This window comes from Pyrus communis, chromosome 11 (genome assembly GCF_041283825.1).
Source record: "Pyrus communis isolate YQ-2024b chromosome 11, ASM4128382v1, whole genome shotgun sequence".
NCBI classification, from domain to species: Eukaryota; Viridiplantae; Streptophyta; class Magnoliopsida; order Rosales; family Rosaceae; genus Pyrus; species Pyrus communis.
The window spans coordinates 15,098,117-15,170,205 of NC_142575.1; the positions used below are offsets into that span (position 1 = coordinate 15,098,117).

A 72,089-nucleotide genomic window follows, 5' to 3' on the forward strand; every position below is an offset into this window, starting at 1 on the left:
CCACCCCGGAAAGGGACTCAGACCAAATCGAATACCATGTGGTCGACGATAATTTGCATCCAAAACATCGTGCTGGAACCACCTCCCTGTAGGGCTTAGAGAAATCATCCTCAATCTTCCCCTTATACTTCTCACACTAATCCTCCATATGCCCCACTAATCCACACAAGAAGCATGTAACTGGGAGCTTTTCATATCAAAGATCAACACTAACTCTGGATCCTTCAATAACAAGCAATAAACTTCGACGTAAAGGTTTAGAAATATCAATCACAACTCGAATACGCAGAATGCGCCCTTGCATATCTCCTCTTCTATTTTGATCAGTAAGCACATGTTTACCTATCTAATTCCTAATAAATTGCCCCATATGTCGGGTCATGTAAGCCAATGGCAAACCCTTTACTTGTATCCAAAACTCCTGATCATGAAGAACAATGCGAGTAGGATGGACCCAACTATCATCATTCGCCAAGGTTAATAACGCTTCATCATACAACCAAGGACCGCCCTTCAACACCATCGCTCTTTCCCGAGTGTTATCAAAAGCAAACAAGAACAAACCATCGTCCAATTTGACAATCGTTACCTTGGCTTTAGGACGCCAAAGATGCATCATATGCCGCTTGAATCATTCGATATTGATCGGCTTACGAGAGAGCACTCTCTCGACAAGAAAAACCTTAGTCGTTTTGAGTAGGGAACTATCTTTATCATCTATCACCACCATTTCCTGATCTTCTATTATAAGCGCCAGTCACATAGCAAAATTTTCCACCATATCTTCCATAATCCTTTTCACCCCTCCGCACCAACTATGAAATACCCATCGACATTTCTCCCCAAACAATTGGAGAGACCGGAACAAAATCCACACCGTAATCGGTACAAGAAATCGTCGAGGAACCCAACCCCATAATACTTGAAATCTACGACTCTGCCGTCGAATTGGAATAAACGGCCGCCGCTCTCCTAGTGCACCCTAGAAAACCTAGGAAACCCTAGAGAGCATTTTTTTTACGATTTCGGATTTAAAAACACCAAATCTACAAGATCAATTTAATACTAAACGAATATTAACCGTATTAACTTTATAAAAAAAAATATAAATACAGTATTAATCACACTAATGAAGCCAAAAATATATATATATTAATAATCACACTAATGATGCTATTGATCACATGATTAATTAGATGATTCATGTGAAAATCTTTAGCCAAGTTCTATAACCCAATAAGTTTCCCTACTTCAACGTTCCCACATCATATCATGCAATACTTTGAATCCTTTGCTTATACCTAGCTATATCTTTATTTTATGGGATAGCTAGTAACCCTAAAAAATTTAAAATTTTAAGTTATGCAAACTATATAGCATTAAATATAAATAATTTTGTTCAACATGAATATTTATTGTCAGGCAGCTTTTAAAGAGAGTTCTACTTTTGATAAAAGAATCTAATTGCATGAAGGCAATGTTCGAGGAAAATATGGCTTTGGCCCCTCGCACAACTCCCCAAGGGTTGATGGCACTTGGTGTGTCTGTTGGTCAGGCTCTTGCTGCTTGATGTGCTACAAGAAGAGTTCACAGTTAGTTTGAAATATGCCTTTGTAGGGCCTTAGGTGTAGTAGGCCTTGAGGTTTGCAATCAAAACTAACAAAGTGCTAGGCGTGCCACTATTGTCTCAGTATAACAGACGTAGAACAGATTTGGTTTAAGTCGATTACTTGCACCCCAAGTTACTTAAACTTCTTGTTATCAAAGGATTGTCACAGATGGATAAGTTTGTTCTTTTTCTTGCCTTGTAAACAAGGACTTTTAGTTCATAATCTTGTATGTTTGAATGAAGGGAGTCAATAGCCCTTTTAAACCATTTCCTTGATTCCAAAGTGTTCTTAATGAAAACAGATCTATTATGTTAACCAGATCCAGATGTAAATGGGACTCTTAAGTAGAAAACATATGGAAATAACTTGAATACATGCTGAAAAGTATATTAAACGACAGATCTACTAATTTAGAGGACACACAAAGAGACTCGGGCAAGATTTCACCTTGTCGGGCAAGGTTGAACTTCTTGCAGCCACTTCTCTTTGTGTTTACAGAGGTTGTGAGTTAAAAAGGGATGAGTGGTAAACAGATTTTACATGAGGGAATCGATACTACAACACTAGGGAAAGTAGCAGAGCTTTTAAACTAGACAAAAGATAGCTTTTCCACAGGGACTATGACTAAAAAGACTGAATCTAGGTTGGTTTCAGCTTTTCTGGATGCAAATCTAGCTTGAGAGCAGAGTTTGTATGTTGTTTGTTTGATTGGTTGAGTGTCTTTGTCTCTATTGTCTCTTCTTCCTTTTATAGGCGATTTGGCCCTACTGCTCTTGGCCTTGTTCTTGGCCGAGGGCTCTTAGGGGCAGTGAGTCATCATATATTTACATCTTTATGCCATTAGAAAGTGTTTTTTGGCTGGTAATGAGCTGGTCTCTATCAGTTATCATTTCAGTCATAGGCACATGGCCTATGCATCAATGGAGAGGCACCACTTTCGCTTCAAGCTGGGTTGCTGGGCTTTGGGCAAGTTCATCTTGTCTTGGCACCTTTGGACCTTGCTTTATTTATGCCCAATATTCAAATATTAACCCAAACAGGCAAACTCTTCAATATAATCTCAATTAATAATCTTCAACATCTATTTATCCGTCCATATGGAGAAGAAAACTAGGTAGAGGCGGATTGTCCAGCAAATCTAGGTCATGATTATCAAGCTACAACCATATGCATGGTTTTCTAGCAACCAAACTGTAGTCCTACTACAATTGCATCATGAAGAGTGTACTAGGGTTTTTCAGTTACTTAAGGCTCTTTTTGGACGAGAACTTCTAAAGTTTTAAGGAATTTTAGGTTCAATACGCATCACTTAATACACTATAAAGTGTATTAGCAATGACCCAAACACCAAAAAGACACTAAGTAAAGGACTTTCAAAATGATACATTTCAAATTTAATGTTCTCTTGAATGTATTGCATGTAGTAATTTTGAAGTCTCTCGACTCTCTCCAACAATTTTTTTTTTAAAAACGTAAATTCTATAGAACTTTAAAGTTTCCCATTCAAAGTATCGAATTAATAATTGTTTTTACTTTCGGCTGAAAAAAGAAAAAATAGGAAGAATTTATAATTTCTTTTTAAGCATATAATGAAGGACTCCCTTTAGCTAATAAATAATAACCACAACCGAAAGCAGAAGTCCGATTCCCTTGTTTATCCTAGTATATGTTCAAGTCAATCGCGAATCGATCCATCCGGTTGGATGCGCTAGATGTACGTATGGTTAATCTATTGTAATTTTTTAAATTTATCAATTAAACAATGGTTATTCGAGCAAATATTCTATCTAGTTGTTATGTAGAATTGCATGGTTTGTAAGATTTATTAGCTTTTGATCCATTTTGTATTAGCTCGTAACGTAACTGGCACAATTAAATAACCAGTTGACTTAACAGCTTATTACTATAATCTTAATGAGCCTTGATCCTTTTTTGCCTTTAGTTTAGAAAACAAAGTTGTTCTTCTTTGTTCAATAGGCTTATAGTTATATAAAGAATTACGATAAACAATCAAAAGAAATTGATACGACTTAAGTTGTTGGTAAACAATGCCTAGAATGGATTATAATTGCTGAACCCTAACTAAACTAATTCGACATTATGTCTTTTGCATTACATCTTTTGAATACCTGCGATATTCTTTAACCAAAAAATGCTCCAATTCAATGGCATACATGAAATAAAAATTAGAACCTTTCCATTTTTTTTTTCATTGCATTAATTTAGTAAATAAAGATATTATAATCATTTCAATTTCTAACTTTTTTTTTTTTATGTTTACTCAAACACATATAAAATAAAATGTGGGTTTCTCATTCAACAAAAAACAAGTGTGGATTTCACCATTATTTGTAGAAAATACTTGTGTAGCACCACTAGCACGCATTTCTTAGAACATACTTCAAGGTTAGGAATCCTTACCCGAGTAGCTTCAGCGCTTGCCGAATATATAGAGCGTTTTCTGCAACTTAATAAATCATCCAAATTCATATTGTTTCCACATGCTCGGTATCACAGTTATGTTTTGACAACCTACAGTAAATTATAATCGTAATCGTAAACTGAAAACGCTGAACTCTAAAACTTAATCATAAGGCCCAAAATGACATCAGTTTCGCTCGACAATATGTGAGATAGAGACACAAAAGATGTTTCTTGCAAACATTACTTCTCGCTAGGAAATTCTATATATGACAAAAGAAATGCAACAGACAAAAACTTCATTTTCTTCTTTTCGTACCTCACTTTAATTGAGTATTATGTATGACCTTTCATTTATGTTTTTCTTTTTTATTTCCTGTTAATTGTATTAGATATAAATAAAATTAAATAATATAAGATCAATGGAACTGGAGTATACCTCCAATTAGGCTCTTTATTTTAGGAGAAATTGCATACAGGGTCTAATTGTTTGGATAAATTATATTTTACAATCTTAATTTTAGATCACGTAATACTCATACCTCATCTTTTAAACATTAATTACATTTAGAAATTCAAGGAACGATTCTAAAATTAAGGACTCGATAAAGTGGATAGATAAGCTTTGAAGGAATGAGTGGTACTGCTTTATAGTCAGACAAAGTGCTTCTTGCCTTCCTCGGTTTGTGGCAAGGCATAGCACTTCATTTTATATGGTTTGCAGTCTCCTGTCTCGCCCTCCTTCTGTCTTTATATATGAAAATCCTTTTTTCCATGTCATAAAATTCATACAGCTCTTCTGGGGTATGTCCTTTAATTTTACTCATCAACATCACAACCTTTTGGTAATATGAGTGGTGGGCGTATTGGTCTCATCCTCCTCATCCATATACGCAAGTAGGTGTATGTTCGAAAAATTAATTTGGTAGGTTTTAAAGATATTTTTGATATTTATGTTTTTAGGATTTCTGCATATTCTCATATTTAACTGTATTTACACAAACGACAGGAGAGGGAGAGAGAGAGAGCGTGTACGCGAAAGCTGTTTTTTTTTTTTTTTTTTTTTTTTCCTTCTTTTTTTAGCTAATGTTGTATATTGCTGGCTGCTACGTATGCAAAAGAGATCAAATCTTTTGCACTTTAAAATGCATGTACTCTCTTTGTGTTGTGTTTTTAAGGAGGACACAAAGAAGTCACAAGCCTTTTTTTTTTAACAAACAATATTATTTACACTAAGGCGAAGATGAGTGAGGTTAGCCTCATAATGAGCTAGCAATAATATTGTCAACTTCACATTTGGCGAGAATTAAACTTAAGGCCTCTCACTTATAAGTGAAAAAGAATACTACTTGACTGTAGTACTAACTAGTGTCACAAGCTTTTCTGATGTGGAAAATTTCATCTTTGCAAAAGAAGGTCCAATATCTAAGGTGGTGACGACTTCACTGTTTCCACATAAATATTCTTTGTTATTAATTATATGTGATGGGATTCTTCCTTTATTTCTCTCTCTAGAATTTGTGATATCAGGGAGGGCTTTGGCCGCCCAATCATGGTGGCCTATCTAAAAATGATTCCTTTGCTTCTTCCTTAAGCCATTTTCGTCCAATCAGTATCATTTTATGCATTACCTAATTGGTAATATTGCTTATAATGCATGGTAGCTAGCAAATGCCTTTTTGGGTTGTAATTGCCTGTCAGTGGGACTCGAGTGGAAGTTTACTCACATTTCTTGTCGCAATTTCTTATTCTATAATTAATGTTATTATGCATGCATGCCACCAAGTGTTGTTTTACATTATTCAAATTGTGATCATTAAATATTACTTCAATTCATTTACCTTAAACTTCAAGTCATTAAGTGAAAGGTTTTATGTTCGATTCTCGCTAAGGCGAATTTGAACCACATTATGCATATCTTACCAGTATCCTTAAAGATCTTACCTATCATGGCCAATAAATGTAAAATTACTCGGCCAACTGTACACAAAATGACATCCAAAAAAAGTGATAATTTTGATGAATGTGTCTTATGGCAAGGTCACCCTTACAAAAGAGAGAAGGACAACTTTCCCGTGTTTCCAGAAATGGGAAATGCATATGAGCTAGTCTTAGTATATCTTTATCAACACCGTCACTCAAGCGATAAGTAGTTAATAACTTAAGACCATCTCCAAAGAAGATGTCAAATTTTGAACGTAAAATTTAAATTTGACAGCTAATGTGGCATTTTCGTCACTCAAGCGATAACTAGTTGGTAACTTAAGACCATCTCCAAAGAACATGTCAAATTTTGAATCGAAAATTTAAATTTGACAGCTTATGTGGCATTTTAACATATTTTCATGTTTTACTCTCCACTCGATATGTCAAATTTGTAAAGATATAGAGCCACCGGATGGTGACAAATGTCAACAGATAGATGAATGAGTTTGTTAAGTCAGTTAGTAGTAGTTTACTTAGTGTGCAAGGAAACTTGTTCATATATTTACTTGTAATGTGAGTTGTAACAATTATTCATTCAATACAATAAGATAATTCAGTTGTACTTCTCTCTCTAGATTTCTTTCTCTCTCTCTCTCTCTCTCTCTCTCTCTCTCTAGATTACATAGAAACCACCATTGATGTTCTTCACAATCTGTAGGTTGACATGATATCTTCGCCGGTCGTTCTTCGATCCTAAGGATTTCACTGTTCCACTCTTGATTCTTGAAGTTTTGGTGCGCTGTGTTGCATATTGATGCTGTTTCTCTTGGATTTGAGCTCTGCCTTCAACATCGATATCGATCTGCACAATCGATTGTAAGCATATTCACTACTTGCTTGAAGAAATGTTTGACTGGAGCTTTCTCTTTGTCTCTATGCCATATCTTTGAATCTTCTCGTTGTTTACGATCTGTTCTTCTGAAATCTCTTGACATCTTTCTTTGAAACCCTAATTTTCTCAATTCCTTCAAGAAAATATGGCGACGGCCGCACAGCTGCATATAGTTCAGTCGCCAATCATAACTCTTATTAAAAATGTGTCTACTTTTGTTACTGTAAAGCTTGATGATACGAACTATCTTGTTTGGCAATATCAAATTGGGTTCCTTCTTGAAAGCCATGGCATTTTAGGTTGTGGATGGTACTAGGTGTTGTCCTACACCATTTGATGGTGATGCTACTAAAGGTTCTGAAAGTGATGACTATCAGATTTGGAAAATGCATGATCGTGCATTAATACAGCTTATCATTGCTACTTTGTCTCTGACTGCTATGTCGTGTGTTATTGGTTGTTTGAGCTCTTATGATATGTGGATTAATCTGAAGGATGGGTTCTCTACTATTACAAAATCCAGTATTTTTCAGTTGAAAACTAAGTTACAAAACATCAAGAAAGCATCAGATTCTATCTCTACATATTTGCAACGAATTAAAGATGTTAGAGATCATCTTTCTGCAGCTGGTGTTTCATTTGAAGATGATGATATTGTAATTTTGGCATTGAAAGGGCTCCCTTCTGAGTACAATACTTTTACAATTGTTATAAGGGGTAGGGAGAATGTTATCACTCTTAAAGAGTTTTGATCACAGTTAACTGGCATAAGAAGCAACTGTTGAGCATAATTCTACCTCTGAGCCTTTTGTTACTGCAATGGTTGCACAAGACAAACAAGGCAAAGGAAAAGCTCTCATGCTCGCAGAAAGGTCTTCCAATGGCTTCTCATAGTCTACCAATTACAATAGTGGTTCTCCTAGTGGAGCGTATCATGGTGGTTCCCCAACCTATAATGGAGGTTATACTACAAATGGTTTTCAAGGACATGGTAGGGGCAGGAACAACTTTCATTCGAGGTACAATCCAAGATCTCCAAATCCAAGTGCTGGAATTCTTGGCCTTGCAAAGCCTCACATTTCAACTTGTCCAGAATATGGCTATGAAGTTCCTATCTGTCAGATATACAACAAAAGATGACATATTGCTCCAGATTGTTTCCAAAAGCACTCTTCTTCAACTTCTGCCGCATCAAAAGTTCAATGCCAAATTTGCTGGAAATTTGGGCATACTGCAGCTCAGTGTTATCATAGGGGCAACTTTACTTTTCAAGGCAGGTCTTTATCTTCCAATCTTTCTACAATGCATACTACATTTCAACCATATGCACCAAAGAAGCAATTCTGGGTTACTGATACTGGAGCAACTTCCCATATGACTTCAGATCTCTCTAATCTCAATCTAGCAGCAACATTTTCTGGCAATGATTCAGTCACAACTGCAAGTGGCTCAGGTTTGCCAATATTTCATATAGGCTCTTCTACTTTGCATACACGTCAATATGATTTTAAGTTAAAGAAAATTTTACATGTGCCTCAATTATCACAGCATCTATTATCTATATATAGATTGTGTAAAGATAATGCATGCATATTCATTTGTGATGAATTTTGTTTTTGGATCCAGGACAAGATCACAGGGACCATCATTCTTCAAGGACTGTGTAAGGATGGCCTCTATCCCATACCCTTTCATATTCCACAGCATCTCATTTCACAAGCACATAAATACAATGCAACTTTTCAGTAACAAAGCTGGGATCTTGTCGGTCAAGTCAAAATAAACCTATGGCACCAAAGATTAGGACACCCTTCTAACATTGTCACTTCTACAATGTTAAAATAGTAAAAAATTCCTGCATCTTTAGATCATGTGTCTTCTGTTTGTAAATCCTGTTTGGAAGGCAAGTTTGCCAAACTTCCATTTACCTTTCATGCAAATAAAACTGTAAAGCCCTTAGAGGTAACACACAGTGATGTGTGGGGTCCTTCATCTACTGTTTCAATTGAATGCTACAAATTCTATGTAAACTTTGTGGATGAATGTACCAAGTTCACCTGGATTTTCCCTTTAATGAATAAAAGTGAAGTTTCGGTGTTTTTGTACATTTTCACAGCTTTTTGGTTACTCAATTTTCTACAACTGTGAAAGTTTTTCAAAGTGATGTGGTGGTGAATACACTAGTCACGAATTCAAAAACTACTTACTGGATAAAGGAATCATTCATCAAATGTCATGTCCTTATACTCCCCAACAAAATGGTCTAGCTGAAAGGAAGCATAGACACATTCTTCAAACTGCCATTACCTTGTTGCAAACTGCCAAATTACCCCATACATTTTGGTTATATGCTTGTCACATTTCTGTTTACCTTATTAATAGGATGGCATGTCCAACACTTCACATGTCATCTCCTTTTACCTGTTATTTGGCACTCTTTCTTCTATATATCATCTCAAAGCGTTTGGCTGTGCTTGCTTTCCTTTCTTAAAATAGTCTAATTCCAGTAAGTTGCAACCTAAAACTTCACAATGTATTTTCATAGGGTATGTAAGTTAATACAAAGGTTATCTTTGTCTTAATCCACTTACAAACAAAATCTTTGTCTTGAGACATGTTTTGTTTGATGAGACAAGTTTTCCTTACTCATCTATAGTTGCATCCAACATCACATTGTCCAGCTCTGCACCCACATCAACACCAATGCATAAACCAGTACACCCTTCACTAGTTGATTCCTAAAACACTGTCCTCCCACCTATACCCTCTTAAGCCTTAGAGTTTTCAGTCTTTACTACCCCTAGTGCCTTAGAGTTTTCCACATCTCATTCCACTAGAGCTTCATAGTGTTCAAATTCAAGTCTTATTACCCTACAACATCTGTGGAATCAATTACAGAAGCTACACAGTCCCCCTATGGATCTGGATTTTCTACCTAAAAATCTATCCATTGTCCTTCATATACCATTAGTAAGTTTGCATCCTATGCAAACACAATCCAAGAGTGGCATATCAAAGAAGAAAGTGTTCTTAACCACAGTTCAGGTTCCTACAACAGTTTCAGAACCTACAACCTTTAAGTCTGCCAATAAAGTGCCTGAATGGATTGCTGCAATGGAAGAAGAAATCACAACCTTGAAGTCACAGTATACTTGGTCTTTAGTGCCACTGCCACCTCACAAGAACCTGGTAGGTTGCAAGTGGGTGTATAGAGTCAAAACCAATCCTGATGGTTCAGTGGCAAGATATAAGGCTCACTTAGTTACTAAAGGGTATAGTCAAGATGAGGGTATTGATTACACTGAGATCTTTAGTCCTGTAGTGAAACCTACAATAGTTAGATTGATTTTAGCATTGGCAACTCAATTCAAATGGTCATTACGACAAATGGATGTGAAGAATGCATTACTTCATGGTGATTTACATGAAGAAGTGTATATGTCTCAACCACAAGGCTTTGAAAGTATAGAACATCTCTCTCACTATGTTTTCAAGTTGCATAAGTCTCTTTATGGCTTAAAACAAGCTCCTCAAGCTTGGAATGAAAAATTTACAAGTTTTTTACCAGGTTTGGGTTTTAAATCTTCTCTTGTAGATCCATCTCTCTTCGTGCAACACACTAGTCTTAGCACTGTTGTATTACTTCTCTATGTGGATGATATCATCCTTACTGGTAGTTCATCTGAGTTGATTGACAAGGTAGTTCAAGCTTTCACTCAGGAGTTTGAAATGAAAGACTTAGGGCAATTACAGTATTTCTTAAGGTTACAGATAACATATCAGAATGATGGTCTTTTTTTTTTCACAGTCAAAGTACATCAGAGATTTACTTGAAAAGGTTGATCTGCAAGATTCCTAGCCTTGTACAACACCATGTTTGCCATATCACACGTTGTCTAAAACTGAGGGCACTCCTTATCACAGTCCACACCAATATCGCAGCATTGTAGGAGCTTTGTAATACTTAACCTTTACTCGGCCTGATATTGCTTTTTCTGTGAATCAGTGTTGTCAATTCATGCATAGTCCCATGGATACTCATGTTGTGGCTTAAAAGGATTTTGTGATATCTGCGTGGCACTATGGACTATGATCTTCGATTTCAATCAGGATCCTTACAGTTGCAGGCTTATAGTGATGCGGATTGGGCAGGAGACCCCAATGATCGACGATCTACTTCTGGTCACATTGTTTATCTTGCTTCCAATCCGATATCTTAGGCCTCTAAGAAGCAGCATAATGTCTCTCGGTCCTTTACAATGGCTGAATATCTAGCTTTAGCCATTGTTGTTGCTAAGTTAGCTTGGATAAGGCAGTTGGTATGTGATCTATATGTACCTATTCTAGTTGCTCTAGTCATTTATTATGACAACATTTCTGCGAATGCTTTATCATCTAATCTTGTTTTCACTCAATGGTGAAACATATTGAAATCGATTACCATTTTGTAAGGGAAAGAGTCATTCAAGGAGATCTGCATGTCTCTCATGTGTCTTCAAAAAATCAGCTTGCAGATATTTTGACCAAGGGTCTTTATTCACCTTTGTTTCTACATCATTCTTTCAATCTTATGCTTGGCTCCTCTAAGCATATGATTGAAGGGGGATGTAAAGATATAGAGCCACCAAATGGTGACAAGTGTCAACCATTAGATGAATGAGTTTGTTAAGTCGGTTAGTAGTTTACTTAGTGTGCAAGGAAACTTGTTCATATATATACTTGTATTGTGGGCTGTAACAATTATTCATTCAATACAAGAAGATAATTCAGTTGTACTTCTCTCTCTAGATTACATAGAAACCGCCATTAATGTTCTTCACAATCTGTAGCTTGACAAAATTAAACTATTATTTTATTACATTATTTTTTTTTCTTAATTTATGTCTTATACTTTAAATTTTACATATAAATAATTCATAATAAAATTCATATTAATTAATACTAATACAAATAATCCAACAAAATACAACCCCTTAATTGAAAATAGAAGAAATAAAAATCCAACTCAATAATCATCACCTCTAAGAATTTTCATTTTAAGTTCGGAATAATATAGTTGTTCCTCATCACCCATCTCACTTGTGTCCATAGACATAATTTTTGTCTCAAAATCAAGTCGCTTAAGTCGAATTTTTTGTTCACCGTGCTCAACTTTCTTCTTAATAAGTTCCATTTTCCTTTCATCTCATTCTTTTTTTCCCCCTCATGTAACTTTTGAATTTGCCCCGAAATAGGTGTGGACTCGTTCTTCGCAGCTTCTTTCATTTTTCTCTTGGCAGCCTTGTTTCCCAGTGGCCTTTTTCTCATTATCAATGTTGTCTTCTTCAATCTCTACTAGTGTTTTTGAAGTAGAATTCTTTTTCAAGGATTCTATCACTTGTAACCACTTTGGTTGGTGCCTCAACAAAACCCACGCATGATCAAGATTGATTTTTTTTTTTTTTTTTGGTGTCGTGCTTCATACGTAGCCATCGCATTTGCAATCTGAAAAATAGAATTCCACATGAGAATAAATATGTATAATTAAAATTAAATACATTAACACTGTATTTGATTTACCACGAATAACTTTTTTCTTGCTTTTTTCTTGTTTCCAGACACTTCCACATCGATTTGTTCAGACACTTGACTTGAAAATTGAGATTGTTGCGAAGAAAAATCTGGAAATTCACAAAATTGAGAATCCATAATCTACTTTGATGAGAACAATTAACTGGGCATTTGAAGTGAAGGAGCACAATGAAAATGTGGTATTTATAGAGAATAAATTTAAGATTGAAATGGTTAAGAAACAAGAAATTCAATGAACTAACAGTAAAGAAATTAAACATTGCATTAGTAATCTGTACTAATGGCTATAATATTATTTACAGATTGCATTGGTATTGAAACATTGCATTGAAATATCAACTCATAAAATTGAAACATTGCATTGAACTGCCTTGCATTGCATTGGTCATGAAATGATGTATATTGACGGCTATAAATTTATTTACACATTGCATCGAACCACCTTGCATCGCATTGGTCATGAAATGATGTCTATTGCAATGTGTAAATAAATTTAGGGAATTGTTGTTGGCACTCCAAAAATCTCATTCTACACTCTAAATTTTCTAAAAATACACTTGTGAGAAGTGTAGAATGAGATTTTTAGAGTGCCAATAAAACTTCCTGTAGTAATTACTACAAAACATACATTACACCTACTAAAACTATAGAAAAAGTTGTAGTTGGTTGAATCATTTGCATTGTGTGGATACACACTCTACGAAATTAATTTCAACGATTCAACCTTTAAAGTTATTTAAATATAGTACGAGACCGCATATGCAAAAAATCAACAAAATAAACTTTTAGGGAGTCGGGATTGAGGCAAAAGGTTGGATGGTTACAAACTTAGCGTCACGATTTAACAGTTACATCACCTTTGTTTTAGGTGATTTTTTTTTCAAAGATGCTAATTGAGGGTTAAAACCCACATTGAATACACTTGATCATCAAATTCAACGATCATTTAGCCGTTGCAAAAGAAATTTCATTGGGGATTTTCAAAATTTTAGGCTTTGCCCCATGAAACTCATATATTTCGTAGGGCAAAGTAGACAAAATTTGTCCGACAAAATAAAAATTTTGTCGAGCAAGGCTTAAATTTCCCCCTCAAATATTTTCTAGAAAAAAATCAAATTTCCTTTCAATTTTTGGGTTTGCCCAACGAAATTCTTAGGTTCTCATCAAGCGAACTGTATTTCCCACCAATTTTTCCGCCAAAACTTTTCAATTGGCGACTTTTTTTTTTCTTCTGAAACCCTTACCCAACGAAATGGTTCGCTGGCCAAACCTGGAAACAGACACGTGTTAAAAAATTAAGACCCTAGCCCAACGAAATGGTTCGTCGAGCATATGCCTTATTTTCTTTATCGGCCCGAGAGTTCCTTGATTTGCAACAAATTCATTTCATCAATTCTAATCTCTCACTCTCGAAAATTCCTCCATTGCAAACTCGCTTCCCTCCTTAGCTCTCACACTTCCATCTCTTTCTACATCTCTCTAACTCTCATACTCTCACGAAGGTGTGATGTTTATCTATTTCGAAGTTGTGATTCCTATGTTTGAATTTGTGATCATATTGTGTGTCGAATTGTGGTTTTGTAATTTATAATGTCAATGTGTAATTTATATTGTGCATTTGTGATTTGTATGTTTTTTGAGAATTTGGGTTGACAAATAAATTGGGGAGATTGGTGAGGGAAGAGTTTGGGAGGTAGGGGATGATTTGAGGGGTTGAAGAAAAGGAGCGGAGGGGGAAGGTACGGATTGGGGAGGGGGACGGGGAGGATGGGTGAGGTTTTTGTGTGTGTGTGTGTGTGTGTTGGGGGTAAGTTTTGGGGAGGGGGGCCCGGGGAGGATGGGTGAGTTGGGGGGAAGTCTTGAGGAGGGGGACATGTGTGGGGAGGGGGGGGGGGGGGGGGGGGGGGATGAAGGGTACAAGGAGGATGGGTGAGTTGGGAATGGATGGGTTTGAGGGAGGGTGAGAGGGACTAATACGAACTTTTAGAAAATATTAATTATAGTTTTTAGATATGTTATAAATTAGTAGGAAATATAAAAAATTACTGATATATTAAATTTTTTAGGAATTATAATAAATTTGGGATATATTATAAATTTGTATGAAATATTTAGAAAAGTTTGGAATTTTTCCATAGATGTCCAGATTGTTCAATAGCTGCCGTATGAGGGATGATGAAAGCCTCATAAAGGATGACATAAGAATGGGGATTGAATACAACTCAGAACATATATGTGAGCACTTCTAAGTTCATGCAATATTGAATCAATTGAGGAGCCCTCATCCGAAATAGGTGCCCCATGACTACCGATAGATGGAGGAATATCTCCCCCGGCTTGAAGCTGGCGCTGATGGTAAAGCTGTCAATAAACGTATTTTATTTATTTAATATGTTTAGTAATTTTAATTGGTTTGGATAATTACTTAATTACTTAATGTATTTTTATACCTAACACTCGTTTTTTGTGTATTTTAGATCAACTTCGAGATCAACATGTAAGACTGGGGTACATCGGACTACATAACCCAACTCTGGAATGATCCGCTAAGGGAGTGGAAGTATGAGATGTGCAACAACTACATGACTTTTGATAATCATGAAGAAGCTCTGACCCATCCACCCCCTGAATTTGAGCACAGATGGATGAGTGACACTGGCTCAGCGGTTATTTCAGAATTTATAAATTCTGGAAATGGACGTCATCCCAAGGTGAAGCAGTTGGACAAGTGAAGCAGTTTCTCACCAAAAAAAATTTTTTTTTGTTCTTTCAATTTCAATATAATTGTAAACATTGCGGGCTTATTAATGAAATAAATATGTTTAAATTTAATTAATTAAATTTAAACATATTTATTATTTTTTAAATATTAAATAAACATTGCCCGACAACGTGAATCGTTGAATCAAGGTTTTAATTTTTTTTTTTAATAAAGCTTGCCAAACAAATTGTTCGTCGGGAAACATTAAGGTTTTACTTTTAGAAAATTTTGGCCGAGGAAAATATTTCGTCGGCCAACCATTTCTCGTCGGGTCTCTTTGGTCAACGTGGGCTTGGCTGACGAATGTTTAGCAGCAAATTAGTCAAGGAAGGTGTAATTGCCTGACAGATACTAATATTTGTTGGATAAAATGTCCAGCGATGAATTTTGCACGACGACCTTTGCCAGACGTATATCCGTCATCCCAAATCTTAGGCGACGAACTCCTACTTTAGGAGACGAATGTTTTTTGTCTGACAAGTATTTTTTTTATTTTTTTTTATTAGTGAGCTATGACTAATGATAAAAAAATTAACGGTCAGATCACCGAAAAACATAGTGTAGTGAACTCAGACCACCTCCAAAGGAGATGTCAAATTTTGAACCTAAAATTTAAATTTGACAACTTATGTGGCATTTTGACATATTTTCATGTTTTGCTCTCCACCCGATATGCCAAATTAAACTATTATTTTATTACATTATTTTATTTTCTTAATTTCTTTCTTATTCTTTAAATTTTACATATAAATAATTCATAATAAAAGTCATATTAATTAATACTAATCCAAATAATCCAACAAAATACAACCCCTTAGTTGAAAATAGAAGAAATAAAAATCCAACTCAATAATCATCACCTCTAAGAATTTTCATTTTAAGTTGGGAATAATATAGTCGTTCCTCATCACCCATCTCACTTGTGTCCATAAACATAATTTTTGTCTCAAAATCAATTCGCTTAAATCGAATTTTTTGTTCATCGCTCAACTTTCTTCTTAATAAGTTCCATTTTCTCCTTATGTAACTTTTGAATTTGCACCGAAATAGGTGTGGACTCTTTCTTCGCAGCTTCTTTCATTTTTCTCTTGGCAACCTTGTTTCCTAGTGGCCTTTTCTCAGTATCAATGTTGTCTTCTTCAATCTCTACTAGTGTTTTTGAAGTAGAATTCTTTTTCAAAGATTCTACCACTTGTAACCACTTAGGTAGGTGCCTCAACAAAGCCCACGCATGATCAAGATTGATTTTTTTTTGTTGTAGTGCTTCATACGTAGCCTTCGCATTTGCAATCTGAAAAATAAAATTCCACATGAGAATAAATATGTATAATTAAAATTAAATACATCAACACTATACTTGATTTACCATGTCTTTCTGAGTTGCGCCACTTTGGTTATGCTCATATAAAGTGGCAAGACATGCAGAAAATCTATTGACCTCCTTCTGGATTTTTTGCCGTCGTTCAGACAACATTCGGCCAACATGATTACTCTCGAACCACTTGTTTTGGTTGTAGAACTCCTCAATTCGTTGCCAATAAGTTTGATGTTTTTGGTCATTTCCAATTATGGCATCCATGCTAGTGTTCAACCATGCACTAATAAGAACATGATCCTCATCCTTGTTGAACCCAGCACCACGAATAACTTTTTTCTTGCTTCCAGACGCTTCCACATCGATTTGTTCAGACACTTGACTTGAAAATTGAGATTGTTGTGAAGAAAAATCTGGAAATTAAAAATCTGGTATTATTAATGGCTATAAGTTTAGGAAATTATTATTAGCACTCCAAAATTCTCATTTGGCACTTCAAACTTTCTATAATTAGAAAGAAAAATATACTAATAAGGAGTGTATAATGAGATTTTTGGAGTGCTAATAATCGTTCCCTATACAAACTATATTAGCAGTTGGATTGAGAAAATTAATTTCTCCGACTGCAAAAATCCTCAAAGGAATTGAATTTGTGAAATTTGCCAAAACACTTGCCTGGAGGGATTTTGGTCCGTTTGCTGAATGAATATGTACTATAAGCCCTAAACCCTAAAGACTTTAACCAACGGAAGGTTTAGATTTCCGTCAGGCAAGACTCCTTTACCCTACAAATCTTTTGGATTTCGTCGGGCAAAACTTCAATTAATTTTTTCTAAACAATAAGATAAATGGGCCTATGAACTTAGAGACAAATACATACTGTTTCTTTAATTTATAATTAAGAGATAAATACATATCTTTTCTTTAATTTACTTACAATCCAATCACAAACCTGCATCATCAAAATTAATTGATTACACATTGAAATAAAAAAATTATTCAATAAATTAAAAGAAACTAACCTTAAATAATTAATTGGGAGAGAGAGATGGAGGAGAGGGTGTGAGTGTGTGTGTGTGAGAGAGAGAGAGAGAGTGTGTGTGTGTGTGAGAGAGATGGGGAGGGAGGGAGGGTTGCAGCAGAGAGCAGCCAGGGAGTGAGGGAAGGAGGGTTGCAGCAGAGAGCAACCAGGGAGGGCAGAAAAAGAAAGAAGAAGGGAGAAAGAGGAAAGCACGTACCTATTTGATGAATAAGGTTTTCCCAACGAAACATTTTGTTTGGTAACTACAAAGAAAACGTCGAGCAAGGGTTTTGCCGATGGATTTTTTACACGTCATTGTGGACCTTTGCCTAACAACAAGAAAACTTGGGACGACGAATTGGGCTGTCGAGTAATGTTAATCTAGACCAAACTGATGGGCAATGTTAATCTAGCCGACGAACATCAGTTTGGTTTGCCAAACCATTATATATTACGTGCCATGTTTTCTGTCTTGGTGCCAAAACATTGTCCGATGAATTCCACCTTGCCGTATATAGTGTCAGTCGCATAAAGGTTTTGAGTAAACCTTAAATGTTAACGTAATTAGATATAAAACACTTTTCGATTTTGACAAAATTTGTATGAATAATCTATGAATAAAGATCTATAATATGAACAGTCTAGATCATGGAAAAATATTGTGGATTGGACCCAAAAGCGTAGTTAGGACCATATTAAGTTACTAACTAGCTTGCACTTGAGTGCTCCTATGCTTATAAATATCATCCAAATTGAAAAAGCGTACTTAATTTCGACCATCACTTTTTAAAAATATGGTACAATACATAATTAGTTGAATTGGTCCAGAGAGGTATTTTCTAGAGAATTCTTGTACAAAGAAATAATATTATTTAGTTACACAAAACTAACTATATTACCAACAGAGTTTATAATGCAAATAATTATTACATACAATAGTAGCACTTAATTAATAAATAAGTAATGCTAGGGAGACTAAATTTGTAGACAAAATTTCCAAACTAAATTATGTGTCATCAATTGGAAATGAGCATGTTTATCAACGCTTAAATAATAATCCAATCATCAACTTACATGTCATTTAGTTTACAAAATTTTGTCTACAAATTCAATCTCTCTAGCATTACTCTTAATACAGAGTATATCAGCAACATGATTAGTTTCTGATTCTAAATAGTATATCAGCAAGTGGCCCTTTATCACAGTGGTGGAAAGGAGTTAAGTGACGGTGTGGTTTCAAACCCCATAGGTGGCTAATCTAACATTTAATAATCTAACAAATTCTATCAACAACAACAACAAAAAAGCCTTATCTCACTAAATGGGTTCAGCTGTATGAATCCTAGAACGTCATTGCACTCGAATCTATGCCACGTCTTCTGTTAGATCCAAGTACTCCAAGTATTTTATTAAAGTCTCTTCCAAAATCTTCCTAGGTCTTCCTCTACCCCTTTAGCCCCGAACCTCTATCTCATAATTGCATCTTTTAACCAGAGCATCTGTAGGCCTTCGTTTCACATGTCCAAACTACCATAACTGAATTTCTCTCATCTTTCCTTCAATTTCAGCTACTCCTACTTTACCTCAGGTATCCTCATTCCTAATCTTATCCTTTCTCATGTGCCCACACATCCAACAAAGCACTCTCATCTCTACTACACTCATTTTATGTACATGTTAATGCTTCAGCACCCAACATTATGTGCCATAAAGCATTGTTGGCCTTACTATCGTCCTTTAAAACTTTCCCTTGAGCTTTAGTGGTATACGACGGTTGCACAACATACCGGATGCACTTTTCCACTTCATCCATCCAGCTTGTATTCTATGGTTGAGGTCTCCATCCAACTTTCTGTTTTTTTTTTTTGCAAGATAGATCCTAGGTAGCGAAAGCGGTCGCTCTCTGGTACTTCCTAATCTCCGATCCTCACCCCTAACTCATTTGAGCCTCTGTTCTAACAAATTCTATTGTTTTACCCCAAAAACAAAAAAAAAAAAAAAAGGTATTTTCTTAAATAAAATGAAAAATAAAAATTAACACTAAAAATGAAATGATTATTAGACCACCTTAATCTTGCTTAATTTTGAGCAAAACGATAACTTGACGAGGGAGAGGAAAGCTAGTAAAGGACCAAATTGAGGGTAATTCACCAAATTAGTGGATCCGTACTATTGAAATTTGATCCAACAGCTGAAATTATTATAACTTTTAAAGTGGGCTCCTGTTTGTAGCCATTGGATCAAATTTTAATGGTATGGATCCACTGATTCGGTGGATTAGGAGGAAGAGATCTGGAGAGGATCCCTTTCCCAAGTTGAGGACGTCCTCTTGAAATCCAAACTCTCTGTCTCTCTCCCTCACTGTTCTTTCTTTCTTTAATCCAACCCACTTTTTCTGATAGGATAATATCAGGAAGACTAAATTTGTATATAAAATTTATAAACTAAATGATGTGTCACTAGTAAGAATGAACATGTTTATCAACGTTTAATTAATAATCTAATCATTAATTTTCATGTTATTTAATTTACAAAAAAATTCCTACAAATTTAAGGGAAAAAAACTGAAAACCAAATGCTGAAGGACCTTTTTCATTGGTGTTGTAGGCGGGTCCCAATGCACACGGTTCCATGCCCTTTTGGCTCCCTACAAATACCCACATTCCTCCGCCCTGTTTTGCCATCATCACCCACACAACCCGCTTATCCTCAAACATCACCTTCATCATCCTCCCTCTCTCTCTCTACTATTATTCTCTGCTACTCTCGCAACCCTTCACTCCTTCAGTGGTCTCTCTTTACTCCAGAGACCTCTGTTGGATGCTTTGTTTCTCTGAATCTCTGATCAGGTCAATTACACAGCTAGCACAGCTGGTTTTGTATTTTCTTATTCACATGAATGCATACAACCAACCATTTTAATTTGCTTTGTAACTTGAAATTTTGTTGCAACTTCAGCAACTTGTTTTTCTGATTTTATCTTGTTTCTTCCATCTTTCTATATACGCAGCTAACACTCGCACAAGCTACTTCGAATCTTAGCTGATTCAGGGAGATGGGTTCTCTCAGCAAGAGCCTAACTCGCTCGCCATCTTCTCTTTTCATGATGAAGAAGACTATGGAGCAAGAGGTGGTCACTGAGAAGCAAGGGATCGTCACCGTTCTCGGTCCGTCAGACTCTGAAAGAACCAAAGCGGCTTCCTTGCGGCGAACACTGTCCGCAGACATGTCGTCCAAGAGATGGCTGGCTCAAAATGGTTTCTCTCCCATGAAGAAGATTGCGTCATCCGAAGAACTCGGCGTTTCCGCAGACATGCAGGACAATTCATCTTCATCGTCCGAAGACGAAGATCATTACCAAGATCAAAGGAAGGCCAAATTCCATACTTGGAGCTCAATTGACGAGCAAGCTCAAAGGCAGAAAAACAAAGCCGAGGCTGCAAAGCAGCAGCCAGGACAAGCCGATATTTGGAGCTCGATTGTATGTCAAAAGGCCAACGAAGAAGAGGCGAGCAAAGTGGCTACTGCAGCGCCTTATGTTCATCCTCTTGTGAAGAAACAATCGAGCGCTTTGACTAAGAAGAGTCTTCAAGTTTGCACTGAAAGTCTTGGATCCGAGACTGGCTCTGAAGGGTTTTCTTCATACCCTACTTCCGAGACCAGTGACATAGAAGTAGTGGAGCAAGAAGACCAAGCCGTGGTTCAGCAACAAGAAGAAAAAGAAAAAGAGAAACCTCAGCGGTCAAAAGCATTTGATGAGAACGAATTCCGAGCTGTCAAATACAACTCTGCTGCTAGTAAGAAATTGCCTTCAGCTCGATCTTCCCCTCCACCTCTTTCGTCTTTATCAGGATGTGATGGGGTATCTGTTCACATGAGGACTCATCGCGACAACGGGCGACTAGTCCTTGAAGCGGTGTCTATACCTTCTCCAAATAACTTCCGTGCCGAACGCCATGATGGTCGCCTTGTCCTCACATTTCTCAATGCTACTCCTAGCTCTTGCGAGGCGCCTAAGTGTGAAGAGGTTGCGGATGAAGAAGAGAAATTTAGAGAGGAAGAATTCGAGGAGAATGTGAACTTTGAGGAAGGAGAAGAGGAAAAAGACAGCGAAAAAAGTGATGGTGATGATGTTGATGTTGATGAGGATGAGGATGAGGAGGAAGAAAGTGATGAGGTTGAGAAAGAAAGAAAAGAAAATGGAATCAAAAGAAAAGAAATTGTGATGGAGGAAGCACCAAGAATACTGACAAGTAGAGTGGCAAATGCTCACAGGTTAGCATTAATGATGAATAAGCCGATTGGGTTAGCCAATAAGACTCATGGGTGGATTAACAAGTTCAATCAAGTAGTGAAATATGGAGGGGATGAAGAGGAGGTTGAAGTAGTGGAGCCAACCCCAATTGCAAAATCACTCCCTCCACGGCCTGGCCGCCTGGCTCGGTTGATACCTAAGCCACTGGCCACCACAAAAACAGCGGCAGCAGCAGCCTCTTTCAACGCTTACGAGTACTATTGGCGCACCAAGCCTACAACTGCCGCTCTCAACCCTCTTCCGCCGCCAACGTCGCAGTCCCTAAAAAACAATGGCTTCATGTCCAAGAATCAGTTGCCAAATGAGCGGCAACAACTGCTTGTCTTGAGAGGGAACAAAGGGGATCATTTGCTCCCTTTTTCAAAGGGTTGCAAAGAGCCCAGAAGATCTCTTCTATTTTGGGAGCCTTATTGCATTGCCACCTCTTGATTATCCAACTCCTCATAGTCCAAGTGATAATCCAAATCCTTTACTACTCACTACCCATTATTAATCAGCTCGATCGCTCCATCATTCGCTTTCTCATCCCCTCCATCTTTAGGGTTTGTGTAGTCAAATAAAAGAAAACACGTACAAGGGAGGGAAAACTTTTGATTTAGATGATCAAACTACGATCTCAGAGAAAGAAAGAGAGAAGATTTCAACAGTGCGTGTCGCATGTATAATTTATATAAAATCCCACTGTTACAGTAGCTACAACAAAATCTTAGTGTCATCTTTGACTTGTCGGACTGTCTTTTCCTTCTATGCATTGTATGTGGTTTGTCATCAACTTTATTTGCTTTTATAAAACTTAAGACAATGAGATTTTAATATGCGTCTTGTCTGCCGTAATTGATATTTATTTTGGGGAACAGCATGATTACTACGCTACATATTTGCTTCTGTTGTTTCGGTTTTAGGTTATAAATCGTATGACTGCTATCATGGATGTATCCCACTTAGAGCACAATATTAGGTAGGCATATAATAATCATATATCTAAAATCAAATTAAATCTTTTTCCAAATCAATTATTGAGCTACAAAGTAAAAGAGGTATTCTTTTCTAAACTAATCAAATTTTAGAGAAGGGGGAATTCCAACTCAAATTCAAAGAGAAGAGTTCACTCTAGCAGTGTCAGCGTCTGCATGGATTCTCTTCTATTATATACACCTTGCATGCAATAATTATAGGGTTGTAATAAATTTTTTTTTTTTTTTTTTTTTTGGAAACTGTATTAAATTTGGGTCTAAGAGCATCTATAAACCAATATGTCAAACTGGCATCAAGACCGGCTATGAGATTCTGGAGGTCTTTTGCGGGTCCTCTTACAAATATTGAGGCCTTTCTAATCCAAAGTTAATTGTCATTTAATATTATGATTTAACGGTATTTTGCATCACTTGTGAGTAGATTTGGCGATTTCTTACAGACTTGTTAACACAATACGAAAATAACGAGTTTCGGATCAGCACGATAACTAATCGGGTCATTATCGGGTCACACAAATAACGGGTCCTTAACAAGTTTACACAACGGTGACACACGGTTAACCTATTTTGACACATTAAGAAAAAGTTATCTTGATGATTTTAATTTTTTAAACTACTAAAAAAACTTACTTTGAAATACAATAGTCATAGTGTATATGTATATATTGTATATTAAATATGTATTATTGTATTTATATTCTATATAAATTTTAAAATTTAAAATTTTATTTATTTATTTATTTTTATAGTATGCTATAGGCAAAGAGTGAGATTAAAAATTATAAAACACATTAAAATAAAGATATCAACTAATTTAAAAATACCAACACATTAAAAAATCATAATAATTCATTTACAAGTGCAAAAACTAGGAAAAAATATATGTAAATGCTCGTGATCGCATCCTCTACGCTTTGAGGAGGGGTACATTGTCGTTTTGAATTTTAAAAACCATACAAACCCTCATGAATAATATTTTTAAGGGAGTTCAAAATAGATAACATCCATCTGAAAAATGTGAAAGCATATATAAACAATCGTAATTGCATCATCTACACTTAGACGATGGTTACGTGGTCGTTTAGAGTTTTAAAACCCTCCAAATCTCATGAATAGTATTTTTATTTGAGTGCAAAACTAATATATCAAACCAAAGTTCCAATACCATTCCTTTGGTGATTGATGAAAATTGAAAGGTTTTATTGTCAAAAATGTGTTAAGATTCCTCAACCTTGAAATGCAACTCCTTTCATTTTGCATATCCTTAAACATTTGGTATATAGTAGTAATGTACTAATCTTTTTTTCATTAGGCTCTTATCTAATATTTGAAAGACAAATGTTTTCATTTTTGTTTTGAAGTAATATTTATTTGACAATGTGGTATGCATATACTAATTCAGTATTATGTTATCCATTTTTTTGGGTCAAATTATGTTTTTCATTTTCATTATTTATTGATTTAAAATATATATATATATATACATACATACATACATACATACATACATATATATATATATATATATATATATATATTCTTTAACAGGTAACAGGTCGATTTTGGGTCGGGTCATATTACCCGTTTACCTTAACAAGTGTTACACGACATGACCCGTTAAGATATCAGATATGTCAAGAAAATGACATGAACACGAAAAACGCAACACAAATGTCAGGTCTACTTGTAAGTGAGAAGTTTTAAATTTGAATATCTGACAAGTTTAAAACCAATTTGAATATCTGACAAGTTTAAAACCAAATATTCTCCAGACTTCTTAGTATAAATATATCTTTGCACTACCATAAATTATCATTTGGTCGACAATATTTTGCTCAACAAACTATAATTTGTTCGATAGAGAGTATTTACCCGACGGAATACAATGATTCATAGGCCAAAACTGGTCAATGTTTTGGTTTCTTCAAAGGCTTTTGCCTAACGTACAAAATTTGACGGGTAAAGTATACTTCGTCTGTTAAAGTGTTTGTGTGGAGGAAAAAAAACTTGGCTCGTAATATGGCATTCTTTGAACAACGAACCTTGAATCTTTGAACAACGAAACCATTCAGGTTTCGCCACTCAAAAGTGTACTTTAGGGTTTAAGGTTTATATTCGGTCGGGTAAAATGAGAGACATGATTGGCATATTTAATTCCTTTGATGATTTTCATAGTCTATAAAATTATTTTCAACAATCCAACCGCCAAAATTTGTTTGTATGTACTTCAAGATCACTTACGCCAAAAATCACCAAAGAAAAACTATAGAGGATTAGGTAACAGTGTGACATCCCACATCGCCCAGGGGAGTGATCCTTAAATGTATATTCTCATCTCTACCTAGCACGAGGCCTTTTGGGAGCTCACTGGCTTCGGGTTTCATGGGAACTCTGAAATTAAGCGAGTAGCGCACGAGAGCAATCCCATGATGGGTGACCCACTGGGAAGTTGCTCGTGAGTTCCCAAAAACAAAACCGTGGGGGAATGGTAAGCCCAAAGCGGACAATATCGTTCTACGATGGTGGAGCGGGCCCGGGAAATGATCCGCCCCGGGCCGGGATGTGACAATTTGGTATAAGAGCCTTACCCTGGTGGCATATGTGCCAACGAGGACGTCGGGCCCCTAAGGGGGGTGGATTGTGACATCCCACATCGCCCAGGTGAGTGATCCTTAAATGTATATTCTCATCTCTACCTAGCACGAGGCCTTTTGAGAGCTCACTGGCTTCGGGTTCCATGGGAACTTTGAAGTTAAGCGAGTAGCGCACGAGAGCAATCCCATGATGGGTGACCCACTGGAAAGTTGCTCGTGAGTTCCCAAAAACAAAACCATGAGGGAATGGTAAGGCCAAAGCTGACAATATCGTGCTACGGTGGTGGAGCGGGCCCGGGAAGTGATCCGCCCCGGGCCGGGATGTGACAAACAGGATAAAATCCTTTGACGGTTAGAAATATCGTGCTACGGTGGTGGAGCGGGCCCGGGAAGTGATCCGCCCCGGGCCGGGATGTGACAATTTGGTATCAGAGCCTTACCCTGGTGGCGTATGTGCCAACGAGGACGTCGGGCCCCTAAGGGGGGTGGATTGTGACATCCCACATCGCCCAGGTGAGTGATCCTTAAATGTATATTCCCATCTCTACCTAGCACGAGGCCTTTTGGGAGCTCACTGGTTTCGGGTTCCATGGGAACTCCGAAGTTAAGCGAGTAGCGCACGAGAGCAATCCCATGATGGGTGACCCACTGGAAAGTTGCTCGTGAGTTCCCAAAAACAAAACCGTGAGGGAATGGTAAGCCCAAAGCGGACAATATCGTGCTACGGTGGTGGAGCGGGCCTGGGAAGTGATCCGTCCCGGGCCGGGATGTGACAAACAGGATAAAATCCTTTGACGGTTAGCAATAAAAAAACCACGATTTAACAGTTATTTTAGCTTCGATTTTGATGATTTTTCACGAGTACACTCCTTGACTCTAGAAGAATACAATGAACAAACCCGATAATCAATTTAAAATATTTACACTAATGGATACCACAAGATCTTACATTCTAATTAATGAAAGTTTAGAATAAATACATTCTAATTAATGAAAGTTTAGAATAAACTCTAAGTGTTTGTTGAATCTATTGTTGTGACAGGATACGCAATCTACGAAACTAATTTTAATGATCTAACTGTCAAACTTGTTTGCATATACTCTGAGATTGCATACACCAAAAATCACGAAAAATAAACGTTCGAAGATTATGTAACATGACGCAACCCTTTGATGGTTACGAACGGAAACTCTTCTAGTTATAGATTTCTAACATATACTTCCATGGATACATTATCACTAGGAAGGTGTAAGGAATAACGTGTTTGCAAATATATGGTAATTATAAATTATATAATGAATATAATTTAGATTGATTTTATAGCTACTTGATTAGGGTCTTTAAATCAAATAGCACTACCCACTATTTTGACAAATTTCATATCCCTTAATTGGAATTCAACAGTTTTGGAGGCAACTCTTAGCGGAGTATGAGAGGCTCACCATTACCAAACCTACCACACAATAATATGATGTTGCCTAGCATTAATAATGACAAGAGAGTAACTCATGCTCATTTACAGCCTTTAGAGAATGTCACCTTACAAGAATTTGATGTTGGCACCATTGCACTTAACTCATTAGGGGTTCGAGAATGACCTAACAATAATATGATGTTGGGCACGCTTGTTGCCTTTCACATCATCATGTATGTACATAGAACACCTTTTGCGTGTAAGCACATACATTGAACTTCCCCATAATCAGGTGAAGATGGTGTATTAGTCATGAACGATTGGAGCCTACAATGGTAGAAGGCCACGGAAGAGTGTTCTAAACACCCTCATGCTTGTCAACTTAAAGTTAGTTAGGTTGAAAGGTTTTTGGTCTCATCACATAAAAATAAGCATTTTCATCTCTTTAAAATAATATGATCTTATTACAACTATTGGTCCATATGATTGATTTAGTAGCATATGATACTCCCACTACTTGTGTTAAACAGTTTTTTAAGCGAGAATATATAGTACTACTAACAAAAGCTTTGCATTCTATAGTGGTACTATCTTAGGCCCTAGAATGATTATGAACGTTTGAGTTGATCCAACACGATTCTAGTGTTGAATCTTGGTCTGGGAGGGTAATTGATTTTCCCTTCCTGATAAATGAAGTCAAGGGGTGTCGTTGGATCTCGTGAAGGCGTCGTTGCCCCCTTTTTGATTAATGAAGGGTAGTGTGGACTTGTCACATGCAAATTTGATCACAAGAGCAAAGTTTTGAAGTGTGATCAAAGCTCTTAATTGCCCAAAAAGACTAACAAGCAAACGGCTGTTCGCAAATTGGGCCTTATTCATACCAAACATGCTGGCTGTCAGAGACCTATTGTGGAGGGTGATTTCAAAATTCTTATTGATTGTCTTGTTCATTGATCATTGATGCCTTGGTGAATTAGAACAATTTGTAGGAACAGTGTAAGCTTAGCTAGTGATTTCGCTTCTTTTCCTTTCATCATAGTTTGAGACTGACTAACTTTTGGGTTTTTATGCTCCTTGGCCTTGATTGTCATTTACTTTAGTTATGCTTTGTGCTTTCTCTAAACCAGAGGCTAAACCACCTAGAGAAAATCTTGGCGGCACCAAGTCGTCCTTAATGTGTTATGAGTGAAAAACCTTCCGACCATTAGGAAAACAATTCACTAGCAACCAATTAGAAACTATGTAACCATTCGGTGACTAGCAACTGAAAATCATTAAAATATTTGGTTTCATTTATCTCGAACTAGATGTCAATCATGAGTCCTATTGTTCAGTAGCAACTAACTGAATTTTTCATATTTTCAGTAGCTTGCAACCAAAATTACCTCTTCTCCACCATTGATTTTAAGAGTAACACATTCTTTGAATTCCAACCGCTGATGTCTAACATTTAAAAAATTACCACAAAAACATGCCCAAAAGAATATAAACTCTTGGTTTGCAACAATTTAGGGTTATTAGCGAGCAGTACAAGTCTAAAGAAGTCATAAACACGTAAGAACAAGTTCATGCGGGGGATTTCTAAACTCTTTTGATAACCTAAACCTAATCAAGGTCCAGAATTCCTGATCAGATTATATTTATACTGTACGAGGTATTAGAACAATATATTAATCATATCTCACATGGACACAACAATACTCCTGTTTACAGATAAGTCAAAGATTCATACTGATCTTCCACATACCAGGCTTTCGAATATCTGCTTCTTTAACCAATGCAGCAACCTACAACGACCCTCAGGCCAAAACAAAATCAACCTCGTTTTACTGGCCTTTGAACGTAAGATTTGTTAGGGTCTTCAGTCTTGAGCTTAGGAGGTCGAATTTCTCCCTTTTTGGCCTGCAAATGAACCCAAATAACGCAATCGTTTGTTTTAAATTTTCCAAGACTAAAGACAAATTGTTGCTTATAACAACGTAACTAAATCAGCACAACTTACCTTCTTTCCACCCTTCATAAAATCCCTCCAGCTTGAAACCTGATCATGAATGTGATGAGGAAAGTGAACAAATGTTAAAGGGGAGCCAGCTTGCTAGAAATAATTTTAAAAATTAGAATTCTGACTACGAAAAAAATTAGTGTCCTTCAACCTAACCACATTTTAGGAAAATTAAGTTGATACTGCAGTTTCATCTCGAATTACTAACGGAAAACTGTTAAAGTTGAGACGAGGGTTGATTAAGAAACTGTTTGAGAAAAGATTTGAATAGAATTTGGAAGAAATATAACTGCAACCATTCGACTCACGGGACATATGAATTCAAAGCAACACAAATGGACATCTCCCCATGATAATTCACATGCATTTGGGGCAATACAAAGGATATTCCAAGGCCATTGAGGGATAATTTATTTCAAGATACAACATAAATTTCAATGGAGATTGCTAAAAAAATTGAGTGGGCACAGGGAAATAATAAGAGGAATGGGTTAGGTTCAGAGGGAACCTGAATAAACTGTCTTTCACCTTAGACCTTATATATGGTTTGATTCATCAAGGTCATCAATCATGAGACAACCAACAAATAGTGTCTTTCAGGGTCTTGAAATTTAAGTACAAGATTTTATTGTTGGTGTAAAAGTTGGCTCGACACAAGCCCAGATGGGTGTGAAGAGAATCCCACATCTGAAAAGTACAACAACTATCTATGGTTTAAATATAGGTGTTCCACTTCTAATTGCACCGAGGCCTTTTGAGATAAAACCTCACACTTGAGGTCCATTGGGCTTGGTACCACTCAGGGGAATGGGTCTAGGTGGTTAAGTGGGGGCAGTATCGGTGCATGGTGGCCTTAGTAGTGGACACTTATGGAGCCCGTGACACAACACCTATTGCGTTGGAGATAGCTAACAACCTCATATTGTAAAATCAGGCCTGACTACACACATCTTATGCTGTCCAACATAGGAAAACGCAAAAAGATAGAAACAAACCCTCTGTTCTCTTGTTCCTTCCCATTGTTCCTCATGCTCCCGTTTCCTTTTCCACATCTCTTTGGTTTCTTCTTCATCTTTTTTCAATCTACCTTCCTCTTCTGAAATCTAAACGTGAATGAAGACAAAGAAACCTATTTTAGGGAACCTTCAATAAGCATAACTCAAAAACAATATTTCCAGCATGTTGCATACCCTCATTTGCATTTTTCTCCTTCGCCATTCTTGTTCTGTTAATATATCTCGAACCTTCATTTTGAGTTCTTGCTGGAACTCTTCTGACTGTTCATACTGGTGCTCGTATTTTCCCTGTATCATATATAAAAGAGGCATAATGATTAGTAGGTTGTTTCCCAACAAAGGAACTGGAAAGGGCAATAGAAAATAACTTCATGAATTACCACCCCTATTTCTAAACACTTCCATTACCTGCCTCATAGCAGCAAAGAAATTATACAGTAAAACCTCTGTAAAGTAATACTCTATAAAGGAATAACCTCCTTAAAGTCATAAAAAATAATGGTCCCAACTTGGGACTAATTATGTATGGTAATAAGTTATAATTTTTCTTTGTCCCATCTTAAGGAAACGCGCCTCTACATACATAGTAATGATTATCAGTGAGTACAAAAATATGCAATATCACAAATAAAAGTTTAAGATGAACTAAAATATTTTTCTAAAAGTTGTTTGGGACAATGCTTTAGTTTTTAGAGCTGATGTCACGTCTTTGAGCTTGCGAGTACATATGTGCAAGACCCAAGGAATCCTATTTAGGAAATACAACATTCATTCATGATAAATAAGTCAATAAATAATATTTTTTAACTACACCTCTATTAAGTAATAACCTCCTTAAAGTTATAAACTTGGTTTGGTCCCAACTTTGACTTTATAGAGGTTTTACTTAACTATGATAAAATGAATTTAATGTAACTCAGTAAATAAAGAAGGAACTATAATTAACTAGGCAGATAAACTGTATGCAAAGTAAAAATAAACCTGAATAGGTTTTCAATACCCTATGCTAACAAAGATACATAAAAGAGTACTTTGTCTCGCATTTCTCAGAAAACCTGACTCATGATTTTTTTTTTTTTTTTAATTTTAATTTTAATACATAAGTAACAGAAATTTTCATTAGAAAATAATAAGCAGTACAAATTGAACAAGAAGTTCATTTCTGAAAAAGAAAAAAAATACAAACATGAAACCTGCAACAAGGAAACTCTACCCTGATAGGAAATCAGAAGGACGCTAGAATTTTCAAAGAACTACAAAACAGCTGCTTTGGTATCTGCTAAAATAACAAGAAAACTTCTATCTTTTTAGTTTAACTCATGTGATAAGATTTATTATCGGAATTTTCAGTAAAGAGTCATCCATCTAGGTATTCGTTATGGATTTACCCTAAAAATTATGTACAGTAATTCCCAGGACCACTAATGTACTAATTTTGTAACTTCTTTTGGTTGATATTATTATATCAATTTAATTGCATGAATATATCACGAAAAACAAAAACTTATATCTAATCTGTGAATGATGTCACCAGATTGGTAATAATAAGGAACAAATATGTGCAACCTATGCAAACGACAACAATTTTGGGGAATGGAAAATACCTCATCAACCAATGATTTTATTTTAGAAGCTGTATCTTTCTTCAACTGCTTCTTCCTTTTAGCTCTAAGTTCTTCTGCAGTCCGCATTAAAACTTTATGAATGTTTTTCCCCCTCCACAAACACAAACAACCCCGCCCAGAAAGTAAAAACTTGCTAATTAAGAATAGAAGATGCATGGAGGACAATTGCATGATGAATTACTTTAAAATTTTAGAACAAACTAATTTATCCAAACCCATATACATATGCTTGCCATGAGATATAGCCAATGAATAGCAATAAATTTTATAGATATGCAATTTCAACACTTCATACAAAATTATCACCAAACAACATTTTTCAATTAGCAAACAAAAGATTAACCAAGAGCCCACTGTAGATCAAAGTTTCAAATAACGCATTGTGAGTCACGCCTAAGGCATGAAGTGGAAGGATTTTGCTACAAGGCGTTAAATGTTTTGTGATTGTCCCCTTTAGCGAACACTGTTTGGACATAGCATGCGCTACGCTATTTGTGCAATACTGACGAAGTGTAGGCTATCTGGGCTGTTCCTATTCAAAATATTAAAGATTAAAAATTAAACTGCCCAGAACCATGTAGATTTGGGCAAAAAATTATAAACCTGTTTAAACCCTTTCTCTTCCACAATAGACATCAGCCACCATCTTCCCTGTGTCCAATTTTACTCCTCCTTCAACCGGCCACCCAAAAAGTAAAACCCTAGAATCCCCAAATCTTACTAATTAACAAGAAAATATATATTATTTTGAGTTTTCGGCCTTAACCCACTGCTTGTTCGGATATTTGATTTTTATTTAAGTTTATGGTGTTGTTGAACTTGAATTATATGTATTTTGGTATTATGCAAGAATGGTGACATTGTTGTTGAATTAAATGTGTTTTGGTTGATTACTAAGCATGAATAATGAAACTGTTGTACTACTATATATATTTTGGTTCATATTATGCTACACTTTGCAAGTCTTGAAAGGTATATGCCTTGAGTAACAGTACAACCCACACCCCACTTGACGCCTTCATGATTTCGAATAGAGAAATCTAGGCACAAGGACATACAAAAAATAAATAAACTCTGTTACTGACCTTTGGCGGCATTTACTTGGCTAATGATATAATCCCTTTCCTGTTGATCAAGTAATAGTTGTTGGGCTTTTGCCAATGCTGCCAAGAAATCAATAACCCATGGTTAAATTTAAGCAAGCATTCAAATTTAGAAATGCCATTGTCCATTAATAAATCTATGAATCTGCATCCATGTTCCTCTGTACAAAAACAAATCATCACCAAACATCAGACTGTCAACAGCTTCCTACCAACAACGGAACGACATCAAATTGTGTCATCTTGCACATCTTCAAAGGAAATACTACCAACCTAAAAACAATACTAACACATATGACAAATTCAACATCTGTTTTTTGGAGCAACCATAACTTCATTGATAATATTTAGTGGTTACAACAAGTTCTGCCTAGGTATGAACAAGATGTCCACAATCTAGGTACAAATACATGCTAACTCAATTACATCGAGGGGCCAGCAACAAATATCTCTCTAAACACCAAAATACAGAATTCACAGATAATTCAGTCTATGGCGTAACTGAAGCCATCCATAATCATGTCCCTTCATGTATGTTTCCAATATTATGGGTTGGTTATAGGATGAATTATGTTTTACATTCGAATCTTCATACTTGCTTTCGAAAGTAAACTATATATTTATTTATATATCCAACTTATGTTTAAAAAATAAATAGAAAGACAACTGTAATAAGCATATTTAAACCAAACAAACAGTATACATAAATTTAAGCACCTCCAAATGCCTCCTTAGCCTGTGGATGCTTGCATTTATCAGGGTGAACCATTAAGGATAACTGTAAGAAATTCAAACACAAAAATGCGTCATCAGTAATAGAATCACTAGTAAGAAACCACCAACAAATGGCCATACCATTTTGATTTGAAGGAGGGAATTACCTTACGATACTGCCTTTTGACATCTTCTGGGGATGCATCAAAGGGTAAGTTAAGATACTCAAAAGGATTTAACTTGAAGCAGGAGAGGATCCTACATATTTTTTGAAACGCACAGAAAAAGTTGATTAGATATTTGTGACAGGCCTAAAAATGTAATTGTGTGTGTGTGCGCATACTCTCATGAACTGACACCACCAGATAATTCACATAGTTGATCAATTAGATGGCCAACAACCAATGCAACTAGATCGGAAAATCAAAAGGAAAAAAAGACTAGCAAAAAAAATCCAAGAATGTGGACCGCCTACGAATGCCCTTTCTACACAAAAAAAATAAAAAAATAAAAAAAATCAGCCCATTAGAATTTTTTATGTTCTTCAAACCTTCTCTGCCATGAAGTGTCTCCCTAATGCCATTCTCCATCCCTACCATATCTTGCAATTTCTAAACAAAGGTTCTCGAATGGGAAAACCACCGAGCATTACTCCCTCCTATAAGTTATAACTACATGAACCAACCAACCTCTCAAACTATCCATCCCTTTATAAGTTATAAGAAAGAAAAGATCATTCTATTTTGTCATTCGACATTCTAAATACAAATTGCGTTACCATCCTTTAGGGAGAAAAAAGAAGACTCACAAACACAAGTCTCATTTGCTGATTCCGAAATATTAAACTCCACCGATATCAATCCTCCCCTCACAATTTGCACACTTGCCTAAAATTATATTCGGCAAAACGCTCAGCTACCTATGACCCATTATTCCTTTCTCCAAGAATAGTACACAGCCAAACCAGTTATACATACTGAAACCAATTCAATTTGAATCAGGGCAGAACAAATTGCAACGAAGGGAATTACAATCAGGGTTCCATTCAATTGCGCAATATGATAAATAACCCTATCGCCCGAAACCCTAGTTTATACAATTAAATTGTCACCAAATCCACATACATACATACATGCACAGAGAGAGAGAGAGAGAGAGAGAGAGAGAGAGAGAGAGAGACCTGAGGACTTGGTTGTCCCGCTCAACTTCACTAACTTCGGCGAAGAAGTTCTTGAGAAGCAAATCGTCGTCCATGGATGTCTCTCTAAAGCTTCGCCTCGGAGATTGAAATCTCAAGAATAGCCTTTTCAATCTTCCTTCCTCCACTGCCAAACTCTGCTTTTGATTTTAATCGGGTGAGTTGACTCGGCCACCTGCGCAACTCAGTACAAGATGGGCCGGCTCCTGAGGATGAATTGAACCGGTTAGAAATCTCGGCCCATTTATCAAATGGGTCAGATATCTTCAACTTATTTACGATATTGTCGGTCTGTCACTGCCTCTTGTCCTTGTCCTTGTGATTAATGAAACTTCATCAGGTGGAAATACTGAGAGCAAGTCGAGCCAACTATTCCTCTGTGGTTAAAACGACATTCTTTTGCACAAATTGCCTGTTAAAGTTCGTGGAGAACTAACTTGTCTTTGTTTAATTTATAGTCTAGAATGCTTGAAGCATGATAGTTGGTTGCGTTAGAATTCTATAATATAAACAAATGAATTTGTTAAATAACATACCTTGCAAAATTAACCAACTCCGGATCAACGTTTTGTTCCTATGAATTGTTGCACGAACCCCACAAACGTGCTAAAGTAGCGATCATTAAATCTCATCTTTCTGCCATAGACTTTAGTCCAAAGGGTATAAGAGTGGGAGCACATAGACTTACACAATGACTTGAAGTAGCGATCAATTCGTCACTCCCACTATCAATCGCAACTAGCACATACAATACGAAACATATGCTATGGTGTATTCTCAATTTAATGAGCGTGTCACATGCCCACTGGACATACACCATATAAATCTTAGTCTAAGCGCTAACAAACGCCTAACTAGAGCACTCAGCCTAGTCGCCCTCTCGGCGCCTACCTAATTACACACGTTCATTGTCTTGATAAGCTTTAACATGGAAACATGGATTCCAAATGAAAAAATCTCCCTGTGTCGACCTTTTGCTAGGTTTTATCTTAGACACTTCCAAGGCAACAGTATTTATATCTAGTGTATGTTTTGTACGTGAAATCATACACGTCATATCTCGCACTCCAATATGTTTCAGGCACATGTCTCATCTCACTACCTCAGTGCCAAGGCAAATCATTTCACGTGAGTGAAATCGATTCTAACTTGGTAACATTCATACAAATATGTGTCATAACGTTCCATGAAAACATCAATCCCAATGAGTTCTTGCAACTCTTATCTCTAGAAGTGTGACATATCACAACTATCACTAGAGTTACATCTAAGGACTCTACATTTCTACAATTGCAAGTAATCATGTACATATTTTGGTTTCCTCCAACTAGGGACTTATTTGCATAAATTAGGACAGACTCACACAAAACCTCTTTAGTTAATGCAAAAAACCTTCAAATTAGTTCCATGCTGAGATATTCATCCCCTATGAGCCCGCTCGTGAGTGTACATGGTTGAAAGCCATTGTGTCGAGCATATTCGAAGCACTTGTGGATTGCCATCTATCGTTGATGTCCCAATAGTGATATTTGAGAATAATTTTGCATGTATGGACCAGATTCATAAAGAACACAACAAGGGAGACCATATCAAGCACATTGCGCCAAAGTTCCTCTCATCAACAACAAGAGCATCAGAAGATCAAATCAAGCGAATGTTCCCATGACAACCTTGTTGATCTTCACCAAGTCATTACCAAAGTCCAGTTTCCTCAAGCTTGTCCGAGAAATTAGAATTCTTAAATTGTCAGAATTACACCGCTTGCAATCTAATTAAGGAGTTTTGTCGAATTCAGGGGGAGTATCTGATAGATACCTAGTTGACCGTAATGTACTTTTTTTTCCTTTGTTCAAGAGCATGCCGTACTGAGTTCTGCTAATATGACAAGGTTTTAATGAGACACCTATCTTAGGTTGGTCATACCTTGATGCGAGCGTTAATCACCACTTGTTTTCTTCAAGCATTGACTTTGCACTCTTCACCTTTGTCTCGGGGACTTTGGGTTTTATCCCACGTTGGGTTTTACCATTGTTGGGTTTTTGTTAGTTTATGCTTCCTTAATGCATCCTTACTCTAGATTCACGTGTGTAACTGCCTAAGCCGATTGAAGACTTCAACAATCAATCGAAAAGACTTGAAGCGACTACATCTTCTCCCCTTGCTTGCCAAACGCATCGCATCCGCTAGTTGTCAAGCTATAAAAATACAAGGCTGGGATTTGTTTGTTTTGGGGCATGCATACGCAGAGAAAACTAGGCTCTCCGAAACCTTAAGTTTTCCACCAGTTACATAATTTTACGTCTTACAAGGTTGCGGGAAAGCATAGCTGATCGTCAGGAAAAGAAACTAGAAAGATGCACAACATTTTACGACCAAAACTTCACAATGCATGTGTCGGATATCACACAATGTTACATTGTACAAAACAGAGATGAAATATTACACAAAGCAATACCTCTATGATACAATGACGGACCGACGCTCACAAAGATTCTAAACATTTCATATATCTCACCACCACAAATAGACCCCGTGTCCTCTTCAAACGGAAATTAATAAACCTAAAACGAGGAATAAAACAATATATATTCAGAAGAATACTCAACACTACCAATCCACGGGAAGAACGAAGACGATTTCTACCTGCCTGTAGCTCAATTTACAAAGGGTGGGTTGACCTGAACCGCAACTTTTAGCACATCATACAAAGTAAAACCTACCCGCCGAACGCAACCTGCTTCTTCGACTCTGTATCTTCTCATCATCTCATGGCCTACCAATTGTGTAAAGTAAACCAAAATTTCAGAAAGCCTTCAAACTTGTTATCTGGAAAAAAGATCACAAGTTTTGGAACTTCTTGTATATGGCATCATGCTCTATACACCACGAGAAACCCCATGTGGAAGAACAGGGGAACTTCTTGTATTTGACATCATGCTCTATACAGCACTAGTAATCCCATGTGGAAGAACGAGGCCAGAATGAATATGATATGACGAAGCAATTCAGAATAATCAACTATATCCAAGCAAGGGAACCCCGATCATTAGCTACTTGGGGACGGCCTCTAGTCGGTGTTGGAGGTCTGTTTGCATTCAATTCCTGGTTTCATAACAAGCCAATTCAAACAAAGATTACCACCAAAACAATGACTACATGTTCCGATGGGAAAGGGGAAGCAAAAAATTTCCAGTATGAGTATGCACATACATACATTTATATATTATACAATAAATATATAGAGGCACAAACACGCACGCACTCATGCGCGCACACGTACAAAGAGAGATTCAACAATAAGGTTCTCATTCAAACCTTTTGAGTTACAAGTTATAACTACAGATCTAAACATGAAATAAGAAATAAACATCAGTACCTGCATCCATGTGTCTTCAATATGGCGTTCCGGTGAAGTTTCTGGTGATGAAATTGCTGGTGGTAGGGGATGAATGAGTTTTGGAACCACCACAAGATCCCTACCCAAGACTAGGATTGCCCCTGCATTATTGGCCGTACCTGTTGAGAGCGGTAAGAGCAAACATGAGATGTTTGGTTGACAGTGGTAAAGGCCAAACCTGAGATGCCTTTTGAGGATCTCAAAGCTGCATAAATAGAAAAGGGGACAAGTACATACCACAATAATTGGTAGCAGAGAAAAGTGTAATCAGATGCCCCTGGGCAAAACGCTCAAATCCATCCATTACACATTCATGCGCACGTACAATCAACTGAAGATCATTGTTATTGCAGAATTCCATGACACGATCAGGCTGCAACATCAACACACCTTAGATGGCATACAAACAGATATAAAAAACAAAAAATACCAGCTAACGCTATACAATTTTACGATCCCAGTACTTTACAAAATAAGAACTCATTGAAGTTAACATAAACTGAAAAAGCCTCAACGGGCATCAAGCAAGATGAATTACTGAACAATGAATGTTTGACTCCATGTTCCATGCAGACCGTCATATTGAACTATTTACAACACATAGAAAATACCAATTCCTATTTACAAGACACGTACATAGAAAATACCAATTCCATTGCTTCAAGGTTCTGTTCATTTTGTGGCATGGAATTCTAGAGTAACGTACATCTCGGAATGGAATTTTCTAGAAATAAAGAGAACAAAATACTTCCGATTCTCAGATTTTGGAAATGGTTTTATCAGGACACCAACTGAAACAATATTAACAATTTTGCATACTACTATATATTTCAACCTTTTATATAAAAAAGTCATCCTGATCAACAATTGTGACAATACTACAAATGCAACTTTGTTTGTAAATAATCTAGATTGCATCTATGTACGATATCCCACATCCCATTTAGGACCATTAACTTTGCTAAAAGAATAGTACTGTACAGTATTAACAAAATCATTTCCTAAAAAAGTCAGCACTTGATAACCAACAATCTTTGTGCAGGACATCCATTTTTTATTAAAGAACAGATATTCATCGATATTGACGAAAATGCATCAATAACATGTGAGTATGTTTAGTGCGCGAATGTACCCATTGATGATGACACATCCGGACTACTTGATGACAAATGTACTAATTTAGATACCTATTAATTTCTATAACATTATAGGTAATGTGAAATAACGGAAGACAAAATTTAAAATTACTCACCCCAAATGTAACCAACCCAGGACCCCTAGCATTTGGTCTTAAACCTTCCACACTGTCATTTTCTGTTGGGTCAGACCTAGAGAGAATCATATGACAACATCATTGACCAATCAACATAAAGATAATTATAAAATATATCAACATAGACATGCACTGACCATAACAAATCCATAAGCACAATGGAGCCAGCTTCCATTGTAATAGGACGCTGGAGATTCTCAATCTGTTCCACATGATTTATAGACCGACCAATACCACCATGCATACAAATGATTTTCTTTTCAATCAGAGCTGCTAGCGGAAGCCAATTAAACAAACGGTTTATTCGATGCCATGCCCAAATTCCATCTCTCTCACCCTGCTCATCAAGCCATTCAGTCATTGACCACCAGAGATTACAAATAAAAATCACAGATATGATGTAGTTAAAATACAGTACCATTCGTTCAATGCATTCAATCCGAAAGCCAAATAGAGCATTGATATCTGCAGCTTCATGGTTGCCACGAATTAAATGTACATTCTGGGAATACTCGACCTGCAATATTGACATTTTTTTCACAAACATTGCATTAGCATAGAAATACTCATACAGCAATCACAGAGAGAGATAAGCATCAAGTGAGAAAACTGGAACAGAACAAAAAGGCAGCCAAAATGTACCTTCAAAGCAAGCAGAAGAGTAATGGTTTCCAAGCTATGTTGGCCCCGGTCAACATAATCTCCTAAGAAGAGATAGTCGATATATCTGATTTTTGTCCATATAAAATCAGCGTAAATGTAAGAAACATAAAACTCTGTATTGTAGAAGACGTACAATGAAATATTTATAACTATATTATACAAGATGTATAAAGGTCAAAACCCTTATGTGAATACTGAACGGCAAAACTTACAACAAAATATAACTCAAACAAATAAACCGAGCATTAGTAGATGGAGCCTGGAACAATTTGCATAGTCACCTATAGAATCCACCTTGCATTACAAATGCAAAAGAGATTTCATTTAATTTAACCTAAATGTTCCCACGTTCTATAAACCAAAAAAGAAATTCACACTAGGACTGGATTGGAAGTTTACGCATGACTTATTTGTTGCCATGCTGTCATCTTAGGATATAACTATATGGTTAAACCATTAAGATATAACTATCAATGTAATATCATGGGGTGCAGAGACAGACCCCTTAACATATGTAATTCAATATTTCAATATTGAACCGTATAAACCAAGTTGGATAGTGGTGCGTTAAGTAAAGCCACTTACGCAATATCCCCAGCCGTTGAAGGTGAACCATACTCATCAAAAAGGCGCATGAGATCACCAAACTGCCCATGTAGATCACCAAATATCTTGATAGGAGCCCTAAGCTGTAAGACGCTTGGTTCACTAGAGAAGATTCGCTCAGCACTGTCACAAAGATCTGCTATTTCATTACAATCTAAGAAAAATTGCCTACGAACCGGAGGCTTCCACCCACGAGGCTTTAAAAGATGTGCCACTACCTGATAAGAATAGAGAAAATTTATTGATTATGAACCCCAATAAACTTTATAAGTAGACATTACATATGCTGGATGACATTCGTAATACCAAGTGTTAGGGTCACCGCATTTGTAGGATAATAATAGGTAGAAAGAAGTATCCAGGACACTAGATAAGAATTGAATACACGAATCATGGTTCAACTATGTCTGGACTCAGGATGGGGAATGGTTCGACTATGTCAGGATGAGGATTGGTACGACCATGCGAGGATGAGAATGTATAATCGTCTTAATCTTTTATAAGTGAACAACCAAGCACAGGATAAGAGAAACTCTTAATTGAGCTTTATATCTCTTCATGGTACAGGGGCAGCATAAATAAAACAACGATGAATAATTTGAAAATGAAATTAAAGGCAACAGATAGACACAGATGTGAAAGCAAGGATATGACTTTAAAGTGGCCTCCAATACTCTATAGTTGGTTGCATTAGCATGCTTGATATTCTAACTCACAGATGCATCTACCTTAGGTTTCCAGAATGATGACAAGTGCAAAAATGCATTCACACTATTGAATGCAATTTAGGGTACCACTTAGGAACTTGTTCTTTTATTTAATTATCCTTCTATTTTCTAAGATACAATTAGCATTAATCAGGTGGACAAGGAAGAAGTTAGCAAAATTTACCCATCAACAGTTGAGCATGGACATTTGCTTTTATTAGATGTACTAATGAAATATGGCAATTTTAGGGAGGCAAGACTGTCACATAACGTCTTCTACCTTTTTGGGCACACTATTAATGGACATTTGTCGATCTAACAATTTCCTTGCTGCAGTAGCACTCTCTGGAGTCCCATAACTAACCCGCCTGCCTTCATTTTCAAATTGATCAATTGAAAGTTGCCTCACCATGCCACCTAAAGCTCCACCAGTCTCTGCAGCTACCACAACCTGGCAAAGCATGTAAGAAACATTAAGAACAGATCTACACAGGTTTAAAACTTCTTGCCACACAGAAGTTGCCTCATAAAATTTAATACTGACAGCTCTATGATGCAGTCGCACTCCAGCGGAAGGAATATTATTTGACCCAGCAGAATCAGGCTTGATCAAGGTAGATATCTGCTTCCCACTGGGGGTAGCCTCTGAACCACGATCTCTATCAGGTAGTTCAACTTCTCCATTAACTTGTCGTGCCTTGGCAGCAGCCAAAGTGGCACTGATTGCCTCAGCTTCTGCTGCTGATGCTTCAACTAAGTACTCTACACCTTTGCTAATTCTCCTACACAACAATCACTCTTTAATATAACAAGTACTATGTGACTTCAAAACCTGGAATCAAAATGTACACACAACGACTAGCTTACCGGGTTCCCTGGAGCAAAGCATTTTCAGTACTTATATCAGTATACATGTCACCATTTACTGGGGGGGCAACTGGATTTCCCAGCACAACAGCACCATCAGGGGCTGCTTCGGGCAACTGCCTTGCTCTGTCATCAATGAATCCATACCTTCCAGATAAACGACCTTGTACAGATTGAGCAGCTGCAGCTGCAGCATGCGAAGCTGCAGTTGTTGTTTCAGCAGCAGCCAAATCTTCCGCAACAAGTAGGTCATCAAGCAGCACTCCTATAGCATAAAAGAATAAAGCAATTATAAGTTCAGAATGATAAAACTGTAAGTTAACTCCAGAATCCATGGTATAAAATCTTTCAAAAACCATCAGAATTACAGCTCCTAAAATCCTTCATAAATTGCTACATTGCTGCACCTACAGTATCCTTGCCTGTTGTTTTACCCTAGTTGACTCATCCACTAAAGACAAATATAACCCAAAAAAGAGAGTTCGAAACCTAAATTAACTAATAAACCAACCATTGAGACCTCAACTTTGAAATAATCATATATGTATCAGAAAAATAACCATGTACTGGAAACGTCAACCTCAAGAAACAAAAGAAGTCTATTATTCTCTAAACATGTCGATTCATGGTGCAAAATATTTTAGTGACTGCGAGTTGCAACCTACATTCCATCGTCACAAAGTGTATGCATTATACAACAATTAAATGATTGCTGGATTCACTTCATTGAATTACTGAAACAGGAAAAAACTGCAGCATGACTGAAAATAATACGTTCATTTCTTACCGCCACGTAGACCACCATATATAAAGATCAAGTCACCAACCGCTGCAGCTGCATGCCTGCAACGCCTTGTCAGCTCAACTGCAGCATCCCCACCGGCTGCATCAGCACTGTATCTACCTGTCCTTGGACTAGTAACCACAGATTTTGTATCACACCAAACTCCTGCTGCAGTATCCAACACTGCACATAAGAACATAGAAACTTGTAAGAACACTTATGGTGTTTTTCCAACTCATGATGAGTTGCCCTAAGTCTACCAGGAAACAGAGTCTTAGAGGAATAAATTGTTTTCCCAATTGGAGTTGGTTTCTCAATTGGAGAAGGATTCCGATTCCAATTAGGATTAGTAATCCTTATTGAAGAAGACCTTTATTATGTCAATATAAAGGGGCTATTGAACTAGTTTTGAATTAGAGCAAAACAGTATATTGTATACCACTCCAGGAGTTAAGAGTGAGATAATATTGTAAGTGTAAAGTGTGTGCAAGAGAAAAGATAAGAGTGTATTTCTTGTTCTTGGTCTTTCAGGTTTTTCGTCATGCCTCAATTCTAGAGACTTGGAAGGATAATTTGTTGTACTCATTATTGGTATAGTGAAAGATTGTTGCTGCTGCCTTGTGAATGTAGGCACAAATAGCAGAACCACTTTAATTCTTAGTGTTATTTTTCTTGGTTATTTTGTTTTCAATTTCCAAGTTTGGTCTATTTTTTTTCTATTCTTAAACGCGATATCCACAGGGGGTATCAGAGCCTCATTTAGCTTATATCCGTTTCGAATGGAGGGTGCGATTAGCACCATGATGAAACTCACCCGCTCCAACTTGGTTACGTGGAAATCAAGAACGGAGGACATGCTTTATTGAAGGTGTTAAGAGCAAGCCACCAAGAATGTCTGGTGCTGATTGGACCAAGATGCAGATGAGCGATGGTTTCTGGCAAAGAAGTATATAATTGCTTTTGCTAATGGAGTGGAGAGTCCTGGTCAAGAGAAGTCCGATCAAGGGGAGTCTGGTCATGAGTAGTTCCATCAAGGGGAGTTTGGTCATGAATAGTTCGATTAGGGGGAGCCTAGTTATGAGAAGTTCGATCAGGAGGAGCCTGGTAATGAGAGGTTTGATCAATGGGAGTCTGGTCAAGAGGAGCTTGATCAAGAGAAGTTCGATCAGGGGGAGTTTGGTCATGAATAGTACAATCAGGGGGAGCCTAACTATGAGAAGTTCGATCAATGGGAGTTTGATCAAGAGGAGCAATCCTATTCTGGTATGCCTTCCTCATGGTTTGGAGGGGGAGATTGTTGGGCTTTTACGGCTCATGATGAGTTGTCCTAAGTCCTTTAGGAGTTATAGTATTAGAGGATTAAATTGTTTTCCCAATTACAGTTGTTTTTCCAATTTGAGAAAGATTCATAACTAGATTCCATTAGGATTAGTAATCCTTATTGAAGACCTTTGTTACGTATATATAAAGGGGGCACTAGTTTTGAATTGGAGCCAAACAATAAGTTGTATACCACTGAAGGAGTTGAGTGAGTGGGTATTGTAAGGGCAAAGTGAATTCAAGAGAAAAGAATAGAGATAAGAGTGTATTTCTTGTTCTTATTTTTTCAGGTTTTCGGAGACTTCGCAAGATAATTCGTTGTCTCATTATTGATATGGTGAAAGATTGTTGTTGTTGCCCTGTGGATGTAGGCACATATAGCCGAACCACGTTAATTATTGGTGTTATTTGTCTTGGTTATTTTGTTTTTGATTTCCAAGTTTGTTCTATTATTTGCACTCTTAAACGCGATATTCACAACATGAAGAACTTCTTGGAAGCATAAATATTTCAACACCAACACACAGCAACAAAACTTAGGCTACCAATGTAACTGTTTCTCCAAGAAGCATAGTTAATCTACCAAATTTTACACATTGATGTGGTAAGGATCAATTATTTTAAGAACTGGAATAAAAGCCACAGCAGTCTCATTTGAATTGCTTCAGACATTGAAAACAAAACTAAAGATCATAAGATCTCAATATTTGCTTGAAGCATAATACAAGAGGATCAGGCACAATGTAGTTATCCTGGAGAGTGAGGGAGAGAAAAACTAAAATACATCTACCAGAAACTACTGGAAGAAGTTAACCATTTGGCACCTCTCAAAAAGCATCCCCCACTATACATGACCTAACAGTGAACTTTCACCAACCCCAAGAGATTAAAAAAAACAACCAGCTTACCTCCATCACATCCTACAAAACCATATTTCTCATTGTATTTACTAGAGAACCAGTTAATGTTGAGTCCAGAAACTAAAATCTATTTTGAAAAACACTTAATTGAACCATATATCTTAACTTTACAACGACAAGAATATGCAAGTGTTTGCATAACCATATGTAAACTTTACTTTGAATTTTGATTTCATGTTATGGAGTAGCAATAATTTAGTCAACGCCTATCCATTCTAGGGTAAGAAACCCACAAGACCTTCTAGGGTAAGAAACCCACAACACCTGCCAAGGCTCACTTGAGAAAACTTATGAAGGTACTGTTTCCAGGGCTGTGACTCAAGGGTCGAAACCATTCAGTTCTTAGATTCTCTTTCAAGGATCATCCATTCCAAAAACTGGAGAGAGCCTACATTCCATATAATGCTTGTAAAACATAAATAAATACCTGCAACACTTGATGAATCTTCAACCATGCGGCCACCACCAAGGGCCCCTCCAGAAACATGCAGACGTGCATTAACAAAGACCTAGTATCATAACATATGCTAGTTTTAGGAAATTGAATTCAAATAAGGAAAATGGGAATTAAAAATAACAGATGCAAAAACCCACTGCTGCATGTTGATATCTTGAAGAAGGTGAAACACCAGGAGCAATTGCCCATTCCCAACGGCCATCCCTATGTTTGGCAAGACCATATGCGCTTGCCAATGGCTGCAAACAGAAGAAACCAAAAGAAAACTTAACCCAGAATTACATGACAAAGCTGCTTTTTCTTCAAGCAAACATTACAAAGCTGCTACTAATATTGGAAACACATGTGCTTCGCAAAATTTGAAGAGGGAGGGGAGTCAACAACATTCAGACACGAGCTACGTAAACAAACCATAAAGACAACTAGAAGTAATCTGTGCCACAAACGCCATAACCCCACCACCCTGTCCTTCCCACACACCAACATAAGACTTCTGATTACATTGATATGCCAATCCTTGAGTCACCAATAAGCTACGGGTAACTTTTGTTTCAGTTAAGTAGTTTCCTAACAAATATCAAAATCACATTTTTTTCAGAAAGATTAGATACATATGCGAAGGGGTAACTGTTCCACAGTTTTTCAAAATGTGCGTGACAAAGTGCAAATACAATCTGGAGCCATCCAGCAATCAATATAAAAATAATAAAATCCCTGAATATGATACTATCACATTCATCCTTCACAAAAACAAACCGCCCAAAAAATTACACTGTTTGACTCACCACACTATTTGCATCCCTCCCTCCACAGAGGAGGAGAAGACCATCAGACCTTGCACTTGCAGTTGCATACCTGGCCATATACAAAGAGTACAATAAGATATCGACTTTGCAATATCATCAACAAAAAACATGGTAATTATGCAATTGAAAATTAACCACGACAATTCAATAGCAAGTCAAAGATGCATAACTTCTAAAGAATAAATTATTCACTGTAGTATCATATTGATTACTAGTGACACGGTATTTATGGTAAGAAATGCAAAGAATGAATCAATGAAACAATTACCAGCAGTTTCTAGGTAACGTTCTCTGAAGCAACAGTTCAGATTTATTCTTTTATTTTCTTCGTTTTTTACCATCACTATTAAGGATCACATGCTTTAAGACGAACTGTCAAGGGTCCTGTAGAGGTGGCTTTACCCCATGGTGTCCACTCATAAAGCAAATTCTATTGAACATACTATATCACGTGGGAAAAAGAATTAAAAAACGAAAAACCAACTTCCCGGCAACTAAAAGTAGCAAATGTCATATACTCATTTCTACATATTCTCTTTTTATTTGAGAAGGATTTCTACACATTCTCTCACTAGTAGAACTAAAATCAGTACCCAAACACTCACATAAGTCCATGAAATATATGCCTCTAACAGTAAAATCTATTGGCATATACAACTGAAAAATAGGGAGAACACAACTTAAGTATGAAGCCAATACCCAAAACTAAAAGAATACATATTCATTTTAATATCCAAGCATGTGACCTTTTATATAAATACCAAAATGGTGAGACATGCATGTATATATGTTATAATAAGAATTTGAATGTCATGAATGCTAACGAGGGAAAGCGTGAAAGATTTACATGCATGGTGGTGGACCCTCCCCCTCTGGTTCCAACTTACGCCATTCGTAAGGTTTGGCAGCTGTGTCGAGAGCCCAAACATCAGCTAATGGCCGTTTTCCTGAAAACCACACACCAATTCCCCTTCTCTCAATATTTGTAAAAACTTAAGCATGTAGCTTCTTTCTTCCCTTTACTTCAATGCAGAAAAGATAGTAAAATAGACCCTGAAGTGACTCACCATCATTCCCACCAATTGCCATAAGATATCTTTGCCCCACTAATGCCATCACATGTCCATACCGTGGCCCAGGTCCAGGGCCTTGAACAACAACCCTATAGTAAAATTAGTTCCACTTGGTTAAAAGTCCCACAATAAGTTTTTTTAAAGAAAGCAGCCAATTCAAGTATAACCTGTGCCATCGAGGCCGTTGCTGTGTGAGGTCAAGAACATGAAGATCCTCAGCAGACAAACCAGCAGGACCAATTCCACCCTGTATTGATATCAAAGATTCCATTAGGAAAGTAATTATGCAATGAATAGAAAAATTCTAAAACAGCAGCGACTTGGGAATCATAGCTTGAGAGATAAAATATTGAGTGCTGACCTGAATAACCACCATAGTTCCTACAGCTGTTGCTACATGTGCAGCCCTTGGGGTGGGAGGTTCTCCAAAGGGTGTGATCCTACAATGCATGTCATAACAATGTACCCACTAAAGTAAACACAGAGGATAAATACAAAATAGGGACAGCCACAGGCTGATAAGACACAAGATATTTATTCCTAGGTTTACCTAGACCATTTATTTGTTAGCACATCATAACAATGCACGTCTGCGGTGGCACCTGCAAGTCCTGAAATCAAGAACAAACAAGTGTCTTACAACAACAACAACAACAAAGCCTTTTTCCCACTAAGTGTCTTAAATTAGAATTATTTAAAATGAAATGAATCAGTATTCTTGTGAGATTCACTACAAGCACAAGCATTAATCAAGATGTAGATTAGGCCCCATGGTAATTTGGACCGCTGAACATATCAGAAAGACCGACAACTTGAATGGCTCAAATATCCCCACAGAAGCCAGCACCTTCACACCATAAATAAATGCTAGCTGGCCCCTAGAAGCTCAAAGCAGAATCCAAACTATGGATGCTAAAAAAATAACCATTAGAAGGCAGGGATTTAGACGCAATTTGAAAACAACAAACACAGAGATTTGAAGCTCCAATGGCATTAGATGCCACTTGATCACTTTTAGTTCAAAAGAGAGTAAGTTTCTGAACCATAGTAATGACAAAAAGAAGAAAATTACATGCATATTTGTTGGGATACAACAAAACAACCAACCACTAAAATCACTTGCTATAAATATCGCAAATTTGCATAAAACAAAATGAATTTATCAAGTATCAATAAGAGCTGGGCAAAGATAAAGCTTTCTAAAATTCTTTTCAATCAGAAACCTTCTAGGAACCGAAATTTAACTCTAATTACACGTAACTTTTTTCTTCCCAGAACTGTAAGAGAGTGCTTGTATCATTAACAATATGGGAGCACACAGATAGAGAGCCTAAGGTTAAAGAACTTGAACATAACAAGGACTTTTCACAGACAATTTACATAACTAGAACTTAGAATTCCACCGCGCAGCATATCATAACCATATCATAGACGTAAACATCAAAGAAGAACAAAACACCGCAATCTGAAACTAACAAAGCTAGGTTGATAGACTACTTATATCATAACAGAACCATTACTATTAGGGTTTCCATTCATAGAAGCTCAAAGACGCAAACATCATAGAAGCTCAAAAGACGAAGCTACCCAAGTAAACAAAGAAAATAACATACTTATGCCAGCACTTCCAGCTGATGATGGAGTCCCTGAAGCAGCCGAATTGCCCTCAAGAGCTGTGGCACCCCCAAATAAAATCAACCTGGGGCCAATGTAGCCCGGCGTGCCCTCCTCTCCCACGGCCGCCACCGCAGTCAACGTGTGGCCACACCTGGGCCCTGGCCCGTCTTCTTTTTTCTCTAAAATTGCATTGACCACCGAGTATGTTGGAGCGTGCCTGGGCCCGGCCACCGGAGTCTGCTGTGCCTGTGGAGCCGCCGCCGCCGTCTGAGGCTGCTGCGGCGGAGATCCAGTTCCCGGTTGCGCCTGCTCGCCTAGCTGTTGCTCCCCTTCCACTGCGGCCGGTGACGACGTCGTACTGTGGTTTGGTACTGCCGGATCGTGATCGGTCTCCGGCACCATCGACGATGAGTCCACATCCATTGCTTTAGCCTTCGATTCGCGCCCTAATTTCAAGATCGGAACTAGAATTCTCACGAATTTGCATTCCTAACCAACATTTCGATCCAGTTCCCGCGATCCCAGACCTCACCTTGCAAAAAAATCCTGGATATTCACACCCGAAACCCTAGCTCGGATCCTCAGCTTCTGGAAATCCGGAAAAACGGGAAAATTCCGCCAAATTTTCTCGAGAAAATAATTTCTAGGTTTTAATCTCTCTCTAGCGGAGGGAAGAATAAGGAAAGGGTAAGGACTAAGGAGGAGGAATAGAGATTGAGAGAAACGGGACGGAGACAATCTCAAAGCCCCAACAAACACAAAAACATTTCAATCTTCTCTCTCCACCAATCGCTGCCCTTTCTCTCTCTAAAAAAAAATTAATGCAAGTGCTTGTAATGTTTCAACCTTTTCTTCTAGATTTTTAATATTTGCCATGCCTTCATAATTTAAGTTCCGCTTCGAGGTGTTTTAATGGTATTCGCACAATCATTAAATTTTTTGTAGTCATTATTACTAATTTATTTTTCTTATCATGTAATGTTATATTCTCAAGTTTGTGTGTAATCATGCTCTTTATGCAATTGAATTCTTATTTTTTGAAATAAATGGAGATTAAGTGTGGGGCTCACTTCACATCGAAATTTAATGATTCGAATTATTTATTTTGTTAGTTTCGATTTATAAATCATCTTTGCAAAAATTTAATTCAATCCGAAACCATTTACCCATTTAATTATCAAGAACAAATTTCATTATTTCTTATATAATAAAATATTCGTTCATTTCTTTGAACCTAATTACTTAAATATTTCCGATTTGGCTAATATTTTGCAAGAATAATTTACGATGTACAACTTAAAAAATAGACTGTTCAGATCGTTAAAATTCAATGTCTTGTGGACCCCACAACTAATCCCAATTTTTATAAAAAATTGGAGAACTCTTTCCTTCAAGGCTTCCTGTGTTTAATAACAACTTTATGCAATATTTTTCAAACATTTCAATCCAATACTTACTTATTATTTTATTTCAATGTCATATTATTATTTTTTTGAAAATCTGTTAAGTTACCATTAAGTGATGGCATGACAACAATGAGTTCTATTTTTATGTTGAGGTGACTGGCAAACTTGTGCCACATGACCAAATAAAAAATATTTTCCATTAATATGTTTAAAAATTTAAAATTTAGTTAGGATATTAAAATATTAAAATAATTAATTAAAGAAAAGTTAAAAAAGCAACTACAACCATATTTTCTCCACCCACAGCGCAACCACCCCTTTCCCCATCACCGCCACACCTTTATTTCATTTGGATCGACAAATTCCTTAAATCATAGGGCACCGTTGAAGGCCAAGTCCCGAGCTCAACATGCTCCTTAACCCTAAACCATTTTTATACTAAAAAATTATTTTGTAATTTATGATCCACGTGGCACAAATTTTGCAGGGACCACGACGGCCACGTAGGCATATAACGAAGAAACTAACGAAAACGGTAACAAATGTATGAAATTAAAAATGAAATAATAAATCAATGTAAGGGATTTAAGTTTACAACCACTGTTTTAAAAATCTCTGCATAGTGCCGTCTAGATGCTAGGCAATTAGCCACCGCCCCGATTAATTCCTAGGAATTTGAAAATTAAGAAATGACTCATAAACCTACGTAGGCATATGCCTAGCTCGCCTAGGTGTCTGCTTAGATTGCCTAGACCTGCTTAGATCACGACTCTCATTTAGACAAAAAATCGATAACTTTCATCTTACATTTTTTTTTCCAATAATATGTAAAAGGTTTGTTAAAAACTTCAATGAACACTTATTATATATTTGTTCCTCATGTTTTCAGTATGTTCTTGTGACATCCCGTCCCGGGATTATTAAACGCACGTGTGAAATTACCTTTTTACCCTTAGTTCGTTTTTTTTGTCACGTTGTGGGTTGTTTTGGTGTGGTGTGGCATGTGTTGGACCACACACACACTCCCACAGACAGACACTGTCTCTCTCTCTCCTTCTGTCTTCTCTCTGTCTCTCCCGTGCTCTCTTCCTCCCTTCTCCTTAGAAACGGTACAGACAACCCCAAAACCCCTCAAATCTTAGTAGATAGAGGGAGCCAGGTACACCTTCAAGCTCGTGAAGTTGAGAGGAGTCTAGTGATACCATTTTCAGGTAAGAAAACTACCATTTTCACGTCGTTTCGAAGTGGTCCGAATTGTGTACTGTTCATGCAAAGTTTGTACATTAAGTTTTTGGGTTTTCTGAACTCGTAGTTGTGTTTGTGAGGTTCCCAGGAGTGTCGGAGAAGCTCGTTGGACGATTTTAGACGTTGGGAAAGCCTGGTTCGAAGTTGGCCGAACTTGGAGTTTTTGGGCAGGTATAATCTCTTAGTTTTAGCCCTTAAAACTTGTTGGGACTTGTTCTTCTAGTCTAGGGCTTTCATTTGGTCCAAAAATCACGAAAAACGGTTGAAAAATGAGTGAGAAAACCTGAGTTGCAGGTTTTCCCAGTTTCCGGCGCCGGCGACGTTGCCGGCGATCGAAGGAAGAAGGCGACGGAATATTCCGTCAATTCTGACGGAATATTCCTAACGCCGTTAACGGAACCAGTTAGATTTAACGGAATATTCCGTCAGTTTGACGGAATATTCCTGACGGCGTCTGTTGACACCGTCAGTGTGCCTGGCACGTGGCCGCGCATGGGTGGCGCGTAGGTCCGTGCCTGTGCTGGCGCGTGGGGGCGCGTGCGGGGTCCAAAATTTTTTTCTAAAAATATGGTTGTGATCCTGAGGTTGTGTAGAGCACGTGGGTATATTCATTTGTCCATTTTGAGCAATGTATGAGAAGTTATTACGAGAAACGGGTTATGTGCTTTAAAGTTAACGTTTTTATAGTTGTTTCGCATCTAGGTGACACGTACCCAGAGGACGAGCGTGCACACGCGAGACAGGGGGGCTACGACCCTTCTACATACCAGTGAGTGGGCTTTTGTTTTCCGTATATACCTATATACATTTATATTCCCAGAAATTGAATTAAAAAGGGTTATTTGCCTTATGCCATGCACTTTATTATTTATCGTTTATGCATCTTTGCATGCATTATTTGTGGCATACATATACATATGCATATGTCATATATATTTATATGTGGGTGCTGTGGAGGCATAGGTAAGTGCCAGGTAAGCGTTAATTAACGATTGCATTACATAGTGTTTAGAGATGCTTAGAGAGCTCATAACCTGCACCCCCGGTGTTAGTGCTCCCGCCCAGAGTAGGGCACAGTCCTTCACGTGTTGTTCACCTCCCGCACCATACGCTCAGCTTGGATCCAAGCTAGGTGCATAGGTCTGTCGTACAGACCACTTTAGGTGGTTCCGACTCGTAGGTGACCCGCGATTATTCGCACAGCCTTCACGTGATCGTAGCACTAGAGCGTATATATGTATTACACCCAGGCCTGTCGTACAGACCACATAGAGTGGTTCCGACTCGTGGGAAGGTTCAGTTGTTGAGTTTGAGATTGAGCTCTATATGCAGCCGTACAGGTCACGTTAAGTGACTCCGGCTGCCAGATGTTATGTTATTGATATGATTCATACCTGAGCACATACATTTCATTACGAGGTTTTGACATGGCATATCTTGAGCATGATTGGCATACCCTTGAGCATGTTGGGCATATCTATACATACGTACATATGTTTATTTTCTGGGAAGTATACAGGTTTTACGGTGAGGGGTTAGAATGTATTTTATGAAATGGTTTTCAAAGAGCTTTGTTTTTGCCCACTCACGCTTTTGTTTTGCGCCCCTCCAGGTTCTAGTTGCTTAGCCGTTGCGGTGGTTTCCCTTGAGAGCTTTCCGGCGTTCTGACAGACACTCCACATTGTAGGGTCGCCTTCGGGCGTACTACTGTTGTCGTTTTATTTGGACTGCTATAGAGCTGCTCTGAATTTGTATCGCACTAACTAGCACTTATTCTAGTACTTGTATGCTAGTTTTTTTTTAATTATTCGTACCTTTATATTACTACTTACTAGCTTCCGCACGTGCACATGGCTACGTCACCTTTGAGTGACGGCCAGCACGCTCCGATCTCGGTCGGGGTGTGTCAGTTTGGTATCAGAGCCTAGTTTTGGCAGTCCTGTGTCCTTGTGAGTATTCTAATGATTTTGGTGTCTTCTGTCAGAACTATGCCGCCTCGTCGGGAACCCCGTCGCTCTTCTGAGCCTAGTTTCCCCGATATTACTCAGTTGGGGGAAGCTCTTGCTACAGCCCTTCAGGCAGTGATGCGCCCTCCCCAGAGGACTCCTCTGGAGACTATGTACAATTTGAAGCTGGATAAGTTTAAGGGCAGTGAGGGACCCGAGAGCGCAGAGCGCTGGCTAGAACACATAGAGAAGACCTTCCGGGTGCTGCATAATCAGGGGAACTTGCCTATGGAGAGGTGGGTCGAGACGACCGCTTGGTTTCTGGATACGGAGTCGGCCGCTTGGTGGGAGCAGGAGCTTCGTAGGTTGACTCCGGATCAGAGGGTTGATTGGAATGTTTTTACGAGGTTGTTTAGGAGAAGGTATGTTCCCCCTGAGTACATCGACCGTAAGAAACAGGAGTTTTCCGAACTGAAACAGCGGAAGATGTCAGCGAATGAGTACTACCGTAAGTTTACGGACTTGTCCCGTTATCACCCTGATGTCGCTGGTAATCCGGCGGAGATGCTCCGTCTTTTCCGTCTGGGCACCAGGAAGAAGTGGCGTTCTATGGCGTCTACGGTCCACAGCGAGACTTACCGGGACTTTTATGAGATACTGTTGAGGATCGAGGATTCCGAGAATATGTCGAGCGATACTGATGAAGAGAAGGACGGCAACCAGAAGAAAGATGACAAAGGCAAAGGTCAGGCATCGCTCGGGCCCCGTCAGACTCAGAACTTCAAGAGAGGTGGAGCTAGTTCTAGTTCTTCGAGTGGTGGCTTCAGTGCCACTGGACAGGGTCGTGGAGGTAGATTTGCTGGTGGCGCTAGAGGCCAGAGGCAGGGCGATGGTGGGCGAGGCAGAGCCCCAGTTTGTCGTAGGTGTAACAACCGGCATTTCGGCGAGTGTAGACGTGGTAGCAACGGGTGCTTCACATGTGGACAGGTGGGACATAGAGCGGCGAATTGTCCCCAGGGTCAGTAGCAGCAGAAACCACATCAGACCTTTATGCCACCGCCTGCACCACTCCAGCAGATCCAGGGTCCTAGTAGTTACGGCCAGACGGGTCGAGGTGGTGCTTACCACTATCAGGGTGATGCTGTCCCTTATGCTCCTGGGCAGTATCAGTATCCTCAGGATCCCTATCCCCAGGGTGGCTATCCCCAGTATTCGGGCGGCTATATGCCGTATCCTCCAGCCCCAGCGGGTGGTTCACAGTGGTATCAGGGAGGATAGTATCAGCAGGGGGAGATTGCCACTAGCAGTGCAGGATCTTCGAGACAGTCAGGCCAGCCCAGTCAGGGGCGTGGTGCTCAGGGACGCGGTGTTCAAGCGAGTAGAGGCCGCGGTGGGCGTCAGCAGGGACAGGGGCGTCTTCACAATATTTCTCTGCATGACGCTCAGAACAACCCAGACTTGATTATGGGTACGTTGAACATTCTTGGTTGTTTTGCTAGAGTCTTAATTGATTGTGGAGCTACACATTCCGTAATTTCTCATACGTTTGCTCAAGCGACGCAACCTCGCCCCACACCTCTAGGGTATGATTTAGAGTTTGTTATGCCTAGAGGAGAGAGTTGTGTCGTAGATTGTGTGTACCCAGGATGTCCAGTGATCGTAGAGGGAGTTGCTTTGTCAGCCGATCTTATCCCGTTAGATATTGTGGACTTTGACGTGATTCTGGGCACGGATTGGTTACACTTCTATCGTGCCAACATTGACTGTTACGGGAAGGTAGTTACGTTTCACCGACCTGGACTACCTGTGGTTACTTTTGTGGGTGAACAGAGTGGGGTGAGATATGGCGTTATTTCGACGCTTCGAGCGAAAAAGTTGTTAACTAAGGGTTGTCAGGGGTATCTGGCTCATGTGATGCTGGAGGAGGCTGTTACTAGTAGAGTGGAGGATGTGAGAGTGGTCAGACACTTCCCTGATGTATTCCCCGAGGATTTACCTGGTTTACCCCCAGATCGAGACGTAGAGTTCACCATTGAGTTGCTTCCAGGTACTAATCCTATTTCTTTAACTCCTTATCGTATGGCTCCCACGGAGTTAAGGGAATTGAAAGTTCAGCTGCAGGAGTTAGTAGATAAGGGATTTATCCAACCTAGTACTTCGCCTTGGGGCGCTCCAGTGTTGTTTGTGAGGAAGAAGGATGGAACTTTGAGGCTGTGCATCGACTACAGGCAACTCAATCGGGTGACGATTAAAAACCGTTATCCATTGCCTCGTATCGATGATTTGTTCGATCAGCTGAGAGGTGCTTGTGTGTTCTCTAAAATAGACTTGAGGTCTGGTTACTATCAGCTGAAGATCAGTAGGGATGATGTCCCTAAGACGGCATTCAGGACTCGTTATGGTCATTACGAGTTTCTGGTTATGCCATTTGGGTTGACGAATGCACCAGCCGCCTTTATGGATTTGATGAACCGAGTATTCCAGCCTTACTTGGATAGATTTGTCATTGTCTTCATTGACGATATTCTGGTGTATTCTAAGTCGAAAGCGGAGCATGTTCGACATCTTACTTTGGTGTTGAAAAGGTTGAGGGAACACCAGTTATATGCTAAGTTTAGCAAGTGCCAGTTCTGGTTAGATCAAGTTGCATTCTTGGGGCACGTCATTTCTGCTCAGGGTATTTTGGTTGACCCTCAGAAGGTTGCAGCGGTAGAGAGTTGGGAGCAACCGCGAACCGTCACCGAGGTGAGAAGTTTCCTTGGATTGGCAGGGTATTATCGGAGATTCGTTAAGGATTTTTCGGTGATCGCCTTACCACTGACGAGGTTAACGAGGAAGAATGTCAAATTTGAGTGGGATGATAGGTGCGAGCGGAGTTTCCAACAGTTGAAGCATTGTCTCACTCATGCACCTGTTTTGGCACTCCCAGACGATATTGGTGATTTCGAGGTTTATAGCGATGCTTCCTTGAATGGTTTGGGATGTGTATTGATGCAGCATGGTAGGGTGATTGCTTATGCTTCGCGGCAGTTGAAACCTCATGAGATGAATTACCCTACACATGACTTGGAGTTGGCTGCTATCATCTTTGCGTTGAAGTTGTGGAGACACTATCTTTATGGGGAAAAGTGCAGGATCTTTACAGATCACAAGAGTCTCCAGTATCTCTTTACTCAGAAAGAACTTAATCTTCGTCAGCGGAGGTGGTTGGAGTTGCTCAGCGATTACGATTGCACGATTGATTATCATCCTGGTCGTGTGAACGTAGTGGCTGATGCACTTAGCAGGAAGTCACAAGGCCGTATTAATGCGTTGTACGCTAGTCGTGCTCCTCTTTTGGTGGACTTGCGTACTACGGGAGTAAGGCTAGAAGCCGAAGATCGAGATGTGGCATTACTTGCTAATTTTCAAGTTAGGCTGATACTTGTTGATCGGGTGCTTGAAGCCCAAGTAGCTGATCAGGAGACTCAAGAACTTATTCAAGCTCGAGAGCAAGGACGGAGGCGAGACCTCAGAGTTCGTGATTCAGATGGCATGTTGATGCTTGAAGGTAGAATGTTCGTGCCTAATAGTGTAGAGTTGAAGAAAGAAATTCTCGATGAAGCACATATCTCGGCTTACGCTATGCATCCAGGAGCTACGAAAATGTATCATACCATTCGACCATTTTACTATTGGCCGGGTATGAAGAGGGAGATAGCCGAGTATGTGAGCAGATGTGCTGTTTGTCAGCAAGTTAAAGCAGAGAGGAAGAAGCCGTTTGGGTTGTTGCAGCCACTTCCCGTTCCGGAGTGGAAATGGGAAAATATCACCATGGATTTTGTGTACAAGCTCCCGCGTACACGTAATGGCTTTGACGGCATTTGGGTGATCGTTGATCGACTCACTAAGTCGGCTCATTTTATTCCGGTAAGAGAGAAGTATTCTTTGAGCCGTTTAGTGGAGTTGTTCATCTCGAAGGTTGTGAAGTACCACGGTGTCCCTGTGAGCATTATTTCGGATCGAGATCCACGATTTACATCGAAGTTTTGGGTAGCTTTCCAGGAAGCTATGGGCACGAGATTACTTTATAGTACGGCATATCATCCACAGACTAACGGGCAGTCAGAGAGAACTATTCAGACCTTGGAGGATATGCTGCGAGCTTCGGTGTTGCAGTTTGGTGATGCTTGGCACCAGCGGTTAGATTTGATGGAATTTGCTTACAACAACAGTTTTCATTCAAGCATTGGAATGGCGCCATTTGAGGCCTTGTATGGCAGAGCTTGTCGCACACCGTTGTGTTGGTCAGAGGTTGGCGAGAGAGTTTTAGTAGGTCTAGAGATTGTTGAGGAGACTACTCAGAACGTTCAGGTGATCAAGTCTAACCTGAAAGCAGCTCAGGACAGGCAGAAGAGTCTAGCGGATCGGCATGCTACGGACAGGGCATATGAGGTCGGAGATTGGGTATTTCTGAAGCTTTCACCGTGGAGAGGTGTTGTGCGGTTCGGAAAGAAAGGGAAGTTGAGCCCCAGGTACATCGGACCATACGTAGTCACAGAACGAGTTGGTGAGGTAGCTTACAGGTTGGAGTTGCCTCCGGAGTTGGCTAGAGTGCATAATGTTTTTCACGTGTCCATGCTCCGACACTATGTCGCTGATCCATCTCATGTGATACCTCCTCAACCGCTTGAGATTAACCCAGATTTGACGTACGATGAGGAACCGGTGACGATCATTGATTGGAAGGAGAAGGTTCTGAGGAACAAAACAGTGAATTTAGTGAAGGTTCTGTGGAGAAACCATTCAGTTGAGGAAGCAACGTGGGAGACAGAAGATCGGATGAGGGATTTGTACCCTCGTTTGTTCTTTGGCTACTAGGGGTGGTTACTAGGTTGTTTTGAATTTCGGGACGAAATTCTATTAAGGTGGGAAGGTTGTGACATCCCGTCCCGGGATTATTAAACGCACGTGTGAAATTACCTTTTTACCCTTAGTTCGTTTTTTTTGTCACGTTGTGGGTTGTTTTGGTGTGGTGTGGCATGTGTTGGACCACACACACACTCCCACAGACAGACACTGTCTCTCTCTGTCTCTCCTTCTGTCTTCTCTCTGTCTCTCCCGTGCTCTCTTCCTCCCTTCTCCTTAGAAACGGTACGGACAACCCCAAAACCCCTCAAATCTTAGTAGATCGAGGGAGCCAGGTACACCTTCAAGCTCGTGAAGTTGAGAGGAGTCTAGTGGTACCATTTTCAGGTAAGAAAACTACCATTTTCACGTCGTTTCGAAGTGGTCCGAATTGTGTACTGTTCATGCAAAGTTTGTACATTAAGTTTTTGGGTTTTCTGAACTCGTAGTTGTGTTTGTGAGGTTCCCAGGAGTGTCGGAGAAGCTCGTTGGACGATTTTGGACGTTGGGAAGGCCTGGTTCGAAGTTGGCCGAACTTGGAGTTTTTGGGCAGGTATAATCTCTTAGTTTTAGCCCTTAAAACTTGTTGGGACTTGTTCTTCTAGTCTAGGGCTTTCATTTGGTCCAAAAATCACGAAAAACGGTTGAAAAATGAGTGAGAAAACCTGAGTTGCAGGTTTTCCCAGTTTCCGGCGCCGGCGACGTTGCCGGCGATCGAAGGAAGAAGGCGACGGAATATTCCGTCAATTCTGACGGAATATTCCTAACGCCGTTAACGGAACCAGTTAGATTTAACGGAATATTCCGTCAGTTTGACGGAATATTCCTGACGGCGTCTGTTGACACCGTCAGTGTGCCTGGCACGTGGCCGCGCGTGGGTGGCGCGTAGGTCCGTGCCTGTGCTGGCGCGTGGGGGCGCGTGCGGGGTCCAAAATTTTTTTCTAAAAATATGGTTGTGATCCTGAGGTTGTGTAGAGCACGTGAGTATATTCATTTGTCCATTTTGAGCAATGTATGAGAAGTTATTACGAGAAACGGGTTATGTGCTTTAAAGTTAACGTTTTTATAGTTGTTTCGCATCTAGGTGACACGTACCCAGAGGACGAGCGTGCACACGCGAGACAGGAGGGCTACGACCCTTCTACATACCAGTGAGTGGGCTTTTGTTTTCCGTATATACCTATATACATTTATATTCCCAGAAATTGAATTAAAAAGGGTTATTTGCCTTATGCCATGCACTTTATTATTTATCGTTTATGCATCTTTGCATGCATTATTTGTGGCATACATATACATATACATATGTCATATATATTTATATGTGGGTGCTGTGGAGGCATAGGTAAGTGCCAGGTAAGCGTTAATTAACGATTGCATTACATAGTGTTTAGAGATGCTTAGAGAGCTCATAACCTGCACCCCCGGTGTTAGTGCTCCCGCCCAGAGTAGGGCACAGTCCTTCACGTGTTGTTCACCTCCTGCACCATACGCTCAGCTTGGATCCAAGCTAGGTGCATAGGCCTGTCGTACAGACCACTTTAGGTGGTTCCGACTCGTAGGTGACCCGCGATTATTCGCACAGCCTTCACGTGATCGTAGCACTAGAGCGTATATATGTATTACACCCAGGCCTGTCGTACAGACCACATAGAGTGGTTCCGACTCGTGGGCAGGTTCAGTTGTTGAGTTTGAGATTGAGCTCTATATGCAGCCGTACAGGTCACGTTAAGTGACTCCGGCTGCCAGATGTTATGTTATTGATATGATTCATACCTGAGCACATACATTTCATTACGAGGTTTTGACATGGCATATCTTGAGCATGATTGGCATACCCTTGAGCATGTTGGGCATATCTATACATACGTACATATGTTTATTTTCTGGGAAGTATACAGGTTTTACGGTGAGGTGTTAGAATGTATTTTATGAAATGGTTTTCAAAGAGCTTTGTTTTTGCCCACTCACGCTTTTGTTTTGCGCCCCTCCAGGTTCTAGTTGCTTAGCCGTTGCGGTGGTTTCCCTTGAGAGCTTTCCGGCGTTCTGACAGACACTCCACATTGTAGGGTCGCCTTCGGGCGTACTACTGTTGTCGTTTTATTTGGACTGCTATAGACCTGCTCTGAATTTGTATCGCACTAACTAGCACTTATTCTAGTACTTGTATGCTAGTTTTTTTTTAATTATTCGTACCTTTATATTACTACTTACTAGCTTCCGCACGTGCACATGGCTACGTCACCTTTGAGTGACGGCCAGCACGCTCCGATCTCGGTCGGGGTGTGTCAGTTCTAATACTTTATAAACTATCTGTCATTTTATTTTGTAATTAATGTATCTCAATACTTATTTATACAATAGATAATAAATTTACTCAAATATGTTTAGGCTTCGCTTAGCAGCCTAGGCCGTGGATCCCAGCCCGCCAAATGACAAGGCTCCAATGAATAATAATTGTGTTGAATATTCTCTCATATGAATGCAATAAGACATTCTCTAATATCTAGTGCACTATGATTATGGGCGTGATGAAAAATGATTAAACAACTATTGGGGGGCTTCCCTATTATAGAAATTGAAAAGTCTTTTTGAAAAATATATGACTATTCATGAAGAGTCACAAGTTATAGTTGTTCATTTGAATTTCATATTAGTATAGACACATATTTGCACCAAAAGACACCACTTCTAATTTTCATTCAATTAATAAATCATATTATAATAATACTGTTAAATTTTTCAACTGGTAGTCCGCAGACATATTTGAGGATCTTGACACGAGGTTCGTACTGGGTCCATGGCCAATAGCTTGTGTTAAGCAAGCAGGTCCAAGATGCTATCTTCTAGCTATCGGGTATAGATATTAAGTACAATTCATGTTTTGGTGACGTAGAATTGGTGAATGAGAAAGGGAAGCAAAAAATTTGAACATAAAAAAAAAAAAAAAAAAAAATTTGAAAGTTACTTTTATGAGTTTTCAAAATTTGACTTGATTTTGAAATCCATTTCAAACCAAAAGAACAAACAAGTGAAAACTAAAAACGAAATGATTATCAAGCAATTCCTAAATAAATACAATTTAGACTAATTTTAAAGTTAATTTATACTAAATATTTGTAAATGATGACTTTAAATAAAATATAGGCAAGTTAGGGTGAGCTTTAGAGGAATTGGGTAAGGCCGTACTATAAACCCTTGTGATAGCCCTACCCAATAACAGAGTAAGTTGGCTGATTAGGCTTAGGAATTGGGTCAGCTGGACTTTAGCTTAATATATTTAGGCTAGCCTTCTTTGGTAATGGACCTCAGGCTCAATAATGTAACCAATGCAAATACAAAATTTATATACATTCACAAGTAATCTTCAAATTGTTGTTGAATTGCACCTTTGTTGTATCAGCCAAATATTTTAAGCATGGAGTTGAATTAATCATATGTACTAAAGAAAAGATTTGAACTAATTCGAGTATGAAATTAGCATTATTTCGTAGTGGACAGCAAATTTTATGAAATTTTGTACCAAACACCTCACTGCTTTTTGTTATTTCAAAGTACAATAGAAACAGTTTTTCTAAAAGCACAACAATGCCAAATTGGCACTAAAGGTGGGGGCGGTTTGAGATAAGTCATACAATGGGTCAATCATAATAATTAGATATTGAACTCATCATCTAAGAGCAACTCCACCGTTCCTCTTAGTATGAGGGTGGGGGCCAAAGCAGTGACTATTCACTCAATGAATGGTATTGTCCTAGTTCAACTCCACCGATTTAAGAGTCCATGCAGTTTCTATTTATTTATAATGCATATTAAATTACTTATAAAAGGAAAAGTTTGTTTTATTTTTTGCATCGGAGTGAAAGAGATGGTTGGCTATGGTTTAAAAAAACTTCTTAAATTTTTTAGATTTTGTTTATTTATATATATTAAAATTTTATTTACTTTATTTTAATTTTAAAGCTGAAAAATTATAGACCCTTCGATCTCCATACTGTTAAATACTAAATTGTTCAGATTTTGCCATGTAAAGTAGCAACTAGTTCTTGACCTTCACGATTTCCACGTCAACAAAAATTATCCGACCACTCAACAAAAACCTAGCAATAAAAAAAAAAATGTAAAAATGAGTTAGGCCCATCAGTTGCCTAGGAAGTGGCATAGGCCGCAAATGTCTGGGTTATTGTTGGAGCGAAAAAAATTTAGGTACTCTAATTCTCTACTAAGCAGGTTGAGAAGTTTTAGACACCATCTTCACTTGTCATCAATGGGAGTAGGGGAACTTGCAAGAAAATACATATCATTTAGGGTTTGTAAAGGAAAATTGTTTTTTTAGCAAAAATTCATTCTACTTGAGATTTCATCATGAGTTTAGCATTCGGCCATGATCATACAGTCTTCAACCATAATTCTAACCTTCGGCCATGATCATAGGGTCTTTGACCTTCGGCTCTTATTTGGTCTAGGTTTTCAACCCACGGTCTCATGATCTTCGATCACCAATTTATGAAGTAATAGCATATGCATCAAGAATAATTGAAATTCGAATAACATCAATATTGCTAATAAGCATGTGTAAGGTAGTAACTTTTATCTGTCGAGCAATTTTGTTATTGTCGTAGCGAATTCAATGCGTTTCTTTTGCTTTCAAGCCTTGAATGTTTGCCGAATAAGTGACTTTTAATTTTACTTCATAGTTCCTAACTTGATCATGCTTGTGCATTATTTGCCCTACACACGTATGTGATATGCAGCCCATTTTTTGCTTTTTCTTTAGTGGGTTACAGCTTGTCACATTTTTTGAGTTTCTCTTTCGGTCATTGTGGCATCTTTTCTGTATTAAGAAGTCAAGCCAATCCACGATCAATGCTATTTGTAATATAACGCTTGCAAAACATTGATAATCAAGATCAAGTAAAAATGGTGGAAAATATAATCTGCCTCTTGAGGCATGATATAGGAATTACGAAATATGCTCTTCCACAATGATGAGTTAAACAAGGCAAAAAAACCTTCTAACACTTCACAAAAAGAGCATGGCACTAAGTGAATTAAGATTTAAGAATGTCATGGACAAGATAGTTTTACAATTCCAAATGCTTGTGATAATGTAATACAAATTGTTGTTCCTATGCGCATGAAATATTCATAGCACGGTTAGCACCTCCTTTATGAGATTGGAAGTTTCAAATATTGATAATTCCATTAAGCATAATCTCACATTTATCCATAGCAAAATCAAGCAATGTAAAACGAAAACATAAATGGTTGATTTTGTGCTTTAGTCAATGAAGCTTAGTTGTAATTAATTATGGAACTGATATTGTGGAGCAAAAAATAATCAAGAAAATTAAGGAGGTGACACGGGGACTTTTGAGTGAAAAAGATAAAATTACCCTCGAGGCACATTGGGATTTCCACACACATGCAACGGACAATAACAGCTTAATCAAGGAAGAGTCAAAGGTGATCAAAATGGTATTTATTCAAAACCCTCTCATCACTCCTAATCAAATCCTCACCCAAAAGGTAACTGCCAATTATTCTATTTAAATTCGGATTGATTACCAAGTTAATTGCAAGATATTATTTCACATAATATCTTGCAATTAACCTCATAAAACCACCATAAGTGGCCGGTCCTTATTCTCCAAATAGGGCTAGTCACACCCCTATAAATAGTCCCATTTTTCTCCTAAAAGCTAAGTCCAATCTCTCCCTAAAAATCCCTAAACACTTTCTCTCTAAAATTTTAACTTTGGCATAAGAGATTCTTCGGCCAAAGCCCTCCCATTCATCGTGGGCATGTGAGGCTCTTGGCCATAATCTTAGGTGTTATTATTTAGTAGGTGCATTTTCGTCAAAGGAGAAGAAGGCGGAAATTTGCATCCACAAATTGGTGCTTTCATTGAGAGTCTTGATTCACATGCTCGAAGAAGACTCCCGTATTTCAAAGTTTCTCATTTCTTGTTCATTTGTAGATTTTTCGTACGTTCTTATTCTTAGAATTCTTTGATAAAACGTAAAAGAAAAGTACAATGACTAGAAATTCGAAAACCACAACAAACGAAACTTCCTACGTTTAAGGATTTAGACCACAGTGATCCATAAGACTCAACGCAAAGACGAGTGGAGCGACACCACCCTCATGGGGCACCACCATGCCAGCCACCATGGTAGTAACCACGGAAGCGACCCTCGGCGAGCCCACTGCCCACGGTGAGCAGGCTACCTCGTAGCAGCAGGCCTAAGCCCATGCTACAAGGCATCCAGCCCAGATTCAACGGGCCTAAGCAGTTGCAGCAATTGGAGCAACTTAGACGTCGTGGGCCCAAGGCTAGCGTGAGCCCAATGCACTCCATGGCTAAGTTGCGTCGCTCTAGCCTACACGGACCCAAGAACAAGGCGAGCCGATCAGAGCAGTGACCCGGCTCAAGCCTAAGCCCAGCACCCACGTGCTCCGCATGCGAAACAACCCACTCCCATGGCTCTTCTAGCAGCCCAAATCGGTCTAAGACCGGTTCAACTATCTCAACTTTAGATTTTTAGACTGACGATTGAACCGAGGGTATTTTCACCCCATTTCTCTGCAGATTTGACATTTCTCAACTCAAATCTCGTGCCCGAAATCCATTACACTTCCACTACTTAAAGAGAGGAATGTTGTCCAAGCTCTTCCAACCTAAATGGCGAACCACACTTATCTTGACAAGTCATAGAGTTGACAAACGCCCTCGTACAGCAGACGACCTTGTGAATCAGCTCTTGTAGCGCACCGAGATGCAATGTGCCCCAGATGAGGTGTCCCGAAGTAGCGTCCCAGCAAGAAACCACTCAACTAGTCACGAACCGAGCGTTCTAGCAGTGTACAATCCCTATATACTATCATCTTAGCACGTAGAGGAACGTGCACTCCAATAATGAACATGAGCAACCTTCCAGGCGAATTGTTCATTTGCGGTTAGGCCCTTAAGGAGCATCCTTCATCGCACATCGGAGTAGGCAGCACAACGAACGGAGAAAAGCAGTCACTCAATCCAGCTTAAGTTCAACGGAGAGCATGCAAGAAATTTGCTCGCCTGCTAGGAACGTACCACATGCACCGTAGCCGCAGCATAGACAAGCCAAACATATAGAAGAGCAGCCTAAACTAGCAGGTCAAGACCGGGAGTAGTCGAGAGCTTCACTACCCAAACAAAGGCAAATTCAGGTGCTATGACGGGTGTTGAGTGCAAAAAAAAAAAAAAAGGGGAGTCTGATGCATTAAAAATAATTGTCATGCAGGCTGGCTGACGAAGAAGCCAAGTCCAAATATCAAAAACTATATTTGCTCATAGGTGCTGCACAGCAGCTGTACTTGATCAAAAGTTAAAAGCAACAACCATGCTTGAATAATGGTACAGCTATATACTGAGAAATATACCCCCTATCTCCCATCTTGGATGGATTTGATTTGTCATGTTAAAAAGAGAATCCACATAACCACGTCCGGGAAAGGACTGATCACTAGTTTTTTGCATGAATTTGGATGCATGTGTTGAAAAAAAAAAAAATAAAGATGAATAAAGCTGCATATCAAAACCAAAGGGATAAAAAAAATCCCACCGTTTTGTACGAAGACATCAGGCAAGTTTCCAAAGCAAAGAGTCACCACCAAAAGACACCTGCAACAAATCAAGAATACAAAAAAATGAAGTTGCGGAATATTCATTCAAATCCAAACAAAACGAAAAAGTATAAGGCCTTACTGACCGTTCTGTTTTTCTCTTAAAAAATAATGAATTGATCAAAGAATTGAAAAGAATGGTACGGGAGAAGCTTGTGCGAAAGAATTGATCAAAAGAAATTCAAAAAGGGTTTGGTAGGATGCTATTTATCTAAAACCACCAGAATGGGGGAATTTGAATTCTCTTCTCTGTTAGTCACCTAGCATGAGATAAACTCCTAAAAAAAAATAATAATAATAAAAAATAAAAATAAAAGAAGTTTGCATCAAACAAACTTCTCAAAAGAAAAGTATTGCCCACGTGAAGTCTTGCTTAGGCTTGGAAATCCAAGTCGACAGAGAGAAGAAGCAGGAACCAAAAAAATAAAAATAAAATAAAAAAAGAAAAGAAAAGAAGACACGTATTTCTTCCTACAAAATGGGGAAAGTAACGTGGAGCCAGATTTCCTGTTCTTCTCTGCAAGACGTGGAAAGTTACACAGTTAGTGGGAGAGGTTAAGAGAAAATGGCGAAAGATATGGCCTCTATCTTCCCCACGTAAAAGCTCCAGAGACTTCCTATGATGCCTATAAATAGGCATCAGCCACAGTAAGAAGGCAAGAAGATACAAAAAGAAGAGGAACGCTGCAGAAATTAAGAGAGAAATTGAGAGACAAACAGAACGCTGCAGAAATTGAGAGACGACGGCGAAGAACGGACCGCAAAGAAGAACAAAACAAGAAAGCAAGGGGAAAAGCAACAAAGCATTTAAAGGTACAAATCCATCCTTCTAAATTTCGTTGTTTGGGTTCTCTCGGTTTTGCAGGAAATAAAGAAGCAACTTGCTTCCAGCGTCCTCTCAAGTTGCTGCCCAACAAACCGCAACAAAACCACCGCGGCGATATACAAGGGAGATTTCGGCATCACGCGTTGATTGGATCAACCTAATTTCAAAAGGAAGAACCGGTTGCATGGGTTCCCAAAGAAGTTTGGAAGTCTGATTTGCATGGAGGAACAACGTCTACCCATCGTGCCCAGTGATGGTTCCGAAATTCATCAACAACGTAAGGACGGTTTCCGAAATGAGTTAATAGCAGCCACGGATGTATGAGAGCGCCACTAAGAATCTCTGCCCAACTTGCCGTTGTGACGCCGCCGTCTGCATCTTTACTCTCCGCCCAGAGAGAGCGCCATCGAACACCACCACTTCAACAACACCGACAGCCACAACAGCCACAACAACCACGCCGTCCTCCGATCCACAAGCCCAGCGACGTAGCATGCTCCATTTTCGCATCGACGGTATAAAAGAAGGTGGTCATGAACAAAGTCCTCCGCCATGAGAACAACAACCGCAGTGGCTGTCGAAGTTGAAATGGTTGTTGCTGCTCCGTTTTAGGAGTTCATTTCGAAGAATTTGGTGGTTGCTGCTGCTCTGTTTTAGGACACTATTACAAAAGGACCTTATAGTGTCAGATGTTGTGTCGGTTTAATATAATATAGTGGCGAAAAAGAGACTTGCGACACCCACTGAAGATGACGTCGGATTTACTATTGCTTATAAGCGTCATAAAATGTCTATGTCGCTTTTAAACCGATGTAAAAATTTAATGTCGCTTATAACCAACACATATTTTAATATTTTTAAGTACTGGCGTCGCTTTAAATAAAATAGTGTCGCTTTTAAGCGACATAAATTATGGGTGTCGCTTCTAGGCGACACTAATTCTTGTTTTTAAATATTTTAAAGCATGCGTCGGTTCTGAGCGACATATATTTTAGTTTTTTTAAATATTTTGAAACCCGGTGTCGGTTGTAAGCGACAGATTGATGGTCTTTATATACTCTTCCCCGTGTTTTCTTCTTCTTCTCGTGCACTTTTCTTATTCGTTCTTCCAATTTATAAAGCCTCCCCGTGTTCTCTCTCTTTCACCTTTCTTATTTGGTCTTCCAACTTCATTGGTTCCTTCTTCACAACAGTAAGTTTTTCTTGCTTGTAATATTTTTATTTTCTCCTCTTATGTTTAATTTTTAGTAACAATTTATTTTTGTAGGGAATTTATTTGAGCTGGTTGAGTACATAAAGAATTGTTGACGTCAGAATTCTTCAACAAATCAGGTTTGTATCACTAACTTCTTTAATTTTTAAATTGTATAATACAGAAGTTTATTTATTTAAAAATTTTAATTTAAGTACTTAGATAAATTTCTATTATTTTTGTTAAATTAATAAAAATTTAGTCGAATTAATTAATTTTGTCACTTGAATTGTTATGAGAAAATGGAATGAATAATATTTATAAGCATTTATGTTAAATTAACAATATTAAATATAACATAAACTTATAATATTGAGTAACATAAGAATATATTATGTTAATTTTTTTTTTTTTTTGCACTCTAATTGTTATTTTAATTTGTTGTTATTTTGATAATTTTTTGTTGTTATTTACTAGAATGAATTAGATGAACATAATTTGAATTGTTATGAGAAAATGGAATGAATAATATTTATACGCATTTATGTTAAATTAACAATATTAAATATAACATAAACTTATAATATTTAGTAATATAAGAATATATTATGTTAAATTAATTTTTTTTTCACTCTAATTGTTATTTTAATTTGTTGTTATTTTGATAACTTTTGGTTGTTATTTACTAGTATGGATTAGATGAGCATAATTTGAATCGTTATGAGAAAATGGAATGAATAATATTTATAAGCATTTATGTTAAATTAACAATATTAAATATAACCTAAACTTATAATATTTAGGAATATAAGAATATATTATGTTAAATTAATTTTTTTTGCAATCTAATTGTTATTTTAATTTGTTGTTATTTTGATAACTTTGATAACTTTTGGTTGTTATTTATTAGAATGGATTAGATGAGCATAATTTTGATAACTTTTTGTTATTATTTTAATTTGTTTTTACTATAATAGGTGTTGAAAATTAAAAGATTGCAATCGTGATAGAGTTGGAGGGGTGAAAGATAGAAATTGAAAATTCTAATAGTTATGCCTACATGATAGGGATTGAAAGATTGTAGGCATCTTAGTGTCAACATAATATTTTTCCTTCGTAAAGTGGTAAAACATGGACAAGAGTTGGTTGACAATACCCCGAAATTTTGAAGCGTATACAACTAGAATTAATTTGTTTTTGGATCAAGCAGTTGCAAATGGTGTTGGTCCTGATAAATTTAGATGTCCTTGCAAAAGATGTTGTAATCGATTTACTTTTGTTAGGAACACTATTGTTGAACATTTCATATTGTATGATATGGATAAAGATTATAAAAACGCTTGCTGGCGACATCATGGCGAGCAAAACATTGGAGAGCAAAATGTGGCAATTGGAGAAGAAGAAACAGGAGATGAGGTGATTGGCATGCATGATTTTCTTAATGATGTATTTGTCCAACCATTAACAAAAGAAGGTGTTGGGACGTCTACTGAACCCCCTATTGGGGGAGGGCGTCCAAAAGAGGTGCATACTTTTTTTAAGTTGCTTGAAGAGGCAGATCAAGATTTGTGGCCAGGTTGTAAGGAGTTTAAGAAATTGGAAGCAGTTGTAAGACTATATCAGATCAAGTGTTTAGCAGGAATGCCTGACGAGATCTTCACCACTTTACTGGAGTTAATTAAAAGAATGTTGCCTGAAGGGGATTGTTTGCCTGAATCTTATTATAAGGCAAAAAAACTTATAAATGACTTTGGTCTGTCGTATGTGAAAATTGACGCATGTCCCAATGATTGCATGATTTATTGGAAAGATACTTCGGATTTGACCATGTGCTCGGTTTGTGGTAAATCAAGATATAAAATTACCAATGCAGAGGATAGCTCGAGGAAAAAGGTCGCAGCTAAGGTTATGTGGTATTTTCCTTTAAAACCACGATTGCAACGATTTTTTATGTCGAAGCATATGGCTGAACATATGAGGTGGCATGCAACTGAATGTCCTAAGGATGAGTTTATGAGACATCCTTCAGATTCTCCAGCATGGAAGCATTTGGATAATTTATATTCGGATTTTGCGTCAGAAATTCGAAATGTCCGATTAGGGTTGGCCAGTGATGGATTTAATCATTTTGGGAAAATGAGGAATGATAATAGCACATGGCCTGTGGTGCTTTCTGTTTAAAATTTGCCATCTTGGATGTGCATGAAGCAATCAAATTTGTTGTTGTCTCTGTTAATATCAGGACCGCGCAGTCCTGGTAAAGAGATTGATGTATACATGCGTCCATTGATTGACGAGCTGAATGAGTTGTGGGAGATGGGCACTCCCATTTATGATGCGTATTCCAACCAAAGTTTTACGATGAAGGCTGCCGTGTTATGGACTATAAGTGATTTTCCGGCTTATGGAATGTTGTCAGGATGGAGTACACATGGCTATAAAGCTTGTCCACATTGCATGCATGATAAAGAATCTATTTACTTGCCAGCGAGTCATAAGATTTGTTATATGGGGCATCGATGTTTTCTTGAAGATAATCATAGGTTTCGAAGGCAAACCATAACTTTTAATGGTCACCGAGAGCATCGTAGTGCACCAAGGCAGTGGACTGGTTTACAATGTCTTGAAGAACTTTCTACATTGAGATTTACTTTTGGAAAACCAAACAAAGATGCTTCAGTTGGGCAACGCAGAAGAAGAACTTCAAGCAGTACAAGTAGTAACAGTCAATGGAAGAAGAAATCTATTTTTTATGAACTACCTTATTGGAGGCATTTGTTGATTAGACACAATCTTGATGTTATGCATATCGAGAAGAATATATGTGACAGTGTCGTGGGAACATTGCTAGATATAGAAAAGTCTAAAGATGAATTGGCTGCACGTGCAGATCTTGAATTCTTGAACATAAGACATAGTCAACACCCATGTAGAGAAGGAAATAGAACATTTCGACCTCCAGCATTTTTCACATTGAAAAGAGAAGAAAAAACTGCGTTTTGTAAAATGTTGTCTACTATTCGGGTCCCTGATGGATATTCATCAAATCTGTCGCGATGTGTACACGTGAATGAATGAAAAATACATGGGTTGAAAAGTCACGATTGCCATGTTTTAATGCAGCAGTTACTCCCGCTTGCAATACGCTCGGTTTTGCCTAAAACTGTTACTATGGTTTTATTAGAGTTGAGTGCAATTTTCAGACAGTTGTGTAGTAAGAAGAAGTCTGAGGAAAGATTTAAGCAACTGAATTCAAGAATTGCCTTGACATTATGTCAACTTGAAAAAATATTCCCTCATGCATTTTTTGATATAATGGTGCACCTCCCAGTTCACTTGGCAGATGAAGCAGCTCTTGCAGGGCCTGTTCAATATAGATGGATGTATCCAATTGAACGGTAATGAATAAATTTTTATAAATTTTTTACAATTGTAGTCATAACTTTAATTAATAATTATAATAATTTGTATTTCGTTTTATAATTGTAGGTATTTGCAAACACTGAAGCGTTATGTTCGTAATAAAGGTCGTCCTGAAGGTTCTATTGCTGAAGCATATTTGATGGATGAGTGCTTGTCCTTTTGTTCCATGTGTCTTAGAGACGTTGAGTCTCGTCGTACCCGTAGAGGCCGAAATGAAGATGGTATTAGATGTGGAGTATCTAGTGGGTTATCAAATTTTGACTCGAAAGGATGTTATATGGGTTCAGGAGAAAATGTGGAGCTCGTTCTAAATGTTCTTGATCAGTGCCATAGATACATTCTAAATAATTGTGATGAAGTTAGCCCATTTAGAAGGTAAGAATGTTTAATCATACATCTTAATGTTTTATTGGTTTTCTTAACTTTGAAAAAATAATTATCTAAATTGGACATAATTGTGTAGGCAACATGAGGAATTCTTGAAAACTAAACATCGTCGAGAAAGGTTAACTATGCGACAAATTAAGGAGCTAAG

At 38.1% G+C, this 72,089-nt stretch overlaps 4 protein-coding genes and 1 pseudogene across 7 annotated transcripts; 2 read left to right on the plus strand and 3 right to left on the minus strand.

Annotated features, from left to right (window-relative positions):
- Positions 1-16,027: 16,027 nt before the first annotated feature.
- LOC148692945 (uncharacterized) lies at positions 16,028-17,833 on the minus strand (annotated as a pseudogene).
- A 2,363-nt stretch (positions 17,834-20,196) lies between these two features.
- LOC137743809 (protein FAF-like, chloroplastic) lies at positions 20,197-22,645 on the plus strand. Its single transcript, XM_068483746.2, has 2 exons — positions 20,197-20,366; positions 20,528-22,645. The coding sequence occupies exon 2, from the start codon at positions 20,573-20,575 to the stop codon at positions 22,259-22,261; it is 1,689 nt and encodes a 562-aa protein (XP_068339847.2). The 5' UTR covers positions 20,197-20,366; positions 20,528-20,572; the 3' UTR covers positions 22,262-22,645.
- A 5,825-nt stretch (positions 22,646-28,470) lies between these two features.
- Positions 28,471-34,614, minus strand: LOC137742347 (Chaperone DnaJ-domain superfamily protein). Its single transcript, XM_068482196.2, has 9 exons — positions 34,456-34,614; positions 33,443-33,533; positions 33,279-33,339; positions 32,544-32,621; positions 31,438-31,511; positions 30,008-30,121; positions 29,813-29,920; positions 28,818-28,856; positions 28,471-28,717 (listed from the first exon to the last, which is right to left on the minus strand). Exons 1-9 carry the CDS (start codon positions 34,527-34,529, stop codon positions 28,631-28,633), a joined length of 726 nt encoding a protein of 241 aa, XP_068338297.1. The 5' UTR covers positions 34,530-34,614; the 3' UTR covers positions 28,471-28,630.
- Positions 34,615-36,837: 2,223 nt separating this feature from the next.
- On the minus strand, positions 36,838-49,847 carry LOC137741504 (serine/threonine-protein phosphatase BSL3). Of its 4 annotated transcripts, XR_011069304.2 has the most exons (22): positions 48,960-49,847; positions 47,897-47,957; positions 47,708-47,786; positions 47,514-47,593; positions 47,341-47,435; positions 47,121-47,220; positions 46,253-46,322; positions 45,605-45,706; positions 45,438-45,519; positions 42,774-42,953; positions 41,987-42,251; positions 41,664-41,901; positions 41,400-41,570; positions 40,392-40,630; positions 39,786-39,870; positions 39,562-39,660; positions 39,281-39,480; positions 39,123-39,198; positions 38,108-38,243; positions 37,850-37,989; positions 37,117-37,575; positions 36,838-37,034 (listed from the first exon to the last, which is right to left on the minus strand). XR_011069304.2 is itself a non-coding variant. In XM_068481210.2 (21 exons), exons 1-21 carry the CDS (start codon positions 49,384-49,386, stop codon positions 37,492-37,494), a joined length of 3,009 nt encoding a protein of 1,002 aa, XP_068337311.2. In that variant the 5' UTR covers positions 49,387-49,847; the 3' UTR covers positions 36,838-37,491. The 4 variants fall into 4 exon arrangements, 2 of the variants coding, with proteins under 2 accessions (XP_068337311.2, XP_088535750.1); XR_015953302.1 differs by having other exon boundaries at positions 39,281-39,660; positions 48,960-49,821; XM_068481210.2 differs by having other exon boundaries at positions 36,838-37,575.
- A 19,601-nt stretch (positions 49,848-69,448) lies between these two features.
- LOC148692946 (uncharacterized) lies at positions 69,449-71,209 on the plus strand. Its single transcript, XM_088680274.1, has 2 exons — positions 69,449-70,036; positions 70,340-71,209. Exons 1-2 carry the CDS (start codon positions 69,449-69,451, stop codon positions 71,207-71,209), a joined length of 1,458 nt encoding a protein of 485 aa, XP_088536400.1.
- Positions 71,210-72,089: the final 880 nt, after the last annotated feature.

Excerpts from the sequence above, each read along its gene's own strand:
- LOC137743809 (XM_068483746.2), top strand. The coding sequence starts at position 20,573 with ATGGGTTCTCTCAGCAAGAGCCTAACTCGCTCGCCATCTTCTCTTTTC.
- LOC137742347 (XM_068482196.2), bottom strand. The coding sequence starts at position 34,529 with ATGGACGACGATTTGCTTCTCAAGAACTTCTTCGCCGAAGTTAGTGAA. Across the intron at positions 31,512-32,543 it reads CCAAGTAAATGCCGCCAAAG|AAGAACTTAGAGCTAAAAGG; the intron begins GTCAGTAACAGA and ends TGCGGACTGCAG. Across the intron at positions 30,122-31,437 it reads TAAAATCATTGGTTGATGAG|GGAAAATACGAGCACCAGTA; the intron begins GTATTTTCCATT and ends TATATGATACAG.
- LOC137741504 (XM_088679624.1), bottom strand. The coding sequence starts at position 49,386 with ATGGATGTGGACTCATCGTCGATGGTGCCGGAGACCGATCACGATCCG. Across the intron at positions 47,436-47,513 it reads CAACGGCCTCGATGGCACAG|GGTTGTTGTTCAAGGCCCTG; the intron begins GTTATACTTGAA and ends ATTTTACTATAG. Across the intron at positions 39,661-39,785 it reads CTCTTCTGCTTGCTTTGAAG|GTCGAGTATTCCCAGAATGT; the intron begins GTACATTTTGGC and ends TCAATATTGCAG.
- LOC148692946 (XM_088680274.1), top strand. The coding sequence starts at position 69,449 with ATGGATAAAGATTATAAAAACGCTTGCTGGCGACATCATGGCGAGCAA. Across the intron at positions 70,037-70,339 it reads GGAAAAAGGTCGCAGCTAAG|CAATCAAATTTGTTGTTGTC; the intron begins GTTATGTGGTAT and ends ATGTGCATGAAG.